The 72,089-nt window shown below is 33.4% G+C and overlaps 1 protein-coding gene across 1 annotated transcript; it reads left to right on the top strand.

Moving 5' to 3' along the window:
• Nucleotides 1–47,365: 47,365 nt before the first annotated feature.
• On the top strand, nucleotides 47,366–63,594 carry LOC125067915 (odorant receptor 23a-like). Its single transcript, XM_047676811.1, has 9 exons — nucleotides 47,366–47,607; nucleotides 50,356–50,567; nucleotides 50,990–51,105; nucleotides 52,471–52,546; nucleotides 53,389–53,521; nucleotides 58,267–58,366; nucleotides 58,531–58,644; nucleotides 59,661–59,816; nucleotides 63,541–63,594. The coding sequence occupies exons 1-9, from the start codon at nucleotides 47,366–47,368 to the stop codon at nucleotides 63,592–63,594; spliced, it is 1,203 nt and encodes a 400-aa protein (XP_047532767.1).
• Nucleotides 63,595–72,089: the final 8,495 nt, after the last annotated feature.

Here is a 72,089-nt window from a genome sequence, read left to right as displayed (position 1 = left end):
TAGGTAAATTTGTCACTTATACAAAAGACATAAATTTACAACGAATTACAATACAATGTGTCAAATATAGTAGACACTTTACGTTACTAATAACAGAACCATATAATGGCATTGTTGTACAACAGTGATTAATGCCGTATATATGTTACAATTTGAAGTATCCGGTATTTCTCGCTACAAATTAGGGGGCGAGCTGTCGACAACACGCGATAGCAGCATGGCCCACAATTCAATTTGCGTTTAACTCGTCACAGATGCATTGCAAAACAATGGTATACATTTCAATAAATTTGTATCATTGTTCTATGTTTGATTTTCTGTATAAATCGCATTTTACTTAACGTAAAAAATATTAAGAATACTGCAGACAATCAAGTCGATTGTGAGTTGTAACATTTTTATTTAAGAGGGTACCAAGGTATTACGAGTAGCAATAATACTAAAAAGAGGGGTTGGCTCTCGGTGCCGGGTCGGGCGTATAAAAGCTACTACTACTAGTTTTTACAAACGAAAAATTTTCATTAGCGTCTCTACTAAAAAAGTTGGCAGTATTACACTCATATGCTTTCGTAAGTAGTTACAGTCTTCGATCGAGCGATCTTAGACAAGATTAGACATAAAAGTAAAACGTAAAAAAATAATTTCACATTGATTTGCAAAAAATGTATTATTTCGTACATCCTTTGTAGCCATATGAAAAATATAATGATGATCGGCTGAATAGTTTAGTAAATTAGTAAAAGATATAAAAGCGTTACAAGCAAACTCCCTTCCACGTGTAGGTAGGTATAACATTACTAATAACTAACTACAGTTAAGGAATTCAAGTAAATATTATCAGTTTCAAAATAAAATTGATCAGCACTGCCCCATTCCACATTCCAGATGTGCCAAATTTCGTAAAAATACGAGTTTACATTTTAAATATCATGTTTTTAACCACTGACGTAAAATTTTACCTGTAGTAATTTTTGTTTACATACTATCATTTTAACATAATAAGGCAAGTATTGTATTGTATTTTGTAATTTTCGATTTTGCAAGATACTCCAATTATCTTTCCAACGTCGATATGAGATTTGTGAAAAAAGAGTACGTAATATTACCTTACGTGTCGGATAAAATTAGTTTATATTCGATACCGGGACTTTCAAGATATTCGGGATAAAAGGAATACTTTATGAACATACACACATATATACTAAGGTAAGATAAGTAGGTACTATAAATATTTAAAGAATAAAGCTTCAGAATTGTTTTCATAGGTTTCAGATTTCTCTATGTTTTTAAAGAATTTCGTAACTTTTCCTAGAATAATTCATTCGAGAATGTGGGTGCATTCCACGCGAATGAACTTTTGGCCGAAACCTACAAACACTGGCAACACTTCCAACAACGGAATGCCATTCGCAAACAACATTACAATAAAACGGGATACAACTTTAAAATATTTCTATGAAATTTAATAACGTTATGGCTTATTCCATGAATGCTTGTTATCGTATTATCGCTTAATATTAAAATACCAATATAAATATCGGTATTAAGACCACAATTGCACAATAAATATAATTTCAATTAAACGGTAGCACCGTTTATCGTTTGCATGTTTGTTTTACAAAGGTTTGCGAATCTTAAAAAGTTTTATAAAACCGGTCTGTGAGTGTAAAATAAGTACGAGTCGGAGTCGCGTACGAACCAAGCGCGTATTCCATTATCTACAAAAACGGAAAAAAAATGATGTTTGTTGTATACCACTTAAATATTTTTTTTATTCTATTTTTAGTATTTGCTGTTATAGCGGCAATAGAAAGAAATTTCAAAAGTCTAAATATTGCGGCCTGGCTGACAGCGAAGTCTTAGTGATAGGGTTCAGTTTTGCCCTTTGAGTACAAAACCCTAAAAAATGTACCATTGGTAGAATGAAAGTACTGATGAGTTTCTTCTCGGTTCATCTCAGTAGAATCTAAATTTCGATTTTTCTTTAAGCTTTAATTGATCGCTTATAATTCGTATTGAAATGTACTACTACTATGTAAGAGCCGACTTAAATTAAGTATCGTTTTTTTTTATTCTGATTTTAAATTCGTACTACGAATGGAATACAAATTTCAAACGTATGCATTTTTCACACGAACCTAACTGAATTGAATTTTCGCCTGTATATTGTTACCAAGTTACAAGTGACGAGATACTATTTAGAGTACCTACCAGTGATTCAGAGTCGTTTTTTTTTTCTTATACTATATATATATACATTGTATATTATATTTTATATGAAACAGACTGGCAAATGTGTCACCTGATGGTAAGTGACCACCACTTAATAGACATTGACTCTGTAAGAATTATTAACCTTTTATTACATCCTCAATACACTGTCAACCTTGGGAACTAAGATATAATATCCCTTTTGACTGTAGTTACGCTGGCTCACTCATCTTTTAAAGTTTGTTTCTACTAAGTATTGCTTATCGTAGGATATGTGATGCTTGGTGGTAGACTCGCACAAAGCCCTACCATTAAGTAAAATTACTATACATTATTAATATATAAATTACACCGCCTTTATTATGTGTATTATAAATAATTGATATGTATTCAATATAAGTCTTTTGGTTTTGATAAATATAATCTATATATGTGTGTGAATGTTATGAAGGCTTAAAAATGAGTTGCCCTATAAAAGTGTATTTCAACAGGCCTCACTCATGGTAATCGGTCAAGCAAATCTGATAACATCAACCCAGAGGTCAGAGGGAACTGAGTGATTCACGCGATTAGTCAATTTTCGGGTCAGCACGAAGTAAGCCGTAGTTTTTTATAATAAAATATGACGACATATCACGCTGTGAAACGGGCGATAAGATTAAAAATTAAGTTGATATTTCCTTGCATTAATGCAACTGTTTGTAATTTTTAAATGTAACATGGTTAATTTATTCAGTTTATCGACATGGAAATACAGATAATCTCACGATACCTTGTAACTTACCCCGCAAAGCGAAAGGAGACGTTGATTATGCAAGACAATCAACAAGGCCTTTGTTGTTCATGAGACTTAAGATAATATAACTAGTTCCTGGAATTACGTGCTACAAATGAATCATGGATTACACTCTAATAACCTATTAAATGACAATTATTCGTAAGGTAAAGCATAAATAGATTATAAGTAATTGTACGTGTCTATTTCTTATTTATTCGTTTAAAATATTTTTTATTCTTGGTGCTAGAATAAATGTCTTCAAAGGATAAGTATTCTTCTTTTATAAACAAATAAAATAAATTATATCGAAAGTGAAAAGTAATAAAGAAAACATTTAGTTTTGTTGCTAATAGAATTTTTATCACGTCATTCAAATTTTATACACAGATGCGTAGTTTAGAAGCAATAACGTAAAATCGCGCCTTTTCCTTTCATTCAGGTTCCTTCGGTTACATCAATAAGGGAAATCCTATTATCGAATTGGCAAAGCCGTCCTTCCTGTTATCCGCTTTATGTCAATGTGTCAAAACTACTGCTGAAAAGAATGATTTTGGAATAAAAACGGCAATTCTGTTAACATAGATTTTACAGTCCCGGAATCGCGAAAGAGAACGAATTCTCGTCTTCGTCGCTTTAAATTGAGAGATTTGTATTTGTATATTTTAAAAATGGAACAGTTGAAGATAAGTACCACTTTTTGTAAACCATTTACGTCAGAAGCATAAGAGTATGCATTTTTTTATTACGGTCCTATTAATAACTTTAACTTGTAGTCCTTTACTTCATTGAGGAGGAATTATGAAAATCTAAACTATTATAATTATATATTATTAAGAGATTTAATGTGCTAATTAATGATGCTGAGTTATGTATGGGAATACATGCTGACTTATGTAGTCCCATACATAAGTCAGCATCATTCATTAGCACATTAAAATCTTTTAATAAATAGCGAAAGCAGTTAAATTCAATTGAATTTTTACAAATACAGCCAGTATACACATCGACTAAACTTTATCATTTTTTTCTTAACCTTATTTAGCATTAGATAAAAACCAATATTGTACGATGCATAAGCATTAGTTTATCAATGTAGTCCAGAATACATAACAATTTTCTTGGAATATATTGTATATTGAGACGTGAGCCATTTTCCTCTTTTAAAATTGTGGAAAAATTCATATCTGTTCTAATAAAGTTGTAAACTCAAAGTTCTTCAACTCAAACCATGACCACTAACAGCAGAATTGAAGATCGCTCAGCGTGTTCGTAAGAGACTTATGGTCGAAGTATTTTTGAATGATAATATTAGTAAAGATATAACGAGCATTAGGAGTAAACAACATTGCTTGCAAAATTAGCAGAATGAAGTGGCATGCTGGTTACGCATGTCGCATACCGACTGATAGAGAAGACGACTACCAGAGTGGAGATCACGGAACGGAATAATACATTTCCGAATCCAGCCAGGTGGGTCATCGAAATTGGAAGCTTTAGAGCAGCTCGGGAGAGACTAAGATATTGCAGTGGACTGCTAGTGACGATATTTGTACGATGTACTTTCATGTAAATGCAAGTTGCATATGTTCTAGCAGCCTACAAATATGTTATCGTTACGTATAATAACATAACCACCATTTAACCAGCACCTATGTTCAAATGCTTTTAATATGCAGTATCGTAAAAACTAGGTATCCATATTCTCTCCTGTCTATGCGCCTAACACATGTATTCTGTCGATTAAATCCCACTTTGACATTGTTAGTGATTGTAAAATAATGAAATGGGCATACAAATAGCATGTTAAAGCTTTAGGTAATGTTGTTTTATATCAAAATCTTTTTTATGAAAACGTTATAAGATAGTTTTGAATTATTTTATAACACTAAAAACAAACTGCGCAATTACTATCAAGAGTCTTTTAAGGAATCTAAAGTAGAACAAAGACAAATAACACGTCTTAAAGAACACAAGATGTCCTCTGGAAACTGCGAATTCTAATGCACTCATATTTATACTGCGTATGAATATCATATTTCGTACTTTAAAAAATTATAATCCGTTAACTTAAATTATTACGCTGCCTGGTAATAAATAAAAATACATATAGGCATTTTAAAATACAAATTGAAAATAACTTACACTAAAGACACAGAATAAAAAAGAAAAAATAATACTTCTTGTTATAAAGACCTATTGATTTATTTATCTTTTTTTTTTATTGGACGACATCACATACATTACTCTGATCCCAATGTAAGTAACTATAGCACTTGTGTTATGGAAAATCAGAAATAACGACGGCACCACATACACCCAGACCTAAGACAACATAGAAAGCTTATGAACTTTTTCTACATCGACTCGGCCGGGAATCGAACCCGGGACCTCGGAGTGGCGTAGCCATGAAAACCGGTGTACACACTACTCGACCACGGGTGTCGCCAAATTTGTGCCAATTTGATTGATATAAAACTGCAATGTAAGGATAATTTATAAATTCAATTAGAAATAGACTATGTGTATTCTATATTAACAATATGTAACATATTTTGGTGATATAGTTTAAAATACTAACGTGGGAGATAAATTGTAAGTCGTAATTTAATCAGGTCTGCAAAATACCTGTAGGTAAGATCATTTTTTTTATGGTATAGGTGGCAAAGGAGCAGGAGGCAGTTGCATAATTTTCCAGGATGCAGGGAGTCCAAACTGGCATAATGCCTCCTTAATCATATTAAGATAGTGCTCCTCTAGGTACCGCAAGAGCTGTCAGTTTATTGGATTCTTTTATTTTGGAAAACAAGTAGGTAATGGCTATAGGCCCATAATTAGATGGGTCTGACTGGTTGTCTTTTCTAGGGATCGAGTGCACCACGAGTTTGGGACGATATCTAATGCGTAAGGTCGCCGGATTAGACGCTCTAAATCCAATGCCCATGTCACACGGGACACATGTCCGCAACACGATCGGAGTGATGCCATCGAGTCCACTCGACTTATGAATATCCAAGGAAAGAAGTGATTTACGAACTGCACTCGCTGGAATTTAACCTCTGGCATTGTGGTATCACACCGCGGGATTATTAGTGGTGACTTCTTGAGTGTATATATATACACTGACTGTTATTATCGACGTTTTTAATAATGCTTATTACAGTTAAAATTATAATTTTGAGGTTCTTTGTTGCTTTTTTTATTTAATACTAATGCGGGAAAATAGTACAACAGGTAGTAAGCAGACAATATCACTTGTATACATTGATACTAAGCAATATTAACTACTACGACTACTACTACAAAGCTAGGTACAATGTTTTTATTTTCATGTTGTCTTCTTATTGAAACTTGGTAAACGCAGACGTTCTCAGTAACCAGATGGGCTGCATAATCAAGCTTCTATAAGGAAAGAAATATAAAAAAATTGCTGACTTAAAATTATTTTTTTCGCGACGTTGCTAACTCCTACTCTATTACACTGTCAACGTCAAACTATGTGCCTGTAATTGCACTGGCCCACATACCCTTCAAACTGTTTTGTTTAGCGGTTTAATCATTTACCATCACCATCTTGGTGATCCGCACTCGGGCGGTCTTACACAAAGCCCTTTTCATACATTTTAAATACAGTCCTGTGTTCAAGAACAACAACAAAAATGTGAAAATACCACATGTTCATGAAACAAAAAGTAAATACAATTTTATACAGCTAGAAGAATAATTGTATTTACTTTGAAACGATGCCCGGAGACAACTTAGCAGCTAATTAGTTTTTGCACAAAACCCGGCTTCGGACTGCGATTCAATTTCTTAAGAGAAATGAGAAAGCTTAATCAATATTATCTTAACAGAATGTGCCATAAGATTTTTATATCTTTTGAACTAATTGCACTTGAATCAAAGATAATAGCAACTAAATAGTATATTTTATAAGAGGAATTAAAGTATACAACTTTCATTATTTGAAAAATCATACAATTGACAAATGTACTGTAGCTAGGTTCGTAACTTTTTTGGTATTGTCATTTAAAATTCAGAATCTAGTAATTATACATTTTATTAAATGTAATTTATTTGATTCACTTTTTCTTTTTACTTTAAGTTTATCCCAAATTTCGAAAGTTATCTGTTAAGTAAAATGCTAAAATATTTATATATTCTAAAAACTTTTTATTTCAAAACTAGATAATAACCGGCACTGTTACACTGAAATTGTTATTTTATTTTTAAATAATAGTTAATACGACGCGCTTAATGTACTAGACATCAATCCTCTTGACCCCGTCAAACGAATTATCGATGGCGTAGTACCAATAGACGGGTTTTGATAATTTAAACCTCCGATCAGATGTTAGCTTGCTGAATGAGTGTTCCAAGGTATTTCGAACGCACCACGTGTGTGCTTGGTATTCCGCGAATGTACACGTGACAAAAATTTTCCTTCCGCTAACATATAGGGTGTAGTATCTTGTTACAGAAATTTTGTAAGAGCGTTATAGTATTCCCATATTATATTAAACTTGTGCTCAGCATCAGCGACTTCTTCTATGTATACTACAATACGGACAGAACAAGGATTACATGTCAGATTAATATTACTATACTAACAATGTATATTTAGTTTAATATTTTTTATCAAACCAAGATTATCTCCATATGAACCAAAACTAAATTTGATTTGTGATCTTGTTTCGGATTAAATAGAAAGAAGAAAGGAAAAACGCAATATTTCACAGGATGATATATTTACAAGTCAATGATTCATTTGTTATTTGAATTTGACCCAATTTTCAAGTTTGGATGGATTAAGAATCTGATGTGAGTACCAAGTAAATAGTAGAAAGGAAGGAACTGTCAAGAGGAATTGACAAGAATAAGCTTTAAGTCCAAGGTCGCATCCTTTGTGGTGGTTAAGATAAATGACTGCGCCTTTGTGGAATAAAAGTAACTATGCGCCGGTTGAAACGATACTAAAATTATCACAATAAGACTTATCTTATTTATGCCTCTTAAAGAACTTCATCAACCTTCTGCGCGTAATAAAAAAGCCTTTTAAAGGTAGCTTGAAATTGAAGAAAAAAAATACAAAAATTTCTCTTAAGGTAAAAATCTTTTGATACTCTTCCTAATAACATAAGTATGATTGATTTACATATAAATTAATAAATAAATAAAGAGAAGATCTGAACATTTAAGCTTAAAGGAAATCCATAATTCAAAGATTATGATTTATTGAGATTATATTTGGAAGCGATTTATATTTCCAAGCTATTGTACCCGCGACATTGTGCGCGTTTGAATTTAACAAAAAAAAATATTGTTGTAGCCTAAGTTACTCCTACGTCAGCTATCTGCCAGTGAAAAACCCGTTAAAACCGTTCCAGCCGTTCCAGAGATTAGCCGGAACAGACAGACAGACAAATATTGGAAAAATGTTATTTTGGTATATGTACCGTGTATACATACGTATGCATTTAGTAAACAGCGGTTATTTTAATATTACAGACAGACATTCCAATTTTATTATATGTATAAAAAATATTTCATACCTAAACAACTCTATTACACGTACGGACGATATAGCAAGGTAGGTGAAATTTGTTGAAGACAATATGTTACTTACAGAGTCGTTAACATGCGGAGACTGTGGTTGCGAGGTTATTTGCTGGAATTAATGATTTATTGATATTACGTTTCCTTACAATGTTACTTTGGTCGCACACTTTATGTGGTCTTGCTTCGCGAACGATATGTTCTGAAATTCGAATTATCAATAAAAAATAATTTGAATAAATTATTTAATAACAGTATTCATTTTTATGGTTTTACAATTGCATTTTAATCATATTATACACTGTTTTATTTTTTCCTCGTATTTATATTTGAAAATAAATAAAAGGATTTTAATCCTCCATTTATCAAAGTGCATTTTTTGGGATTGTATAATAATGAAATCATACGTTATTACGAATTAAATACCATATTAATAATAAAATACTTGTGTTACATATACCTACTTTGCACTTCGGGTAAATTACAATATTTTATATTGAAGGCATACATAAACTTTTTGTGTTCTGAATTATAACATCACCCGTAAAAACTGTAAGCGTAAATTTGGCTGAGTGCTTGGAAATGGTGTTATTTTATTGATATGTGGGATTTATATTTGAGCCAGTGTAATCTATTAGAGCTCGTTTCACGCAAAGCGGACCGCAGAGCGCAAATCGAATGCAATCACGTGGTCACATTTTATTTAGCTCCGGGGACGTTATTGCTTTTAACAATTATATTACGTACTAGGTGCCGAATTTACATGTAATCCTGGCAAGATACGTCTGAATTATTTTACGAGGTTGAAATATATTTGACGAATAATTAAAACCAATAGAAAAAGGATATGTAATTATATAACTGTGTAACATTTTTGCCTTTTGAACATTCTTTAATCCTAAAACTTTAAATAATCTATACATTTGCTGTTGTTGACATAATTTATTGATTTGTATTTTTTTTAAAGGCGTCGTTTGTCTAAGATCATGAGATTCTGGAAGCTCCGAGCTAGGATAAAAGAAGTTAAAGGACTTTTCTGCTCAGGATTTCTCAATAGCAGCTCAAAGTTTGAAAGTTGGCTGGGAATATTCTTCCCGAACTCCTCTCGTAAAATTGTACTCATAAAATAATTAATAATAAAAATATCTAATCTTTTAATTTTATATTTTTAAGATGCTTATATACGATTAATTCTATAATGACTTTAGGGATATAGATCAAACACGAACAAACATTTTGAGTTTGTAAAGTGATTCAGCTGTGATAGATAAAGATTATTTGTAATCTGCAATGTGAAGAGATACCAAACCTTTTTCCATTTCACTGCATGAAATTTATTTTCAGCTTTTAAGTTACATAAATTGACTTATAATTTTCTAGTTTTCTTTTTCTTAGTGTAATCGAAAAAAGAAGTAATCAATTTTGTCATTCTATCTTATTACGGTAAGTAAAGTTAAGCGATAATTGGAAATTGTGATATCAGAATATTATGAACAGAGAGAAAGTATTATCTGTGACACACACATAATAACTTAACCACAATAGATACATACACGTATGAAAGAGTGCGAATCCCATCGCAGTGCCACCTACTGCCAATAAAAATAAATAACCAAAACGGCCTTTTTATGAAGTTAGTTTAGTTAAAACGTTACTTGGTGGTAGGGCTTCGTGCAAGCCCGTCTGGGTAGGTACCATCCACTCATCAGATATTCTACCGCCAAATACAGTACTTTGTATTGTGGTGTTCCAGTTAGAAGGGTGAGTGAGCCAGTGTTATCACAGGTACAAGGGACATAACATCTTAGTTCCCAAGGTTGGTGGCGCATAGGTGATGTAAGGAATGGTTAATATTTCTTACAGCGCCTTTGTCTATGGGCGGCGGTGAGCACTTACCATCAGGTGGCCCATATGCTCGTCCACCAACCAAAGCCATAAAAAAAAATGCAAGTTGTGTTTTAGAAATGCTATAATACTTGTATAATATAATAAACACAGCAAATGATGCCCACTTCCTTATAAACAGTTTCAGTTCACTAATTTCTTAAAGGCAGACAATACTCTTGCAAATATCCTTGGGTAGTCTCCTTCTACTTAATTAAAAAAAAACATAACAAATACTAGGACTTTTGAAAATCAAGTTCTATCTGATAACCAAAATTTCCAAACCCAACAAAGAGATTAATATTTAGACAAGAGAAAACGCGGCGCGAATCTCATGGTTGGAACCGGAACGTCGACTATATAAAAAAAGTATCTAAAATTTCTGTCTAACGGAAGAAAACATCAGCCCGGCAATCACTAGTAGCGAACGAGGCTCGAATACAGCTGCGATTTTGTTGCGCATGTGCTGCAAACAATTTGTACCGCCAATTGTAATCATTTAGGGTTCATGGTTTAAGAGAGTCTATTTTTCTTAAAAGAAACGAGTTCATCTACGTGAGATATATATAGTTAGAAAACAACAACAAGAACAACTTAAGTTCCAGTGATTTAGGAAATTGGATTACGTAATAATCAACCAAAGTGATCTTTCAAATATTGTGATAAGTTTTCTCGATTTTTTATGAAACATGTCCTTTGGATTAAATTCCGTCATATACTGTAAAGTCCTGATACAATGTTTGGTTTCAGTCTCTAATTCTATTTTCTGTTGATTTCGGGTGTTATGTTGATTTGTTTTTTTTTTTCAAATGTAAATTGATTGTGTATGGACTTAGTGTTTCCCTTATTGATATGCAAGTTACATATTTATATAATTGACGGAGAAGACAATTAACATTGTTTTATAATTTTTGAGTGGCCTTAATCTAAGTGAAATATTGCTTTTAAAGTTATTTGAGCAATTTGGATATCTTTTATATTTTATTTATGTAATGCACACACCCCATACCAAAATCGAATATTCTTATTTAGGTTAAACAAATTAATTATTATGATATACATTGGAATTTCCTACGTAATATTACTATAATTTAGATGAACCTTTGAGCCAAAAATTAAACCAATATATTTTTCGTAATGAGATCACTTAATACATTGATTAGTTAAAACTAAAGAATGGAGAAATGTTTTTACAAGGAAAATATATTTATATAATTCATAAATTAATAAAAGCATTAAAATATCAAAACTAAGTTCGAAGCTTGTGCTTCTCATTATTATTATATTTTTGCATTAAACCTTACAGTGGAAACAAATGCAAAGTTAAAATAAACAATTTAAATGTTTGGCTTTGGAGCCACGTTGAATAAAATACGCCATCTGTAAAAGGCATTGCCCGTTGCTAAGTTAAAAAAAATAATGGTTATCTTTACATAATTTAATGTAAAAGTCACCATCATGAGTATAGTCTCTCGTATAGCACGCCACTAAGGGCAAAGTTCGGCATATGATATTATTCTACATTAATGTCCAGAAGCACAGTATATAGTTCTAAAAGTTTATTTTTTTATGTGCCTCATACTTTAGATTATATTATTAAAATAAAATGAATCGGTCATGCCAACGCAATTTTACCGGTTGATGGTTTAAGGTGATGTGCAAGAAACGGTCAAGTGTTTTGCTTAGGCCAATTGATAATGCTATTTTAATAAATTATATGAAAAGTATTTAGTCATTTTCATACAGTTAAGTGACTACTGAGTTTCTTACGGGTTCATTTCGGTAGCTACGCTGCTTGTGGTAAATCTCAATTCAGTACTTGAATAATGGCAATTCTGTACTGTTGTTTCCCTCGATATTAGATATTTTTGGAGTATTTTTAATCACGATTCGTGAATATTTCGGGCAACATGATAATTGCTATAAATTTTAATACACGCGAATGTAGACGCGATGTTTATTTTTGAATACAATCCTAATAATAACATGAAAGCCGAAGCTAATTGGAATTAGCACTCAGTTGATTTATTGCGTTGAAAATAACTTCAATACAAATTGAAACCAATTATAAATCTGATATTCTCTGGGAAAACATAATTTAAAATCAAATAGATAACTTGTATTGTGGTAAGATACATTAAATAAGTCCTTATTCAATTGAATATATTTCAATGCCAAAGTACTTGGCATTAGTTCATTGTGCAAACTCCTCTTGGTAGATATGCTCCACACGTCAGATATTCTACCAACAAACAGCAATTCCTAATATTGTTGTATTCTGGTTTAACCGGTGCACGAGCGATTAAAACTACAGACACGAACAACATAACGTCTTAGTTCCCTAGGTTGGTGATGTAAGTAATGGTTAATATTTCTTACGGCGCCATATGGGCGGTGGTGAACATGAATTGGTTCATTTTGCCAATTATATAAAAAAGTTAGTAATTTATTTAATAAAACATACATTCTATATTTAATAATTATTAATTTTATATAAGTGGTGGTTTTATTAAAAAAAATATATCTCGCGAGGTTGAAACGTCTTGTGAGATTTCGTTTTTCAATTAGCAATACATAAAATAAACTATTAGTAACGGAGCCATGAGCTTAATCGTTTCATATAAATTACGAGTTTTATGTGAAGACATGGTTTTAATAATATAAATAAATTTAACAGAGACGGACTATATCAAAAAGTATTTACACTCAAATTTGATAAGTTAATATTATGAGAGCTGAAAGTCAGTAATGGATCTTCTACGGCTTATGTAGAATTACAAGCTGATTTTGAAAGAAGTTTGGATAAAGTGCCAATTGGAAATGCGATTTTCAAGACATATATCAAAGCTTGTTATAAAAAGTACAGTAGGTAAGCACAGTAAATAAATTCAAAGTCAAAAATAATGATCTGATCTGATACACATACTGTGGCTGTGGTGTAATATTTATTCTACACTAGGCTTATTTCTTCACAGCAGAGCACGAGATAATTTATAAGAACAAAAAGACACAAAAACTTAGTAGTGCTTGTTCTGATTTAACCCAAAATCTCCTATTAAGATTTAAGCGTAATCATCCATCTTAGCTCATTAAAGTTGTTGGATGGAAAACTCATCTATAATTTTATGGGTTTGAATTAAATCCTTACCGGGATTTAAAATTTATGGATGAAGATACTGTTAGGTTTACGGAACTGATCTTCCTACTTCATTTTTATAAATCAGATCTGTTTTAATTATATATCGACTTCATTTTTCATAATACTGAAAAATGCTTAACAAAAACACTAAAAAAGTATCTAAGCTTAATTTAAACTGAAAGAAGATTTAAATGTCATTAGAGAGTTGTGTCCAGGATCAATTTTGATCATCCTATATTCATAATTAATAATATTATAATCGCAATCTTTATTTAATCTGCACCACCAGTGCAACTTAACCGATTAAAAGCCAGCAAGCACTTGTGCTTGGTGACGAAGGAAAACTTAGTGACGAAACCTGCATGTGTCTAACTGCAATGAAATTCTGTCACATGTGAATCCGCACCAACTCGCATTGGAGCAGCCTAGAGGAATAAACTCTATAACTTCTCTTCAAAAGGGTGAAGAGGCCTCAGCCCTGCAGTGAGAGGCTTTTACTATAGCTAAACTAAGCGGGTTTTTTATTTATGTATAAAAAAGTATGAAGTACAAAGTAAATAAATATTTACAAAGTAGGTACCACCCAGTCATAAAATATTTTGCGGCCAAGCAGCAGAAATGCTTGGTGTTGTTGTGTTCCGGTTTGAAAGGTGAAGATTAAGCCAGTGTAACTACAAGCACAAGGGACATAACATCTTAGTTCCTAAGGTTGGTGACGCATTGGCGAAGTAAGGGATGGCTAATTTTTCTAACAGCGCCATGTGTCTATGGACGTTGGTGACCACTTAACATCAGGTGGTCGCCTACATATTATATAATAAAAGAAAATAAAAACCCTCATTGCCCAGAAAAATAGTGTTATATAGACATAAATATAGAATATACTAAATGGCGAATATCGAAGAGGCCAATATCCAGCACGACGTGAACGAACACATTCTCACGATTATCATAAAATAGCGATTTACAATGACATTCACTAGTGACTGTCATGCTGATGTTTTCTTCTGCTAGTTAGAATCTTATTCAGATATATTCCCTTTCATTTTTAGAATTTTTTGAGGCCGTTTTACATAGTGAATTTTCCGGTTTCAACATCATTGAAATTTGCGCCGTATTTACTCAGATAGACAACGAACCTAAAATTTTTTTTTACGACCTAGTTGGCAAACGAGCAGGAGGCTCACCTGATGGAAAGTGACTACCACCGCCCATGGACATCTGCAACACCGGGGGGGGGGGCTTGCAGGTGCGTTGCCGGCCTTTCAGGAAAGAGTACGCTCTTTTCTTGAAGGTTCCCAAGTCGTATCGGTTCGGAAAAACCGCCGCCGAAAGCTGGTTCCACAGAGTGGTTGTGCGAGGCAGAAAATGTCTTAAAAATCGCGCTGTTGTGGATTTTCGGACATCTAAGTGATGCGGGTGATATTTGGAATTTCAATTTAACAAACCTAAATTTTGAAATGTCTTAGTATTTGTATATAAGAAAGCGTACATCACTTGCCACGTTCATTATATTATAAGGGTATAACTGCATTTCTAAAACAGAACTTCTGATATTACTTACCAGTTGCCTTCGCACTCTATTACTCTAACAACGTGGTAGAACTTTGTGCAGCCAACAACAAGGACGTTGTTTAAGTTATTTATTTGAATTTTTAACACTTGTTAGAAATTAAATTAATATTTATACCATTGCACTATTTTTAAACGGAAGATTATGATGTTTTTTGTGTGTTTAAGCTAATGGATGGTTTAGATTCCCATCGGGTTCCACGATGTTTTTAAGAAATAGCAATTAATTCCTTATTTGACCCGCACGAAGTAGGTGTATATATTACTAAAGATTAAAGATCAAATCAAAGACAAAAGTATTACGTTATACAGCCGACATTGAATTATCACCCCTGACCCAATTGAAACTCTGGCCTATAACATAAGGGGTCAGTTGCGCGTATCTTATCTGAGTAGATAAGAACTTTATATCTTATGTTAATTAAGTAAGTGTAATTACGGACACAAGGGACTTTACAACTTCAACCCTGTGGCTAGCAATAAATTAACAGTTAAGACGCGACTGATATTTACAAAACAAATGTTTGTAGGCACGTGATTTAACTTTCCGTTACATGATCCTGATTACACGCACGGTGCACTATCGGTGCCTAATATAATTAAATTTGTGTCAGTTTGACGAGCCCTCTTCCTCTTTTTAATTTACTGTCAGTCACATGCAACATTAAATTGAAGCAAACGAATTTAAAGTATAGCAATTTCCGCCCGCGGTTTCGCTTGCATTTGAATGAGGGGCAGGTTTTCGGTACCATATGCCCTCTTCTGAAGACTTGTAAACGTGTATGAAAAATTTTGGATTCGTAAAGCTCGGTTAAGTTTTTAAGACGTGAAAATGTATACAAAAAATTAAACAAACTCTCTTTTTAAAAGCTTTTATTTACCTTGAAATGTATGTTTGTACGGGTGGAATCTTGCTACTCAATTTTGAAGCAGTTATCTTCAACTAATTGAGCTGTAATTTTGTATACACGTTTAATTTCGATGACAGACACATTACGCTGTGTGACGTCATTCTAACTCCAATATGGCGGAACAATCCTAGGTGGCGGAATAGATTTTTTATGCACTTCTGCAAAATGGGTATCAAATGAAAGGTCTCGCCGAGAATAACTAGAAAAATATTCTGACATCACTCTTAATCCAATATGGCGGACTTTTGAAGTGTTTTAGTATTACGAAATTAACCGGCAAACGACCTTACAATAATGATGCGTTGAATGAAATAAACAGACTCAAAAACCTAGTCAGGAATATCAAAAAGTAAACAATAAATTGAAGGCAATGAAACGTTTTTTTTTTAAAAAGACTTTTATTGCTCTAAAAAGAATAAAATAAAATATTCCTTTTAAGATTTAACTATTAATCAATATGATCATAAAAGCCGCGCGCACTTTCATTGTAAATAAACAAGTGGGTAGCAATTTTTTTAATTTAATTAAATATTTATAGGTACTTACGCAAACCTTGCGACAGGCTTCTATTATCATATAAATTGTGTATAATGAGGTTATAAGTTGATGGTTAAACTTTTAAAGAGATTTTTTTTAAATATTTTTTAATATTTTTATAGAGTAAATATTTATAGGTACTTAAATAATACATAAACGGTTTTTAAAAAAAAGTTTTTATTTGCTTTTTCCGACTTAAATGAATTTTAGTACTTAGAAAATTTGAGCCCCGGGAAGAAGATGGGCTACTTTTTTAAAATAACCCCCCTTCAGGGCTTAAATTGGGTGATAAATTTCGCACGGGTGTAGCCGCTGGTTCAGCTAGTGCTAATATAAATGTAATTGTCACACACCAGTATTGTGACTATTACTTATATTTTGCAAAGACTTTTTAGACCCCAGCTGTTATGAAGACATTTAAATATTAAACTAAATACAGTAGAGTAACTGCACTTTCACATTATACAAATGTTAACATTAGTCCATGTTACACCATTTCATGAAATTTAGTCAGTCAGGAACTGCGCCGAAATATCATTTGTTTTCTTTATAGTGTGTTTGTTTGTTAATTTATTTTCGCTGCCTTTTCTTATTCTTAACTAATGAATGTCATTAACTCACCTACGAATAATGTGTGATGCTTTTAAATTTGATGAATATTTTTTAATTTATATTTAATTATTATTATTATTATTAAAGACTATATTTTAATTTTGATTTCCGTATTTACCCCTTATTTTTTTCCATCTTTCGTGTCATGGAAGGACCGAGGGTCTGCCATGACACGCAAGAAGTATACGGTATGCCTTTTGAATCTGTTATTTTTTATTTTTATATAAATTTAGCTATCGTACAAAAAATGACATACTTGTACGTGTAAAAATAAAATTTAGTAAATAGTGAATAGTATATATTATCAAAATGTCTTCGAACTTAATGTCTCGTTAATTATATGAAATTTTAAATATCTATGAAATCTATGAAATGATAACTTTAATGAAAACTAATTACTAGTAATTTTATGTAACTCAAAAGTTGAAAAAAAGTCATTAAGTGAAATGAAAAAGACACTTCGTGTCGCAACAATATGTCATTATATAAGTTTCAATTTAAATGCAACCTACTACTCAATATACAATATTTTATTCATAATTAACATAAATTATTCGAAAGTTGTAAGCAGAAATTTTAAACGGGATTTGAATTCTGAATCTCTGTAATTAAATTTTTTCACTTAATAACTTCTTGGATGAAATTTAAGTCATAATTTCATGTTCCATAATTTACTGCGCTTGTAAAGCAAAGAAAAATTAGTTTTTTTTATACTATCATTTTACATTAAATATGTGTCGACACATTTACGATAGTATCTTGTGTCAAATAATATTTATCTGAGCGATTGTTAATAAAGTTTGTATATAAATGTATCACAAATATCAATACGTTCAAAAGTGTAATGAAATCTAAAATTGAATTCTTTAAAATTATGACTACGATGTTGCCTTACTAAGTAGCTAAAAGAACATTTTCTTTTATTTTAAGTGATAAAAAAATAAATTGTCTTAACAAATTTTACTATCGCAAATACAATATCTTAGACATAAAAGTCTCTGGAAAATTTATCGGGTAACAACGTAAATGGTGTAGAAACGACAGGTGCAAAGGATTTAAAGTCTGATAGACTCGAGTCGATCCTAGAGCATGTCTAGACTCAACATTTTAATTTAATTTAGAATACATATGATCTTGTTTATTTAGATTAGGTAGGCAGACTGGCGAATGGGTCAAAGTGGTCAGCCCTGCCCTGAACTCTGTTGCCTTATACTTGTAGTTACACTAGCTTATTTACCCTTTATGAGGTCCGAGATGGCCCAGTGGTCAAAAAGCGTACATCTTAACTTATGATTGCGGGTTCAAACCCACTGGGCAAGCACCACTGAATTTTCATGTGTTTAATTTGTGTTTATCATTAATCTCGTGCTCGGCGGTGAAGGAAAACATCGTGAGGAAAACTGCATGTGTCTAATTTCAACGAAATTAAGCCCCACGTGTTTCCACCAACCTGCATTTAACAGCGTGGTGGAATATGCTCCAAAACCTTCTCCTCAAAGGAGGAGGAGGCCTTAGCCCAGCAGTGGGAAATTTATAGACTGTTAATGTTTATTCACCCTTTAAACAGGTAATGCTGTTTGCTAACACAAAGCCCTACCACCAAGTAGAAAGAAAATTCTATATCATCAAAACAATTTTAATAGTCGCGGAAAATTAATCCCATTTAATAAAATAGATCTAAACATCTTTGGATGCACACCAGCGATCCTAGAATCAACATAATATAAAAATTAACAATACAATTCTGTTTTGCGGAATTAATTTTCTGCTCATCTGAATAATTCTGGAATTCTCTTCACTTCAAAGTATTTTTTAAGTAAATTAGTTTCGCAATATGTATTTATTTAGTTCGTTAAGTTTTATATTACCTCTAAATGTTCTAAGCAAAGTAAATAACTACGAACATGTCGGTTTGCTGAACGTAATCATGTTACTTTTGGTCTTGTTAGCATACGTCGACTGAGGTTACAGGATTATTCGCTGAAATTAATGATAAATTGACAATGCCCTCGTACTCAGCGTACAGAAACATTTAATAACCTATTTTCGGGATCATGCTAAGATTCGTTATGATAAAATGCAAATGAAGATATCACGCTTAGAGTAGATTTAGATTTTGTATTATTGCATAGATGTATTTTTAAGAATTTATTACAAAGGTTATGAATAAAACATACTCAAGTCAAGACAAACCAATTAGAGTACATTTGGTAAACCGTGATTAACTTCCTTGCTTGTGTAAAAGATAAAATCGATTTAAATTTAATTTACCGAAATTTATAAAGCCACTATATAACACAAAAGGTAACTCCCCATTTTACCGCCTCGAGAGATGAATTAAAAAAATCATCTATGTCAGCTCCCAGTACTCAAACTATCTCCATACAAATTTTATCTAAATCGGTTCAGCGGATTAATCGCGAAGAGGGAACAGACAATGTTACTTTTGGTTTTGGATTAATAGTTTTAGTATAGATTTTACTATGACACTCAATCACGTGCACATCTATATATTTGATTTTAAAAAATTAAGGTAATAGATCAAATCATAAATAAAATGCGTGTGTCAAAAATTCTGAATCATCGCACATTTGTGTAATTTATCAGCAGCTAAAGTATATTCCACTGAAATTATTCATCAAATTGAACCAACTACGCTAATAATATATTGGAAGCAAAGCAAATACCAACGTCAGAACGACCCTTTGTTTATCTGTTTACTCGTATATACTGATGCAGCAAGCTGACAAAACAGTGGTCTTGCACAGATTGTTGTTTGTTGTTTATAACGACAATTCCTGTAATTTATTACCAATATCTAGGTCTCAAAGTAAAAGTATATTGCCTGAAGAATTATTTCACAATACATTTAGTAAAGATATATTTTATATTGTTGTTATTGTCTTTGAGAACACTTTTAATATTATTCAAACTGTAACATCAACAAAAACGGTTCATAGCAGCAAAGAATTTGTATTTAAATTGAATTTCATTTATATGTATGTATGTATATATGTGTGCTCTCTCTGAACTGTGTATTGCTTAGATCAATACTCTTGACAGCGTTACCAGCAAATGTTTAAAGTTTTTTAATTTATCGTTCTATAAACAATATTTTGTAGTTAATAGGTATAAGTTGAAAACTTATTATTTTAAATAAGCTATATGACTTAAAATAATAACTTTGTAGCTGAGTTTGTAATGCTCAGGGCACTTGCATAATCTTTGAGATTGGCTGCATGATTGCCTTTCGATGGGACAGAAAACCGACGACGACGCTGAACGACGGCTTTGCGTACTTCTCGTGACGTAGGAGTGTTATATACTACTAACTTCCTAATTCCTACAAGTTTCTAAATAGAATAACCCAACCAGGGCCGCTCAATAATAAAATCCACATTACATTTTTCATTCTTAGCATTACACTTACTTATGGGTGACTAAAAATTATTTCTGGTTCTGAAAATAATATACCTAGAACTGAGTTAAGCTAACAAAACAATGAATTTAAAAAAAAAAACAAAAAATTTCACAATCGATTAAAATTATTAATGACGTAATAAATCTTTACCCAAAAGTCTGAAATTAATGAATAGATTAACTCTTCTATAATAAAAGTATACTTATAAAATGTAATGTCTGTTATATTATTTTTTCTGTAGACAATTGCCCGAATCGTTAATTGTGTCTGTGTCTAAGTTTTTGTTTTATAAATTATGTATCCTACGTGACATTGGCGAAATAATCTGTGCCCTTATCACAACTTAAAGCCATTAAACTAAGAATTGAATTAAATTATGTAGGTAGACGAGCAAATGGAAAACCTTTTTTTTTTTTTTTTTTTTTTTTCTCTCGCTGGAAAAACGCGTTACGCGCTTCCCCCACGTGATGGAAGGTGGGGGGGTGTGTGGGACTCCCCGGAGCCCTGGACGCCGAGTGCGCCCAGGTACGCCGGGTTTACCCACTAAAAAACCAGCGGTACCCTCTCCGTCTTTCGGCGGGCGCCACGGGATCGCTTGCGCATGCTACCGTGACGCCCTGACGGTCGGCCCGCCTATGCGGGCCTCCAACACCTAGGGGGGGTTCTCGGGGTACTGAGACCCCCCCTAGTCCCCGCGACGCCTATTGAGGCGGGGGGAGAAGGTGCGCGTAGCGCTTCTTCCTCCTCCCCGGTCGTCTTCGGCGGAGCGGGTCTGCAGCGGCATCCTCTTCCCGCTCCCGCTCCGCGGCTTCCTTCTGCGACATCACGTTTTCGCAGAAGGAGCGCATCTCCGACCAACACGTCTCACTACCGAGCATTTCGTTGACGATGCTCGGCAGCGAGAGGTCTCCGCCCATAGTCGCCGCAAGGGTGTGCCTCTGGGGCCCCCACGCAGCACACTCACTCAGGGTGTGGTGCGCCGTGTCGACTGGCGCACCACACTCGTGGCAGGAGGGTGACACCTCCCGCCGCGCTATCCCGTGCAGGTACTTACCGAAGCATCCGTGCCCGGTAAGTACCTGCGTCATCCTGAAGGTGAGTGTGCCCTTCTTCCTCTCGACCCAGCGACTCAAGTGGGGCCGGATCGCCTCCACTGTCGCCAGGCCCGCCGTGGGTGACCCCAGATCCTCCTGCCATCGGGCGATCAGGGCTCGCTGGGCTAGAGCCCTGATCCGCCCGACCTCCGCCGACCCTGGACGGTCGCCGCGGTTCCTCGCCTCGACCCGGAACCGGTACACTTCCGCGAGCACCTCCGCCTGGAGCTCCCAGGGCGGATCGCCCGCGAGAAGTGTCGCCGCAGCCCACGACACCGTACGGTACCCTCTGATGCCTCTCACCGCTATGACCCTCTGCGGCTTACGCAGCAGGGCCCGGTTGTCAGCGGTGAGGGCGTCGACCCAGATCGGGGCACCGTACAGCGCCATCGACCTCACTACGCCGGAATATAGACGCCGGCATAGCGATCCCGGCCCCCCCACATTCGGAAGGAGGCGGCCGAGAGCGGCGGCGGCGTTGATGAGCCTCGGGCCGAGATGGACAAAATGCTGCCCGAAGCTCCATCGACCGTCCAGGATGAGGCCCAGATACTTCATCTGGGCCTGCACCTTGATCACCGTCCCCCGGACGGTGATACTCGCCCCTCGTGGGGGTCCTTGCCGTGGACCGTGGAACAGGAGGGCCTCCGTTTTGGATATGGAGACCCTCAAGCCCAGCATTCCCATACGGTCCACGGTGAGAGCCGTTCCGACCTCGGCGAGGCGTGCCGCCTCCCGAAAGTCCCGCCCAGTCGCCGTGACGAGGGTGTCGTCAGCGTAGCACAACACCCCCATCCCGGGAAGGACGGGAGCTCGCAGGAGCCAGTCGAAACCGACGTTCCACAGGATTGGGCCGAGAACCGACCCCTGTGGAACGCCGCAGCCCACCCGACGCCGGACCAACCTCCCATCGACCCCCGCCCAGAGGACCTCCCTGTCCTGGAGGTACGCCTCCAGCAGCCTCCTGAGATAGGTCGGCACCCCATGGTATCGGAGTGCCTCCCGTATCGTCTCGAAAGGGAGACTGTTGAAGGCGTTCGCCACGTCGAGCGACACCGCCAGGACGACTTGACCCCGGGCCACCGCTTCCGTCGTCCGAGTCTTCAGGGCGTCCAGGGCGTCGACCGTCGACCGGCCCGCCCTGAACCCGTACTGAGCCTCTGAGAGACCCGGACCGACCTCTTCGAGGTGCTGAACGAGACGGGCTGCGAGGACCTTCTCGAAGAGTTTGCCCGTCTCGTTCAGCAGCACTATTGGCCTGTATGCCGAAGGGGAGTCCATCGGCCGACCTTCCTTCGGCAACAGGACCAACTTTCCTTCCTTCCAAGGCTTCGGAAACTGCCCGCTGCACAGGCACTCGTCGAACAGCTCCCGAAGCCTTGCACCCAGGAATTCCAGGGCGTCGCACAGAACACGCCCTGGAACCCCGTCCGGACCCGGCGCCGTATTCTTGGCCCTCAAGCGGCCGAGGGCCATCTCCATCTCCCGCTCCGTGATCAGTGGTGGAGCCACTGCGTCTTCGATCACGGAGCGGGGGGCCATCTGCGGAGGGACATGCTCGCCTGGATGGGGAAAGAGTTCCCCGACCAGGAGCAAATGGAAAACCTGCTAGAAGTGGCCACCATTATTTATTTGTCAAAAATATACTCTAAGGTAGAAATTGACAGCCTGTTAATGTCCCATTGCTGGGCAAAGGTCCACTCCTAGCAAGGAGCAAGCTTAGCTGAGCTTTTTCTCCTACGCTGTTTAGTGATGTACAAACATCAAACCAAAAAAGTCTATTTTAAATTTTTACTAATAAAAGTCATATCGGTTTGGATATAACCTAAGTATATGAAACTCGGATCACACTACAATAATTTGATATCATAGTAGTTCGCTAATTTTAATAACATCAATTGTTAACTATTCTTTGCCTTTCGATCAAATGTTAACTAAAATTATGTTATGAATATGAAGAAAAATTTGCTAATAAGATAATCTAACTAAATATTTAATTATGAAGTACTAGTTTAAAATGCTACATTTAAAATTAATAAAAATGAAAACCTAATATCATGCTTTCGTCAGAAACAAATGAACACACACATTAAAAAGTACAAAATAACGTAACTTATATGTACGATCTCATTACAATACTCCATTTAAATCACACTAACATTTTATTACCATATACGAGTATATAGAGCCAAAAATACATAATATATTTTATTACGTAATTTGGTATTAATAACTTTGCTGCTTATTTTAGTTATTTATGTTCAATGATACTCGAAGAGCACGGGACGCTTTGACGAAATTAAGTTAAGAGTGCTAATATTGCCTCTCAAAATATAAGTAGGCAGCCAAAAGGCGCCGCAAAGGGTATTTTTTTAGTTTATTAAGAGCGGAAACAGCACAAAGAGCCGAGATAGCTGAAGAGCCAAGATATTTCAAAGAGCCGAGATATTTCAATGGATATAACACGTGGAACCAGCAAAAATTTTGGTTTCAAATCCGAACAAGCAACACTAAGTTTTGAATGCTTAATTTGTGTGTAATATTTAATGTAATTAAATAATACTTAAGTTTTTCACTATATATGTAGTGGAAGTGGGAGCGAGAGGTATTTTTTTATTTATTTTTTATGTTCATAGGTTTACAAAATAAAATGACAATTGATAAATCTGGGGGCACCGACCGGGGACCGTACCAAACTTTTTTCGAAGCAGTTCAGGCCATTTTCAACCCCCTATAACTTTGTTGTGTACATATGATTACATTTCCCTTGATTTAGACACGACATGCGCTTTTTATTAAAAATAAAAAAATAAATATAAATTAGCGTCTAGTCTTGGCATGACAGCAACAGAGACCAAGGTTACATTTTATTTTTTAATTTACGTAATTCAAACTAGCGAAATAGTAACAAGCATACCAGCACAATTTCTATATAGCCTAGTAAAAGTCCTTGACCTCTCGATACCTGAAGTAAGTTCTATATTAGAATGAATATCAAAAGCTACGCTAACCACCTTAACTTTATATCAAATTTCGCTCGACAAGCTGGGTCGCAAGTCCTGGAAACTGCTACTGCTGCTCGGAGTATCTTCCTCTGGACAGGATGACCCGGCACCCGTTCGATGAATCCCTAAAATACTAGGACGTCTCAATTGTTCCACGCTTTGTTCTCTCGTGAGGTTTATGAGACATCCCCTTTGTCAAGACATTTTATAGTAAGACAATTACAAAACGTGGTTATAATTCCAAGGTTTTATTTATATGATGAGAAATAGAACTTCGTAATAATAGATAAATTTTATAAAACGCGAAGTAGACATTATCCTTTTAAAAGATTTGCATATTTAATGAGTGAACGAATGATGTGTTCAAGAATGTACAAAAAAATGTGAGATAGAATCACTTATTACTAAAACATTGCCAAGAAGTATCTTTAAAGATCCTATATTTATCGTAGTATTTATTTTCGGTAAAGTAGTTAAGTTAGTAAAATAATTTAATGATTCTATGACCGATTAAGTATTGTTACTCAAAGATTTAAAATATCTAAATTAAAATATAAATACAACACAAAAACTTATCCATACTGTTTCGTCTATTAAGCAGATAATCTATCTATTTTAATCTAAATTAGACAACAAAAGAACAACCTTAAAAAAATGCCATTAAAAACACGTTTACCCGTTTTAAATGAAATGTTAAGAAGTTATTAAAGAACGTAAGTTTACAGTTAACCAGACAGATATTCGTGAACATTAAATATAGATTACCAGGCACTTTTTGTATTTGTTATGATTATCTTTTTTTTATTTTTAATGAGTTGATCTAATCGAACTAATGTATATTGTATGAGTAGTACGTATTGTTGACCATTAAGTCCTGGGTTTGAATCCCAATTCGGTTTATCTGTTAAGTAATCATCTGTAGTAGAATACGGGAGTTTCTCTCCCGGGCCTCGGATGAAAGTAAAAGCCATATTCCGTTGACACTGAGTTTTTTCCGGTCGCGTCGTATTGCTATCCCGACGCTCTACGAAAGTGATATATAAAATGTATGTAATGTTGTAATTTGTACATACTTATTTATAGCACTATATTAATGCAGTGGCATATTTATCGTTAAATAAGGCGACGTGCCTGAAATTGGTCCGTATGATTCCATTTTAACGCAAAGTTGCATTCACACGTGAACTAAATTTCATTGCAAAATTACGTTAAATTTTATATACCCTTTCGAAATGTCCTAAGTTTTCATATAAAAATGAATCTCAACTCCTTCCGACATCCAAAGACTTTTTTAAGATCGTTATGCCAATCCGTCGATTCATTAATTATTATTGAAAACACTTTACCTGGATAAATGTCGAACTTAAAGCTATAGATTTCAGATAAGATTGATCATTGAATATATTTTTTACAATAAAGTTTGTATTTCTTATAACAAACAATATCTGTTTATTCGACAAAGTATGAGTCATGAATTCAATTTCCGGTTGGGCCAGCTTTCGCCTTACATGTTATATTTGATTCAGCCTGATTGTGGATCTACATACTAATCCTCGGAGAATACATATGCCTCAATTTCCATTTGGTTTACATTATTCAATATTGTACTGGTTACAAAGCAGACTGCAAAAGGCCGGCAACGCAACTACAAGCCCCCAGTGTTGCTGATGTCCATGGGCGGTGGGAGTCACTTTCCATGCATCCTGCTCTTTTGCCACAGATGCTACAAAAAACGACTTAAAATAATTTAAATTAGCTAATTAAGTCTTAAAAATACAGTCTTCAAATGATATTATTTCAAAAATATAATAAATAAAGAAATTTATATGATACTGAAACTAGACTAAATATTTGATAATACCCAACTCCAATATTCACAAATTGGATACAAATATTTGCGACCTCATATCAAGTTTACTAAATGAAATTTGATCATTGCTGTCATTCGGTATCGTTGCGCCATCTTTGAAAATTTTTCATGTCGATAATAATAATAATGAAATAATAATGATAGTATTTACCAATTAATTATTTTAAGCCTAATTTAATTTCTTGGATATATTTTAATTTTATTTCAACGTGTTGTTTTTAAAACAGATCAAATCGTTTTTGATATGGTAACTAGACGGACTATTTGACTGTTTTTTTTTTTTTTTTTACAAAATATGTCTTTATAATAACAACGATTAAGCTCTTATTTTAAATTAATGCTGATATACAAAATAGATTTTTATAATGTTTCAGCTTCAGAAACTATACCTAAAATAAAAATTGAATGTAATTTAAATTCGTATCAAAAGGTAAAAATGAATTTGATATTCTTTTATATATAAGCAGCTTTAAGTTAAAACGTTTCTAAATCGCTGTAGAAAAATTTGTCATAAAGGAAACTCGATAAATGTCACAATACAGCGGTCACGAGATTTGTAGTTTGTAGACGTAAAGCGTACATTTAAGTCTTTTAGAAAATATCCTTCGAAATTTAACGTAACTGCAATTTGTAGACTATAAACTTTGAAGCATATTACTTCAAAGATTTAAGCTTTTGAGAAATTACATTGCATTATGCGTTCGGAACCATAACGAATGGTAACTTGGATGAGTAAAACCAACCACTCATCATTCAACCGCCACGCAGCAATACTTTGTATTCATCTCTGGGCATCCATGGTTAGGACGTACACCACCTGGACAGGGATGCCCAGGGTGCCCTCCAAATTCTGTGGGTGGTAATTTTGTACTTATCAGTGTTGTGCAAGGGAGCAGGCATCATAATCCCTTCCATCCTCGCTGTGGAAATCCACAGCAGAAGTCTGCACCTCCATATAGGGAATCGAACTCCAACTTGAAGGCCGTTCACTCACGTTGAGATGTAGCCGGCCTTGCTCTTTTTTATCTATACGATATAATTACGATACGATATCATCTTCGGCTGATACTCTGGGTACTAATACTATTTTTTTTTTTTTAAGTAAATGTTTTAAAATATCTTGACTTAGCGTATGAACTGCTATGATCATCCGCGGAGACATGCGTGCTCTATAGGTTCCAAAGCCGTAAAGCCGTAACTGACCAACTTGTTGAGTACGTCTAACTAGCTACAGATTCCGCGCTACAGCGGGTCCCAGACCGAAATTCTTGGCGTTTTAATGTCCACCACGGCGAATGGCTTGGTTCACACAATACTGGTTATGCGGGTAGATTTATTCTTGGGGACCTTCAAAAAAAGAGCAAGCCCCTCGGGTGTTGCAGACGTCCATGGCCGGTGGTAGTCACTTTCTACCAGTTGAGCGTCTTGCCTGTTTGGCACCTATATCATAAAAAAGTTTGATATTAAACACTGCGCTGGGGCTCAGGACCTACTGCTGCAGTCCATGGAAGTTTCGTTTGCCACCGCTGTTATAGCACGCAATATTGATTATTGTGATACGCAGACAACACTCTCATCACGGCGAGTGGGCAAAATTTTCATGAAGCTCCCGCTTGTTCAAACTTTGGACTTCGCTGATGGTAGACCGCATTAAAATGTTGGGCTTGAGGGTTTCCATCTCTCCAGAGCAGAGACCCTATTATTCCACGGCTCACGTCGTGGTCTCCAGGAGACGGTGACTCTATGGTGGTGATCAAATACCATTAAGAGACCCATTTGCCAGTCTGATAATGGATTTAAGTAAATTTCAATTTGAACGGCAATTTTATTTCATTTTAAGATTAATTTAACATCTTTTGTTTCAACTTTAACAAGTATTTATCAAAGGAAACGTGAAATAATACAACAGATTTAATGCTTCATTTTAATCAAGCATTATTCTTACACTTATTACATTTTTCATTTCGAACGTTCTGTTAAATTTAATAATTTCGGTATATATTCGTATTTCTTGTCAGAAAACTCACTAAATAACACAAATACCGTATATTATACCCAATAGACGAATAAGTTTATTATCTGTGGATAAGTTATTATTTCACTAATCAACGATGGTTTATATTGACGGCTCTCTGTTATGTGTGAGTTTCAAATTGAGCAAGAAAACTTGATTACAGGCATGAAGATCATAATATCTGAGATTTATAGATAGAAGCGTTAAATAACGTGTAATGCTTTTTAGGGTGTGTATCCACTACGTTTTCGTACCTACAACGCTCCTTTGTCCTACAAATAATAAATAGTGTGTGCACACTTTTGAATAACGTAGTATGCCTGTCTCTGTTACAATAGCTGCAGATGCAAGTACATGTGATGCTTGAAAACTTCAGAGCAAGCTCTGTCGAGTGGATACGAGACAAGTTCTCATTTTTATTCTAGATGAGAAACAGTTAACGCGATTAGGATCAAAATGAGCTTCTCTCCTCCTCATTGGCAAGCAACGTCGACTACTCGTCAATCTACTTAGGTCAGTAGTTCAAAACAATATTAATAGACCCCTGTCCTAGAGATCCAGGTATTATTCTAAGGTTAGTCATACCTGACAAATATTTTTATTTGACACTGTACAAAATATAACTATACCCGTCTGGGTAGGTACCAGCCACTCATAATATATTCGACCATTAAGTAGCAATACTTAATGACGATATAATAAGGTTGTCTTGTTAGGAATACCTTCCTGTATTTTCTTCATTTTGCCTCGAAAATATGAGGCAGCCGGATAAAACTACAAAAGTAATAAAGCAAACTAACAACTCGTGTACCTTTCAATGTGAATTGTATAATATGTTTATGGCTTCTTTGAACTTCTACACTTTAAAACTATAGAAACATGATAGGGATACCTTACTCTCATAATCCTTATATAGATTTTTAATCGCAGTGAAATATTGGTTCACTTATATTTGTACCTATAAAATAAAAATTATATGTGCAGCATCTTGATAGAAGTATAACTTCTTAAAAACAATTACAGTGCTATCACTGTACAAATTGTTTGTGTGTGTGTGATTCATTTTCACTATTATCTCTATCTACACTATTGTAGATAGAGATAATAGTGAGACAGAAAGAGAGAAAAAGAGGAAGAGAATCACAAAAGAATTATAATAACATAACATAATAAATATTAATAATGTGCGCGGTATCTCAGTATGTCTATATTATGTTTAATATGTCTACTGCATTTTTTGAATTTTTAAAACATTTGTTTTGATTATTATACCTGTTACGTTAGCTACAGTCGGAAGGTCGAAAAATAAAACTATTTTAAAACTAATTTACTTAGTTAAAATTAATTTTGCAAGTAATTTTAATGTACAATTTACTCGATGTGAGCTAATACAATATAATAACGATAATGAGCAAATTATAATAAAGAATCTTATATCTAAATTGCAACTCAGCATTCCCGGTAAATGCACAATACTGTTTGGTTCGAGGGAAATCTACTTCAGCTATCTTCCAGGAGTATGTTTGCGTAACATGCCTGTAAAAATCGCAAAAATGACATCAAAATAATTACTTATTGATGTCTTTCTATTTCGAAGAAATAATAAGTGAACAAATCTCTGTCGGTGAATTTTCCTAACCATCGCAAAACATAATCGCAAGCTTATTGTACATATAGTGTGAATTGTATAAAATATTCTTTTTTTACTCATAATATACCATTTGCTACTACTGAATTTGTGATTTAAATTTATATCAGAGGAATAGGAAAACATCATCAAGTTAAGATAAGTTTGCTTTCCAGTTAAAATAATTTCTCCTATATTACATGTATTTTCTAACCCACATTGGAGGAGATTCGTTGTAAAATAAGTTCCAAACCTTCACTTCAGTAAGAAAGAAGGGCAGAGACTATTAAATATTATTTACAGGTGATTTCTCGTCCAGAATACTTACAGAGTGCCTATTAAATAGATAATATAAACCAAGCTGGTCGGGCGTATGAATACTGGGACAGCATCACTGCATTTTCTATGCATAAAATTAATGTATATTATTCAGCTTACCGTATGATATCCATCAAACAGTTCCTTTTAATTGTACCCGCTTTCTGTAACCGCAACCAAGGTATCAACTAAAACCCTTGCATTGGCCGACATCGACACAGATTAGTGAGCATAAGCATCCGACGTACTTTTCGTGCCCGGCTCTGATCCGCTCCGATCTCCGGTCGTAGCTCAGCGGATTTCTCCTCTAGAAGCAAGACTGATCTTGTCGACCGCACTTTTCTCTAGTGCGTATGACTTCGCGTAGCCTTACGTACTAAGGGGTAGTTGTTGTTATCTCAGTAATCGTATATTTCAGTCATCTGAAACCACTATATTTCTGACCATTTTTTTACAACATGACAATTATCAAGAAAAACTAGGCAGCTGCGCTCGACGTAATTAATAAAATGCATGAGATCGCGCGCAAGCACAAGTAAATTAAAATATCAAACAGAGATGAACGATTTGCCTAGCCACATATCTACGAGTTAAATTAAAAATCGCAAATATCACTCTCAAGTTTGATATGAGTACTCGTTTTATTTTTATTATGCAACATGCAAGCTCAATGATATTAATTAAATTGGCTCAACTGAGCTTCATATGTAACAGTGTATGTTTTGCCAACAAAATAAATAGAGCTTGATTTAATACCAAGACTATTTCGAACGGCCTAGGCAGCGAGCGTGCCAGATCCGTGCCGAGGATTAAACTGACGAATTCCAAATTCAATGATCCCGCTATTAATGGTTTCAACTTGAACTAAATATACAATTTAAATGGTATACAATTTCCACTAATTAAAATTTGTGATTATTTTAATCGGTGAATTGTTGCGGAAACAATTAGGTTGCAAATGATATTGTCCTATTAGTCATTGTCGTTATCAGATTAATTTATGATATCTGTCGAACTGATTCGTGTGCCAGTCGCTTCACAAAATATTGTACCCATATTATATTGTATTTGGTGAATTAGTATTCAATTTAATCTTGTTACACGATGATTCAAAGGTGCTCATAAAAATTTTTTTTTGAAAAAAGTGTCATATTTTACTTTCATTTTTTCCTATCCTATCTTAATTACTAAAAAGTATTTTGAACTTCACGTTAATTTAATAAATTTAAGAGATAGGAAGATATAATAACGAAGCAAAATTCTTTCGCAGTAAATTTATCCGCCCACGTTTTTGTTACTTGTATTTTTTTCTTCATGCCACATTTTCCACTTAATTAAAAAACCCAGTTTTATGCATAGTTCCCATCTAGTGCAATCAATTATCCAATATACCAACAAGCTATCGAGTTAGAGTGACTAAAAGTTAGTAATTCAGGGATCGTAAAAGTTTTACAGGAGAGTTATTTCAGCAAACTATTTTTACGTTGCGGCATTTTAAAATGTCAAAATAGATTTTATAAAAAGAACATGCGTTAGTTTTATGCCTATATGTAATTATTTAAAACTGAAAAATATTCATGAAATTATTTACATACATAATACATAAATAATAGTCTGCAATATGTAATGCTCCACTGTCGAGCTTCTCCTTTCTCCATTAGAGGTCAAGATATGAGCCATATTCCACCACTCTGCTCCAATGGGCTGGTGGATTTAAAGAAGTATATGCAGGTTTTTAAACGCTGATTGATCACATGCATGTTTCCTCACATGCCTACACTACCGACTACTAGATGAATATAAACTACCATTAGCCACGAAATTTCTGTGTTGCTTTTTCGGGTTTGAACCCAAAATCTACGGCTAATATTCACACGTTATAACCATTGGGCTTTACTGAATAAAGTGGCAACAAAGAATTGTTCACCACAGTGCATCATCCATAGTTATCGATACTTTGAAAGATAATAAATAATACTTTAAATAAAACTAAGATGTTATATGCTCATTGTGACGTGATATTACGCTGAATCACTAATCTATAATTTTGTTTGAACTTTAAAAACAAAAGAATATATAAATTAAATTGAATTTTAATGACACACATACATAATAGAATACATACATAATTATTAATTAATTCGTGGAAAAAAGGAACCACTGACATTATTGTCGGTCTTTCTTGGTAGAATCTATGTAACCGACGGTAGTTTTACATTTAAATCTTGCAAAATGAGGTATAATCTATACTTGAATATAATTGATTGATTGACTTGATTGCAAAAATTTCCAACTAAAAGTTCGAAATGGTAAACGTAATTCAGTTGCATCAGTTTTGTAAAAAGACACGTATAATCACAAAACAGCAAAAGAAAACTAAAACGTAGCTGGTTAGTTTGCGAGGCGCTATCGCATTATACCAAAGTTCCCGCAACTCTTTTGTGCTCCATGAATATTCATCGGGGGTCGTTTATGTCGGTGCTCTGAAGTTGCCTGGATTCCTTTTCGACTACATAGTTTTTCCTTTACAAAAAACAGCTTATATTTCGGTCGGCTTGAGTTGCAATCTCGGTTCTCTTTGGCGCCATTAAACTCAGTCCTGAATTATGTTAATTGCCTTTTAGATTACTCGTCTATTGTTCGCATTCGACGTCGTTATGTAATTATTTAAAAAGTTCCGTCTTCTTTAGTTTATTACTAAAAAACTTGATCATTTTTATTGGGCAAAGTATTTTTTTTAGTTGTTGTCAGTTTATTTCTGCCGTACTTTTGTAGATTTATGTGACTACACGTAATGCCACTTCTTGGATGTAGCCTAATGGAGAAGGCGTGTCTAATTCCCGACGTAGTGTTTGCGTAAAAGCCGAGTCTCTCCAAGTCAATACCGTATTAGATAGATAAATTGTTTCGCTTGATCTTCAACTGTGCTAACCCCTATTTTCTTTGTTAATCTCTAATGAATAACGCTCTTTATCTCTTCATCGAAAGATTTTAACTAAATATCTAATACATTTCAGATAAAATGGTCTATTATATCTTAGTTGTATTATTATTAATGATTTAGATGAATTAAATATTTTGGTTGAATATAATCAACTCGAAAAATACATAACGATAAATGTGTCAGATTATATTCACTTGAACGGATGACTAGAAATATTTAACGAAGTCAGCGAGACGCTCCGCAATATAAAAATAAATCCTATATTTTAAGAAAAATATCAGAATTATTATTGAAAAGAAATATTTGTCAATAAAAATCACGATTATATTTTTATTAAGAATTAATAATGTGTATCTGAAATTTTGTAACGATAGCAATTTTTACTTGCAACTCATTGAAATCTGTTTCGTTTCATTGTAACTCACCTAGATCTCTCTGTAGTGCATCAACTTTTATACCGTTCAACTAGTCAACATAACAATTGTACACCTTTTAGTACGGAGTTTATTTAAGCCCAAGCCATACCAGATGATAGTTTACAAATAAATTTAAACCAGCATTTCGTAAGCACATGCTAAGCCCAGTAAAATATTCATGAAACAGTACAATTATGAATTAAACGCAAATGTTGAAACAGCAATCTCTTAGTTATTACTAAGACTTGCAACGATTAGTTGCCTCTGTTTCCTGATCCTTTGAACAGAACGGTACATTGCCTTCGCACAAACGTCATCAGTCAAGACAAACGGATTTGTATGTCAGATCCACGTTAAAGCATTTATTTACAAATCTGGAACCTTAATATAACAGGGTAGAACATAACACTTTATTCGAAATCTAAAAGAAGGGCAGATCTTACAAATTCTAAAGTGAAAAAAAGAATACATATATTTCGACAATTTATAACACTTGAAATGGTTTATAGTGAAATGGTTCAGATAGTTTTTAGTTATTTACCGTGCTTTAAATAAAATAGCGAAATGAAATATTTCAAATTAAAAATTTATAATCTTTTCGATTCAATTCCGCCATCAAATGTTATCAATCAACGAACAATCGGTTGCAGTGGTAACACCTTAACGATGACATATAATTTATATGTGGACTTAAGTCCTTCCTTTTTCCTTCAATAAAAGAACATACTCCTGCCTTAAAGGCCGACAACGCACCTGCAAGGCCCGCGGTGTTGCAGATATCCATGGGCGGTTGTAGTCACTTTCCATCAGATGAGCCTCCTGCTCGTTTGCCACCTATCACATAAAAAAGTGGCGTAGATCATTTATCTAATGTTTTTTTAATGGCTTTGGTTGGCGGACGAGCATATGGGCCACCTGGTGGTAAGTGGTCACCACCGCCCATAGACAAAGGCGCTGTAAGAAATATTAACTATTATCCTTACATGCACCTATGCGCCACCAGCGCATAGGTGCATGTAAAGACCTTGGGAACTAAGATGTTATGTCCCTTGTGCCTGTGATTACTCTGTATTGTTGTGTTCCGGTTAGAAGGGTGAGTAACCCTTCTAACTGGAATACAACAATACAGAGTACTGTTATTTGGCGGTAGAATATATGATGAGTGGGTGGTACCTACCCAGACGGGCTTGCACAAAGCCCTACTACCAAGTAAACGTCCCCAACACGTGCCTTTAAAAGTCCTCTATGTTACTGACTTACACAACGTTCAGCAAGGAAATTATATTTAGAAGCTGCTGGCCCAAAAGTTTATTTCTTTATAATATAAATAAGATACTATTGTTATGGTTAATTTCGTAAATATGATTTAAGCGTAGTTTTGTCCGTGTTTATTTTTATAACTTTCTTATTTGTTATTGTTTTAATCTCAATAGATATATTCATCTTTATAAGATTCATGATAATTCGATATTAGATACCCAAACGCTTGCACAAAGCCCTATGGTGGTAGGTCTTTGACTTGATCACTAGTATTACCCATTGAGCTAGCAGAAGACAAAATTTTACGGATTAATTGCTTTAAATATTGAATTGAATAAATTAATCATAGAATAAAATCTCATTATACAATAACGATATTAATTGTAGAAACGGATGAAAACCACCCGAACAGTCGCGGTTGGGTAGTTTTAATTGTAATATGTATTTATTTAAAATAGGTAATAGTTTTGCAGTGTGTAGTGTCAATTAAAAACGATACTTGGAAGTCACTAATCGATATATTACATTATATATTATGTATCTTCATATTATATACAAAATATTATTTAGTAACGGAATCGTATATAAAAACATATTTTACGGAGCTACACATATATAAAACAACTAGCCGATCCGGCGGCTTCGCGTGGAATTTAGTTTCTGATGAAATGCTAAAAGTACTTGTAAAAAACCGATTATAATAGATTTCATTATCCCCTCATTAGCAGCCCGTAAATGTCCCACTGCTGGGATAAAGGCCTCCTCTCCCTTTGAGGAGAAGGTTTGGAGCATATTCCACCACGCTGCTCCAATGCGGGTTGGCGGAATACACATGTGGCAGAATTTCGTTGAAATTAGAGACATGCAGGTTTCCTCACGATGTTTTCCTTCACCGCCGAGCACGAGATGAATTATAAACACAAATTAAGCACATGAAATTTCAGTGGTGCCTGCCTGGGTTTGAACCCGAAATCATCGGTTAAGATGCACGCGTTCTAGGTATTTATCCCCTCGAAGGGTGAAAAAGCAGCCTATAAGAGTAAAAGACAGACAGAGTTACTTTCAAATTTACAATATTTGAAGCTACAAATTTGTATAAATAAAACACAGTACCTTTAGTATAAACAAAACTTTGATCATTGTATCTTTTTGTGTGGTCTTTTACTGCCTCAAATAAATGCATATTATTATAATTTGTTACGGTATACAAATTATCTGTTATTGAAAATAGTTAAAAGAAAAAATATTTATTATAAAAAAAAACTATTAAAAGATAATACTAGTAATTTTTATCCTAGGTTGAAAAACGTATATTATTTATACGTCAGTCGTAATAAAACTTTATACTTTATTTTCGTAACTAGCAGATATAAATATAAGTATTATCTGAAATTTTTATCAAAAAATTCAACATAATTTTTGTTTTATTTTTGAGACTCGTCATAAGGATGTCTGTCTACGTAGCCGTCGTTCCTACTATCCCATAATTCGGTCGTTGCCATCACGTCTGTTTTATTTTTTACTTCTGGTTTTGAAATATTCGGGTTTTTCCGTATGAACTAAATTATACCCTACACAGCATAACATGAGTTACACGAAGCGACTACAGATAATGAGCCGTATGTCTGCGTATGTAATTTCTGTGTAATGGTAGCTTAAAGTGCGGCTAAGCAGCGAAGCGGACGCGACATAAAATGCGGGTATTCAGACATAAAATTAAACAGCTTGCACTAAGTTGTTAATCGTTTGGACTTCTGCCAGCTACCAATTTGAAGAAATTGCTGACAATTTGGTGAAGTTTTACCAGACTTCACTAATTGAATATGGCGCCGACAGTGATGAATAATGATATATACACCTTGGTTATCTATCCATGCACATCAGACGTATGTGTTTTATTAAATAATATTGGGAACAAAAACGTAAAACATAAATATTTGAAATTTTTGAGTATTCATTCATATGCGTGCTATAAAATAGATTTTTGTCACACGAAGCTTGGCTTAAAAAATACACTAGCAAAATATTATTTGGGGAAAATAAAAAATAAAAAATTCATGATCAAAGGGAATCCAAAAATAGCTGAGTTTTGTTTATTATTATATGTTGAAACCGCATCAAACAATTTTCGTATTATCTTTTACTCTTAATAACTGTGTACAAAGAAGCCTGGATGGTTGAATTCTATATATACATATTATGTTAGATATACATGTATAGGTAAGTTTTGTGTAAGCCCTTATGGCCAGCGCTAACTACTTTATTTGTATATTTAACCAATGTTATATAGTTAAATAGTGTATTGATAGAAAAGGCCGAAAGCGTTATGCTTTCTCCAAGGAATGGTGCCCCATTCCTACTCATTCTCTTTCTCTCGGACTCTTTCTACTACATAAGGCTTTATATAATATTACAACTTATTTCTTGTTCTAATTCACACGGGATTTTTAATACCAATTTATTTCTAGGCATTGAATTATTCTCAAACGTTGTTAATTGATTTGAATTGGAGGAACGAGGAACATATTGAGAGGAAGGTCTTGGAAGCATGAACGTGGATGGATATAGAGGAAGGGGACGCCCAATGAAAAGATGGATGGAATTTGTGAAAGATGATATGGCTGGAAATAATGTTACTTGTGAGATGACGTCAGATAGGGAAGTATGAAAGAAGATAAACGCCGACCCCAAGTAAATTGGGATAAGGGCAGGAGGATGATGATGTTATTAATTGATTTTATAACGTCCGTCTTTTAATACATATTATGATATATAGCGACGGCAACTTCATTCCAAGCGGGTGTCCCAAGACACCGTTCTTTTTATTTATTTATTTATATGCCAAATCAAGGACTGAAAATCTTTAATAGAAAGGGAAGTTTAAAGAATTAAAAATATCAGTATAAAATTTAGTAATCAAAGTATAGAGTAATCAAAGCAGAGATTTAGATGTCGCACACGTTTAAACACAACGTAATGTGACTTAACAAGTTACATACAAACGCTTTACCAAAGTGAACAAACTTTGAACCTCCAGACATCGAGCTAATTTTGGAAACGATTTGACTCGAAGAAACAATACAGATACTCGGAAACCGCAATGCGGGTAGTCGCAGAGGACTATTAATATATTAATGTGGTTTTGTAATACAACATTAACAGCCTTTAAATTTCCCACTACTGGGCTAAGGGCTCCTCTCCTCTTTGAGGAGTTGGATGCCGATTGGTGGATACACATGTGGCAGAATTTCGTTGAAATTTGACACACGCAGGCTTCCTCACGATATTTTCCTTCACCGCCGAGCACGAGATGAATTATAAACACAAATTAAGCACATGAAAATTCAGTGGTGCTTGCCGCAATCATCGGTTAAGATGCATGCGCTCTAACCATTGGGCCATCTCGGCTCTTGGTTTTATAATTTACCTATCAATTTTTTTCTGGTTTAAAAACTAATAATTATGATAATTCATAGTATAATTAGGAGCCTTTATTAACTCAGCTCTTCCGACATCTCCCAAGTGTATTAGTTTTACTCTATTGTTTCGAGTCCGAAACCACACAGGTATTATAATTAATTGGATATATGACAGTTACTTATATTCAAACGAATAGATAAATTTTAAAAAAAATAAAAATAAATAAAAAATAAAAGTTGTAAAGTATAAGCCCTCTTTACTAATTACATCTAAATCAGTTCAGCGGTTTAAACGAGAAGAAGTAACAGACTTTACAGAAGTTACTTTCGCATTTATAATATTGGTATAGATTTTAATAAAACTTTTATTTTTTATTCCTTTTTATTTATTTTTTTATAAAATTGATCTATTAGTTTAATTAAAAAACTTTATATAGTAAAATGTGGAGCTGACGGTTTGTCTGTTATAGATAAAGTTTTGTAAATTACGAGCTGGTAAAGCCTAGTTCAGCTAGTTATTAAGTACGATTGTAATTAACTAAATAACTTTCATTTGTTTCAAAAATAATTAAATGCAAATATGACAATTGTGATCATTTGACGAAGATCAGGGATAATTTTTGTGATCCTTTGATATATATTGTATACACATTATGTTTGTACACATTGGGTTCGCACGGAAATCTTTGAAGATTTATAATGCTATTACACAGTCTAATATTTTTCTCAAATTCTTCGCCCAATTTATTTAGTAAAATAAAAAAAAAACACCTTCTAAAAAATAAACCTAAAAGCTGTATGTTCTTTCTTGGTAAGAAATCCACGTTAGAAAGTTGCGGGTACCACAAACAGCTCGAACCAATAAATTTTAGCTGGTTGACCAAATCACGCTTCGGACAGTTTGCCGCTTCGTTTATTGTCCTATCTTTAAGTCGGTAAAGCCATAAAATAAACAAACATTCTGCTATCGCGTCAACAGTTTTACAAAATGTGTTTCTCGATTTATTTTTAATTTTATAATTATATAAAGTTCTAATTTTTAATACTATTTATGTAAATATAACTCAATCAACGTACATCTTAAACTATAAGGCTGGAATTTTGTATTGAAACCTCCCTTTCTCACTATAGCGGCGTCCTGAAGGATTTTGATTTAGTTTACCTATGTAAATCTCGATCGGGTATTCAATCAAAATCGCAGTATTATTTTTAGTCTCACAAAGACAAATAAATGTGTAACCACCCGAATGCTTCGTATAATATAGCGCACTGAAAAAGGACTAATTTATGACGACCTCCGTGGTCGAGTAGTGTGTACACCGGTTTTCATGTGTACGCCACTATGAAGTCCCGGGTTCAATTCCCGGCCGAGTCGATGTAGAAAAAGTTTATTAGTTTTCTATATTGTCTTGGGTCTGGGTGTTTGTGGTACGGTCGTTACTTCTAATTTCCATAACACAAGTGCTTTAGATACTCACGTTCGGATCAGACTAATGTATGTGATATTGTCCAATATTTATATTATTTATTATAATATACAATATATAATACCTAGACAGATTGCCAAGTGGGTCACCTGATGGTAAATGATTACCATCACGGTACACACGCCACACATATCGATAGTATAAGAAATATTAATCAACCCTTTAATTAAGATGTTATGCCCCGTATGTCTGTAATAATACTGTTATGTACAATATCAATACATAGACCTTTATCACAGGTAAGAATTTCATTAATAATTAGTGATCCTAATACAAGTTATCCCTCAAGGGAAGATAATATTAGCATTATTGCATACAAGTATTAAACTTTATAATAATAACGTTCTCAGCTCGCTCGCTTGTTACAAGCGTTAATATACATAAATTTTGCCATCCGATATAATATACTTTGGTAAAATCTTAAACTATACACGTTAACATGTACTATTTTACAAATTATACCTTTGAGTTTATCTTATTTACCCCAATTTAATGTACCAGCGCACAGTAAACGAACTAGGGCTTTGTTGTACCAACTAAAATATATTAGTGTTGTCATAATAAATATGATAAAAAAATATACTTTGTCTCACTTGTGTGATCGTGGAAATGAAATTTCTCCAAAGTTTGACTTTAACTTAAATAAACAAATTTCGAAACCCATGACAGGTTTGTCTTTTATTTAATTTCATTGTAAACTGAAACTAAACTGATTTACATTTGTTTCTTTTTATACAGCCAGCATATAAGATTAGTTGGTGCGACTTAAACATTTTCTTCCTGTTCACGCGAAATTTCAGCCTGTTATTACTTTCTCGTTCCCTATTATTAACAATATTGATGTGGTATCTGATGAATATATTATAGTACATTAACTTCAAGAATATTTTATAAAACTGAATCGTTCTTGAAAATACTCTTAACGCTTTGTTCTTACGGAAATTATCAATCTATGAAACAGTTAGAGAAACAATACAGTACAAATAATTGAAAAAAAAAACGATTAATGCTAAAAAAGGAAATTCAAATACACAAATTCAATTACAGTTTTTTTTCTTCTTTTGTTCTGTTTGTTCTTTTCATTTTTACTTTTTTAACATTTCATATTCTACTAAATAATTAAGGTACTCAATTATAATTCCAAACACTTAAAAAATATATTATTTTATTTTGAGTATCCAAGTCTTTGGACAAAAGCCATTACAGCTCAGCAAGTCAGCTCACCAATATAAATTTAGAATTAATTTAGGAATTATAATAGATGTTGCCATTCAAAAGTCTAATGAAGTATATCATAGATATTACATTCATATATGAATAAGATTTAAGATTGAACACTAAATTCCCCTCGAAAATAGTAAATTTAACTGTGCAGCTGCAACTCCTCGTAACGACGCTTCATGTGTCTTTTTAAGTAGAGCATTTAAGTTCAGTTCGCGCTCGACCTTAACTGATTGTTCCTGATATAACAGCTGAAGTTACATTTTAGATTAAATGTTTAAACTTGAAATTGTACGATAGCTTTCATATTGTATAATATCACGGAGGAGATACCTTGTAAAATGCTAAGCGTGTTCGTTATTTTAATGTTTTTATCAGACAAGTGCTGGTAAAGAGTAGAATTCATTATACCTGTTTTCATAAGTGAAACAGCGATGTGAAAACAGTAACAAAATCAAAAAATGAATCATTCCAGTAGGACCTGCACTTTTGGCGTGATTATATTTATATATAAAGCATGTGTTAGATTTTTTTATAGAGAGAGAGAGCCTTAATACATTATGTCAGAAAAAAATTTAAGATAATTTCTATTTCTTTATTATATTTTAAGGTTATAAGACAATAAAAGATTATATATGAAACACAAATATTTATTTAGCCATTATAATAGCTGTAGTAATCGTAATTAACAAACTATTTGACGTAAAGCTACCACCGGTTCGGAATGTAGATTCTACCGAGAAGAACCGGCAAGAAACTCAGTAGTTACTCTTTTTCAATATCCAAAAATACAATCATGTTAGTTAAATACAATTATACTAACTTTGTATATATAATACTAACTTTGTATATTGATAATTGCAAAAACACAATTCATATATTCATCACTAATTTAACAACCAATAACAATTATACTATATCACAAAATTATATCGTACCTTAAATATTAGCACCTTGTTAGTCCAGGATCAAAGTGAATAGTAAAAAGTCGCAGTCCCAACTGTTCTGTACCGAGCTTCCATCACTTATATAAGCCTCACTACGAATCGCATGACTCACAATATTGAACAGAAAAGTCAAAGTACCCTCTTATTTAATATCAATGTTATCAATGAATACAATTCAAAAATAACTTAAATTAAAATATTATTATTACAGAATTGATTAAAACATACAATACATAGTGTAAGCCTTGTTTGTAACGTCTAATTATTTATTTATTTCTTACTTAATCTGACACATGCATCATCGGCTCGGAAAGTAGATTCTACCAATGAGAATGGCTAAAAAACATAGTATTTACGCTTTTCTGATAATTAATCAGTTACATAGATTATTAAATTCAATAATTAAATGATTACTTGTCTCGAATACTAAATCAATGAATGCTATGTGTTCAGCAGTTATAAAGTAGTCATGTTTATAATGTGTATACAAAAAAAAAATTTAAAGCGAAAAGGTCGTCCTTTTCGCTTTCGACCTCTTTTTCGTTGTGCTTGCAACATGAGTAAATTTGTACCAAATTTAAAAAACATTTTATAATAATTTATCGAAACACACATGAGCCGTTGAGGAATGTGTTGAATATACGGATTATTCAAAATCTTAAGAACGAATGTTTTAAATATACAGATTATTCAAAATCTTAAGATTTAATAAGGGTAAATATAAATAATTGTATAATATTATTATCGCGTGACATCAATTTAGTGTGCAAAATGCCTTATGGCATTTTCACAAACGATCCGGGGTATAAGTTGACTCTATTGTTTGGAATCGAAAATACCACGGCACTTACATTGAAAATATGTCGAATACGAATTTACTTAAACGTCGAACAAAAAGCCATAAAAAAGTTATTATAATATTGTGCGTTTTTATCAAAATAATTATTAAAATTGGTATATCCTATATAGTCCAGTCATTAAGGCCGAGAAATGCTAATGAACCTAAAAGGCTAATTTCTGGACATGTTGTAGGGAGGGGAAAATAATGCAAGAAGCCTTCGTCGGAAGGTATTTATATTCGCTAAGAAGAGAGCTGTTCAGACTTGAGGAACATCAAGGCATCTTACAGGGTGTTACGCAGTTTGCGTTAATCGCGTGTGCTACAAAAAATACAGCAATGAAAGACTGGCGTCGTTAGCCTTTCGATGAAGTTCATCTGCACAGGAAAACCGAGGAAGATAGTAAATGAAGCAACAAAAAAGTACATTATGATAATTCTCGTATCGTAATCGTCGTACAGCCGAGTTAGCTGCCATCTCCTGCGGTTTCTGGAGAAGAATCATACCACCACCACAACATTATTGACCACTAATACGGTTTCCGTAAGGGTCGTTCAGCTGGTGACATTCTAGTTTACTTGACACATAGATGGGTGGAAGCAGGTGAGTCCTAGGGGGAGGCCCCTTGGACTCAACTGCTGCATAAACATCCAGTTTGGACATAGCGTAGGCATTGATGACGTAGGCTTCGATGACGTATTGCACAATTCGCTTCTTTCGAAATTACCTTTGTCCCATACAAAGGTCTTTGCCGTCTAAACCTAGTGAAATTCATCCCCAAAAAGACACAAGTTTGTGCGTTGCGCTATTTTTTGACGATTTGAGAACATTCCTATTGTTGCCACAGTTAGTGTCGGAATACTTGGCATGGATGATTCGAACCTCGTTCAGTTCCGCGGTATTGGAATTGGTAGGTAAAGCCAAATTGCCATAAAAAAGGCTTGGTGTGCTCAGCAAGATAAAATGGCACTTCACGTCGACTCATCGCCTAAAACTATACAAGGCACAAATTCGACTTCACATGGAGTACCTCTTTCAATTCAGGACGGCTGCTGTAGGCGAATCCGATACGACTCGGAAACGTTTAAGAAAAGAGCGTACACATTTCTTTACGCACCTGCAAGAACCCCGAAGTTCCATCACCTATATCATTAAAAAAAATCAAGCGTTATTTCAAGAGGGCGGCTAACGCGTATATAAAATCAAGGTAGAATATTTCAAGTTAAGCTTTTTTAAGACCTATACTGTATTCAAAAATCAGCTTCCTTCATTAGCATACATATGTATATTATTACTGGACTAATATGTTTTTTTGATCAGCAAACATTTACCTCTAGGTTCATCACCCTGGAACATATCTTTAATGATAAATATCTTAATATAATATAATAATATAATCTTTGAATAATTAATGTAAAGATATGTAACAAGATAGACCAAAAAATTTTTCTTCCATAGTTTATTTTTCAAGCGTTGATTGCTCAACAAAACGATGTTCAGTTTTTCAGCACTTGTTTTCCTCTGTCTGGTAACTTGAGGTAGGATGCAAAATGAAATTCAGAACACGAAATCTTTTTTTATTAACTGATATCGGGCTAGATTCTAGTGAAACGGTATAATTGCTCGTAGCTCATTTTAATTGACATTCCCTATATGTTGTAAGAAGTAAATCTAAAGATCTAATGATCTTTTTTTTACAAATTATATTTTTTTTTAAAATCACTTAAATATTTAAAACTATTTTTTATCTACATAAGTATGAAGTTTAAGTAATTATCTAAGTTTAAATTAGCTTAAATATGATAATTTAAGTTTTTTTAAATAATTTTCATTAATTGATAATAATTGGTCATTTACAACGATTTACTCTTGATAAATTAGTTAATTAAATTAATAAGGGTTGTCATTACCGTCTAAATTTCAATTATCTTAATTAGAAATATTTTTGTATTATAATATTTTTTATGGGATCCCTAAAATATAAAATTCCTATTGGTTATTTAACGCTATGTTATGATATAGCTGGCAAACGACAAGGCTCCCGATAGATGTACACCGTATGTACCATAAACCTAAAGAACGATTCGATATCGTTCTAGCCATTCTGCCTCTTTACCCGATGGTAATAAAATATTCAATATAGACAAATTCCGACTCTCCGACTTTAAGTTGGAAGCCCCCGCGGTATACCCGGTCAATGTCACCAGTGTCAATCATACGCCCACTCCGCCCGACACTGTTACGGCAAGCCTAGGTTCGTCAAATACCTAGGCGATCATTTAATGGCAGACTGCAAACGCAAGCAGCCCGACCTCGAAGACCCTCCTATAATATCCAACAGGTTCGCCCTCGGGCACCAACGCGAGCCCCTCGGGCACCAACGCGAGCCTCTCAGGCACCGACGCGAGCCCCTCAGGCACCGACGCCTGCCCCTCAGGCCACTTAACCAAGGGCCCCTCAGGCCAGTCAACCAAGGGCACCTTAGGCCACCAATAAAGGCGTTTGGGAAAAACCTTTGTCCATAGTCCGAAAGTCCGCAGTAGACACATATGACATAGGCATAGGCAGTAGACCGCCTTTATACACCGCCCCTCACGTGCATAATAATAGTCAGCTACAACGGCCACGACCCATGTCCAAAGGCGCAAATATCAGCGAATTCTTCTACTACTTTATACTAGCATCAGTTTACCTTAAATCATCCCAAGAAGTACTAGAAAGTGACATTAGGTCACTTCTTACAACAGGTAGCGCGGTCATTCTGGCCGGCGATCTAAATAGTGAACATCCGGAATGGAAATCTATCAAAACAAACGCCAGGGAACGCTGGAACAAGCTCAAACAGCAGCTCCAATCCTAAGGCTCACAATATTTAACGAAAAAACGCAATCACGCGAGCGCAAGACGGTTTTCCGTCAAAAGAAAACCAGAGAAAACTCTGAGCCCTTTAGAGGGACGTCAAAGCCCGTTTCGAGGAATTCCGTAACTACAACGCGGCACTTACCTTGGGGAAATCAAGCCATTACATACAGCGTTTTGGTCGAAACCATGACCATGCCTCTGATGCTACAGTCTAATCTTTCAACCGCAGTAGACGACCTAGATAAGGCCGAGTGCTTAGCCGACACATTAGAAAACCTCCTAAAGATGGACGCAGTAATCTGCTACCTTAGCTCTATGCCACCAACGGACGAACCACTGACTCCGGCGTCAATCGAGGAAATCGTATCGATCGTCAAAGTATTACAAATGAAAAAGTACCCCAGTGCGGACCAGATAAACAACAAAGCCATCAAGCGCTTCCCGCAGCATCTCATTCAATACCCTTCTAGCAGGGTGCTTTACCCGTAGAAAGAAACCATAGTAATAGGAATCCCAAAACCAGGGAAACCTAGGAATCTGCCTACGAGCTATCGACCCATCAGTTTGCTGAGCACTCTCGGAAAAGTATACGAGAGAATCATTTTAGCCAGGCCCTATTCTTTGACATAGCGAAAGCATTCGACAAAGTCAGGCACAATGGTTTATTAGCCAGACAGACTCGTCCTCATCCTACGGGACTACTTCAAGAATCGCACCTTCCGCTACCGAGTTGAAGGTGGCACTTTTCTTGAAGGTGCACAAGTTTTTTGTAATTCGGAAAAACCGCCGCGAAAGCTGGTTCCACAAAGTGGTTTGCATGGCAGAAAGTGCCTCAAAAATCGGGTTGTGGTTATTTTCGAGCATCTCTGTGCTGCAAAATCACGTAATTATAATGTGCGGTTTCCGGCAGAAACTTTATTTCAAAAAGCGCATACTAATTCTAGATGAAAACAAACTCATGGAAATGTTTGCGTTAAGCGTATCCATCCATCAATACAATCACCACTTTGCTTCTGCGACCCACACGATATCATTTTATAACCGCCCACGCGGTGTCATGGTGTCATAAAATATATTTGTCCTCGTAATAGTTTAATTTATTAAGTTCTCGACCAACAGTATTATTGCGTCAATTCGATGACAAATATTGCTTATTTGGCTTTTGTTGTTTTGGTTGGAGTAGGCTATTGGTAATCATACAAATAATGAACAATAACGACCAATCACAAAAATGAAGTCAACTAATTCATTAATATCAATATAACTTAATTTTTTATATATTATAAGTTGTAATTATATTATATATTATGTAATGAACCCTACCTTAGAAACTACAGTTCTGACTTTTATAATAACTATCAAGAACACGTTTGGGTAAATCGACTTTTATAAATTCGATTCATTTATCAGAGTGACCTTAAAAAATGAAGCCGTTAACTAAGCCCGAACCTCTTGAACACATTTCGTTCCAATTTAAAACTCTACAGTTACTTGGATTATGGTTTTATATACCACATGATTTTAATTGTTTAAAATTTTGGTTACACATAATGTGTAAAGTTTTCACGGGTATTTTTGTTTTTATTATACCACCTCTCGGACAAAGTATATGTTTAATAAAATTGATCTTGTCTCGAGATGCTGAAATACAAGAAATTGCTGGGATGTAAGTTTTTATATTAATAGTTTTGTTTATGATTTTAGTTCGTGATGATCGTTACTGAATATTTGTCATTGTGTAACTTCTAGAGTAATAATTTGGTTCATAAAATATTTCTAAAAGAATTATTAACCTTACATCGCCAATGCGCCATTAACTTTGGGGACTAAGATGTTATGCCCCTTGTGATTGTAGTTACACTAGCTACCCATCAAACCGGAACACAACAATATTGAGTCCTGTTGTTTGGCAATAGAATATCTGATGAGTGGGTGGTACCTACCCAGACGGGCCCTACTAGGTCCTGTATATATGGAACTTTTGACGTAGGATAACATTTCCTCGCTCCTGTGGATATGTATCGTTGCCATTATCAAATAACAAATACGAAAACACTCATTACCTCCGATTCGCGTACGTTTATTTGTATTTAAATGCTGAGGGATGATGTTACACTACTAGAACTCTTTAAGAAGGTTTAATTTCATCTGCCCTGGTTACACGTGTTATAAACTGAGTGACGAAAATCACTACAAAAAGTTTTGTAACATCCATTCGCTTGATCGTTTTGTTTTGGTTTTATCTAGTGCTTTCACCGCTTTACGGTTTGCCATGATGAAAAGATCCCATATTAAAGTCGCTTTTGAAATATCTCTGTGTGGTCTAAATCGACCCGAATCTTAATCAAACCTCAAAAACCAAAGATACAAAAAGTTTAATTTTCAATTTCATCTCCTTGATAGCCCATATATGATATACCTAATAATCTTCTATTTAGAGTATGTAAAAATAGATAACAATAAGTGCATAAATATGTACACAAATATGGATTAAAAATAGTTACTGTATAAATCTTGACCGCGTGGAATGGTGGCAAGAATGCTAGCAGCATTTCCCCGTTGAATCGCAATTCTGATCCTAAAAACGATCTCCCTGTCACCAGTGGAGGCAATAACACGAGGTGTTATACTTTTGATGAAGATTTTTGCACCATTACTCCAAGGGCCAAGTGTTTCAACAGCAATTGGGTCAAAAAAGTAATTTGACATAAGACACGAATATTTAGATATTTTTTTTGCTTCAGCTTTTTCCGCAGCGGCACCGGCTCTTAACATTGTTTTTCGGATATGAGACGGGGCCCACGTGTCAACGCATGTAGCGTCCCACACAAGGGCCTGTCCTCGTTCTCAGAGAACCAATGTTAATCCATCAGGTCTCTTACCATCATCACGACTGATTCCACGAGGCTGTGTAAGAGCAGGAACGTCGATGGTGGCAAGAGCCATTTTTATTGTATCATTAAGAGAACCTTGGCGGAAAAGCCTGCCTGAACTCCTTGATCAAGAGAGACCACGTAAACCGAAAGAGTCCACCTCCTTTCCACACGGGCATCTGTGCTCAGAGCACAGCGGTGTTCCCAGTCGGAGACCAATTGATATACGGAAACATTCATTATCTAAAAGTGTCCCAAGATTTTTAGAGGGTAATGAAATCAACCAGTGACTTGACTCTTTAGTCGATAACGCTAAAAGCCTGGCACGGTTTTGAGCACTTGTTAAATTTTATGTCAAACTGTGTATTGTAACGTGGACCAATGGCGAATCCCAGAGTTATTGTTTTGTAACTTCCTTAGGGATATCATCATTAGAGCACTTTACTTTCCAGGTCTCTACCGCCTCAGTAACATTTGTGATTTTGTCTGATTTTCAATTTAAAATTTGTGAACAAAGGCCTGAAATGTTATGTACAGAAGAAAGAAAGGCCGGAAGGGTAACACTTGAAATTTTCCTCACGCCGATGCCACCAAATGGAATGGGAAGTGTAGCTTGAGTCCAAGAATACTCATCAAGAGATAAATTTAGATTTTTTCTAAAGTTTTCTCAAGGATGGCAACGATATTTCATATTTCACTTACTCTTTCTCTCTCAGCTTATTAATAATTTTCCTCACTTGGACGGGTTTTTTCATAGTTATCTCTAGCTGTTTGCAATAATTACTGAATTTTTTGTCTTGAAAGTTCTAACATTATTGTGTCGTTCACGGACGTAGCTAATTTAAGCTATTGCGTTGTCCAAGCTCGAGAGTCTTTGTCAATAAGAGTTTCAGACTCACGTGATAAAATATGAGCTTCGGTAATCAGATACTCTCTACGATCTTCAGACGTCTACTGAGACCAAGCGTTCGCCGTCTGAACTCACTGAGAGCTTAATCAAGTCTTTGTTGATGAAGGTTTCGGATTCACGTGATAACATGTAACCTTCGTAATAGACGGTTAGATACATATCGCATTCCTCGGGAATCTCCTGAGACATACCTTGCTAAGAATTTATTATTATTTTATTAAAATATATTTTTTATTGTTTTCACACACATCTTAAATAATTTAATTGATAAGAATATACATAATATAATTTAATAATTTATTAAAGATATAAATAAATATTTAGATATCCGTTGGGGAAGTTTGGTAAAAATAGTCGCTTTTGTCAAAAATCACGTTATCATACAATGAAAAAAAAATCTTATCTAAAATGAATATTCATTTGAAGAAGAATATTGTCGAATGAACAAATTGCGTCTCTATATTTTTTTTTCTCATAAGACTGTATTGAGATACAACAAACGGACATCTTTATTTTGTTATTACGTTACAAAATATGACGGTACTCTTATTCTAAATATATAAATTTTCACGCCGTCTTTCCTTCATCAAGACTATTGAAGCGAAAAAAACGTCTTATATTTTTTTCGCAGAATAAATTTGGTTTTGACAGAAATGTTGACTTCTTTAAAATTACTGGATTTACGTTGCCGACGCTCTTTGCTGAAAGAATTAAAGGAACAAATGGAAGGAAGCGAATTCTTGCATTTCCACAGACCACAAATAGATTTTATAGAAAAAAGTATTAAGGTTTCTAAGAAGCTATTTGTTTGGCTCACTATTGGTGTAGTTATCGATATTACAGGTAAAACTTAAAAATATATATATTTAAGGTCTTAAATTGAGTATTTTATTGTTTCATGTCGCCTTGCTGGCTTATTGGCTGATAATTATTAGTCTAGAGATCAGATAGAAAGCACGCAAAGGTCATGCCTGATCAATAGTTGTATCGGATCACCGATTATTTAAACATGTGACAGACTGCACCTAAGTTTGCGAACTCACTTTTGTTCTAGATTATTCTATGTAATTGGCCGCTTTTTTTACAAACAATACTAAGAATAAATGAAATACAGTTTGCAATATTAATATTATTATTTTTATGACCCGTGACCACGAACACTGCAAAGTGCTCGAAACGTCGGGATGTTAAAATAATTAATATACGCGATTAAATCCGTTAAAAACTAGTTTTATTTCACTGATGTATATATTATTCTTTTGCAGTTCATATAATCATTGTTCCAGCGGTACATAGGTTTCAATTTTTACCCGTTAAAATGGATTTTATATTTTTTGATATATACAAATATCCATACTTCGACATCATTTTTATATACCAGGTAATAATCACATATCAATATATCGAGGGTATTCTGGGAGAACCAGATAAGTAGCAAAGCATACTTTTACTCGAATACATTGACTAAGATTTTTTTGATAAATTAATTTATGCAATAATTGTCATAAAAAGTTTTAAAAAAGGGTCAAGTTGGCGTGAATGTATTGTAGTTATCTTGTATTACCTGATGCGTAAAAAAGCTGTAAATCTCTTACAATACACATTAACCTTTAACTAACATAAATATAAATTTAAAAATAGTTCTCTGTCCCGTATCATATCAGTTAATGTTATGATATTTTGTTTTACCTGTTATTATAAAAAAACAATTTTCTTTAAGTATTTTGTGAGTAAAGAAAGTAAATTGTTTTATTCCGTTATCTCTGTATTAATTTTTTTTTATTTTGTTTTTTAAGAGTCCATGTCACTTTTTGCTTCTAAATTTGTTGGCAAAAAATGCTAGATATTTTCTTTACCCAGAAGAAAGAAATTTATAACTATTTTTTTTTTAATTTTGCACTTATTTGTTTCTGCCAGAATACTCTAGATATGTATCTTAGTAATAAGAATTGACATTCGAAATTACTAAAGTAAAAAAATAAAATAAGCACTGATAAAAAGTTTTTCTATAGGTTTTCTATATATACAATGGTGCTAATTAAATATGAGTGGGCAAGAATAGGCACGGAAGCAGGGTCTTGCGCCTGAACTCTTACGACTCGTGTTGGATTTGCCGTCCCATGAGATCACGAGAATGAGGGAGAGAGTTCACCTATGTTTACACATACTCTTCTCCTCTATATTATGCGTAATATATTCATTGCGTAATATATTTATTAATATATTCTGCGTAGATCGCTGTTTTCAGTCAGGACGACACCGTCATAATCATATTCGCAAAAAAACTTCAAGTTAATTAACTTAATGTTTGAGGTTTTGCGTCCATTTGTCCGTAGCGAGAATTCACAAAGCAGTAATGCGTAGTTGGCTAGTAGGGGTATAATCTGTCAGCTTAACCTAAAGACTTAATCTTTTAATACTTGTTCAATCAATCTAGGATTATTGTAAATTTTATATTTAATTAATTAAATATCAACGAATACGATTTTTTATTAATATTCCCATGTTTTGAATACACACTTCAAAAGTAGTAATATTTGCTGTATTAATGTGCACCAGTTTAAATATTGTCAGTATAAGAACTAAAAAGTGCCTTAGACTTCTTGAAGTAACAGTGCTAATGGACACTTACTTAAAAGGAGTAATTTATCATCAAGTGATCCGATTGGTCACCCACCTTCATAAAATAAATATAATAGATTCAATTGAGTTGATCGGAAATTTTATCTGACGTTACTTATTTCAGATCTTATATAAACCGACTCTGCTTTTGACTTTTGTGGCTATTCAGACATTACGTTGGGGATTTCTGTTATGTACAAGTAAGTTAATTTTAGTTATTTATTTTAATCAAACAATATATAGTTTTAAATAATTTTTTATCTGGTGAATATATAAATATTTACAAGTAAAGGGTAATTCTAATCTAAAGTATGTTTTTATTCTCCAATTCTATATAAAATTTTGACACTGACATATAAGTACGTACATTGTACACTAAGCAACATTCATAGGCATAAATATCCGGACCAGCTCGTCTTTTTTTTCTATCGCAGAACATTCAGTTCTGAGAAGTTGTTGTCTTTAATTACATTAAAGGCAAACAACTTTAATCCCGTGGCTGGAGATGCATGACTGTGTAAGGAATGATAGGAATAATTTGTATGCTAAGTTAGATCTAAGAATTTCTCTAAATACTTCAATATCCTTGCCATATACCTTAGACTGCGATCACGTGAGATCATTTTATTCGTTCAACTACTGAATCGATTTGAATCGTCAACTTTTAATTAAATTTGATGAAACCAAAAAATATTCAATAGGTTTTATCTCTTTAATTGATTCAATTCCTCATTTGTAGCTGACAAATGTTTTACTAAAAGCATATTAACCTTCAATTACCATAAACAAGTTTAAGTTTTAATTCAACATATCTCGGCTATAAAACGAACGCGGGGCCTCGAGACGTGTTTTGTTATTCAGCAGCTATTGTCAACTTTTTAACTTTAGTTGGATTTGTAACAGAATTTTGCCAAGAATTGGATCGGTATTCATTTCATTTGTCAGTACGCTTTCAACATCATTTTGAACTCTAACAGCATAGTCAGTTATTGGTAATACCGTTAGCAAAATAATGATAATATTTACCTTTTTTTATTTGCAGTCAGCCAGTTAGATGTTTTAATTTACAATTTAAAAGGTATGAAAAAACTCGATGAAGGAGAAAATTTACTGGACCATGAATCGTTTGATGAGGCTTTTAAAAGAAACGTTATTCATCATTGTGCTATAATAAAGTAAGTGTATTCTTACGTTATTTTTAACATGATTCCGTCTTAAATAGCTAAATAAAAAATAAAAATCATTCGATAAAAAGTAGTAACAATATACATATATATTTATTGACAATGTGTTGTAGCTTTTTAATTATTTTTATGTTTTATTTTATATATTTACTAGCTGACCCGGCAGACTTCGTACTGCCATAATCGATAAATAAAAAAGTTAAGCTTTCGTATAAAATAAATTTTCAAACAAACAATAGGAATTCGTAGTTAATAAAAAAAATGCTTGATATAAATGAGGTTTTATTATTATTATTTTCAATTAATTACATGTGTAGTTATATATTACACATGTAATTAATATATAATTTATTATTATATTTTATTTTTGGGCTACTGTATTTGTCTTTCATGGATCACAAATGAAAAGATACGCCAAATTGCTTCGTTTCTACTTACATAACGACCCATCTGGTACTGTGATACTTCATAATTTGCATCGGTTATAGCGAAGACGGCCATATCGCTACCTTTGCTAACATTACATATGCACTTTAGACTTCACAGAGTTACAATGTTCTACATTAATGTGAGTTTCAAAAGCTTTGGACAATATTGGCGAGTATGGCACAATCCAACGAATGTCTACATCAACATTTTGTCCTTTTACCCTCACAACTTCCAATCGACCATTGTCCGCAACTGATCGCCGACGATACAATGAGTATCCATCGTGATGGTTTCAGCAATCAGGTCTCTTGGGAATCGCTTGGAACACTTGCCGTCGACCATACAGTTGAAAACTCTGCGAGGTATAGACCTTGCAGAGTTTAGATACAGATAGATACATGGGTATCATGTGTTTGGTAACTACTGCATGCAATTTTGGGTCAACTGTTTCATAGAATTTATAATTAATGTATTTTTCAGATCGAAGCTGTCTTTGGTTCAATCGGTATGTCAATCGTTCAGTCTCAATTGACATGCATGTCAACTGCAAACTGATGGAAAAGCACCTCAGAATATGATAATAATAAGATTTACTTCACGGATCATGAGTCTTTATGAATAGAAATTCATAGCAATAACATTTTGGGGACACCTGTTTGGCATCAGCGCCAGTTACTTGTGTACCCATTTTTATATTAAAATGGTACCCATCGTCCCCCTGCCAGACGATCAAAGGAGATTGTAACACATCAAAAGTCCTGTGTGTTTCTGATACATGTTTCAAATCATTATTCCGACGTTGAAGCACAATATCTCTAGATTGTAAATTTTCTCCTACAATGACATCATCCACTTCGTCAATGGTGAGCGAATTAAACCTCCTTGTGTGTCATCGGCCTCATCGGCATCGGCTCATCGGCAGGTGTTTTGTCAGCTCGAACGAAAATATTATGGCTTTCGAATGGCATTCGATCCAATGCTATTTTGAACATGTTTACTAAATTGTTGTTCCGATGAAGAAAATATTGTAATTCATGGACAATGGTTCTCTTCACTGTTAGATTGTGAGCACAACGCTTATCAACTTCCGCATCTGAGTTGCCCATTAAATAAATTTGTAAAAATAGATGATCTGCATCTGGTAGTGGTAATAGTGCCCCCAAAAAGTGATAAACTTGTCCTTGTATCGGTAATTTTTAAAGATTTGTATATAATTATTTCTAATACATATTCTAATACAATTCCAACTTGAATTATATTATTATAAAAATCATTATAGTATAATACCTTGAAAGTGGGCATGATGTCATCTGGAAACAGCTGTTATATTTTTGAATGTTGGCCAAGAAGTGTTTAGAATCATTTCTCATCCCAGAAACTAAAGAGCGTAAGGGATCTGGTGGTGCGACCAATTGTGGCAATTTTACTTTGCCTCCAGCACAACATAATCCAGCAGATTCACCACTGTATTGTAATATCTTACAATATTTACCAATTAATGTTCCCCAATTTTTACCGATTTTTCGGCACAATAACCTCTTGCTGGATCACAGTGGAATGCAGGATCGTTTTAAAATCACAGGAGCACTGAGTCTGCGAGATCTCTCAATTTCATTATGTTACTAACATTTAATTTTATACGACTATTTTCTCGATCTGTTTCTTTCTGTTCATTAGTACGGTTAACACGTGAAGTAGCTCTTCGCATATTTGATTAACTGCGACGACCTAAGTCAGCTCATGTTCTCCTCAGCATCGTAAACAAAGTAAGAAAAATTCTCGCGCACTTTGCGGTAAAGTGTCATTATCACAAAAATTAAAAAAGAGCACATCGCAAAGGATCACCAAAGTAAAAAAAAGTTCTCGCGCACGTAGTAGTAACCGTCACTCACTAAGATAGAAGCAAAGAGTATAATAATATATAGGGGGATAGAAGGATGCAGAATGCACTCTTTGTCATAAGAGGAATCGACAGTAAAGGTTCGATCTATTTGTTGGTTGGTTTGTTGGTTACCATGTTGCAAAAATATGATTATGGCGTCGATAATAACATAAACTAAACTACTATGTTATGACATAAATTAAACGCACTAAACATCGATGTTAATTGATGACATCGGTGTTTTTTTGTAAACTTTGCGTCGTCCTAAAGGGAAGAAATTATTAAATTTGAGAAAAAGATGTAACGATGTTTTAAATAAACCAAAATCAATTTTAAAACATCTATGTTTTATTGTCTAACATCGAGGATCATCGAAAATCAATGATAATCGACCATCCCTATTTCTAAGGAAAAACAAAGCTGTTTTTATTAAATTCCTAGCATTATTATCATACTTACTCACCTTCTAAACCTTCCCTGGACTTCCACAAATAATTCAAGACCAAAATTAGCCAAATCGGTCCAGCAGGTCTCGAGTTTTAGCGAGACTAACGAACAGCAATTCATTTTTATATATATAGATTTCTATTTTACTAAATGTTTGTATTTAAACATGTTCATGTATATATTGACATTGCTAATAATTATTAATTTTATTTTGTCTGCATTTAAACAACCTTTCTTATACGTTTTGAAGTTGACTGCTAGATTATTCAATAGCGTTAAGCCCATTTTTGGTACGATACAATTTTCTTGACACTTTCTCAATATTATAAACTTAATCGAATGAAAACAATAGTTATTTCAACTAGAAATCTTTTAAAATCTCATCTTCGTCGTCGCTAGAAAACGCCTCATTACTGAAAACTTTGTGTCGTTTCGTCGAACAACCCACTTTCATACTTAATTTAACCAAAAACTTTACCTGCACTGTCCGCAGTCTGAAATTTCCATAAACACTCGCCCAAAACCGCGTTAATTGTTTGAAATACAACGAGTATCAATTCGTTTAAAATTCGCATCATAACAACGACAAACTTGGCTCGCTTAACAGTTCAACATTTGTATATTTAAATTATTCAATATTTTCATTGTTACTTGTTAATCTTTAAGCAGATTAAACCAAGCAATCATATATATAAATATATATGAGAATGTTCGTGTATGTTTCACAACTATCAATTACACTTACAATAAAAAGGTCAAATTTCAATTCGTCATATTAAGAAATTTGAAGAAAAAATTGTACTAACAACTTAAATTTCGCTCGTGGTTTTGTCTGCGTTTTGGAAGTCTTTGTCATTGTTTGAGCTTCAAGATTACTTCATACCAAATTTCATCAAATTCCATTCAGTGGTATGAAAGTGGCCGTGAAAGAGGCACAAGCAGACATACAAAAAATAGTTTATTTGGTATTTATATATTAGTATAGATAAATAAACTTTTATTTTTCTAAAAGTTCAAGATGTTAAATAGTGATGCTAAATAAATTTGCATTTCTCAGAAAAATTAATTACAAAATGAGTTTGAGAAATTACACAGAACGGAATTTGAAAAATTTCACTTCGTATTCTATGAAGACTCCAATACAGATGGCGTCACGGTCGCTACAAACTGTATAGATGCATTGTACAAAGAATTTCGAAGCTGCATTTATTTGGACGAACAGCTTAATTGGCAATTTAGCTTGCGTTAAATATTTAAGAGATGCAAGTCTCGCTATGAAAATTCAATGTAAAGTAGTTAATGAACGAATATTTTGATGGTCATATATAGAAGTGATATATGTATGTCTATATATAGTCTTCATAAGGGATGGTGTGCAAGAAAGGGTTAGGTTAGGTTAGATATTTTGCTATTATATTATTTTTCGGTTAGATATTTTCAGCTGGGTAGATACCACCCATTTATCAGATATTCCAATACGTATTGCTGTTTGTCACCCCCGTCGCAAGCGCAACAAACACTCGATTGCAAACAATTTTTGGGTTATTTCGTCCCTCCTTGAAAATATCTTTAAGAAACCTTTTGGTACACCTCACTGATGGTGTAAGACTTCAGTCTTTTATGTATCCCCTGCACTTCGGATTAATCGGATCGGCTTGGTGTTTGTTGTGTTCCGGTTTACAGGATTAATGAGGCTGTGTAACTAAATGTGGGATAGCATTATAGCTCCCATTAGGAGTACATTATGAATACTCCAAAATGAGTGAACGATAGACGATTTCATGATTTACACTATTTATATATTTATTTATACAACAAAACATATGTAATTGGATATAAGTTTTTCTTTATGGCATGAATATGCTTTCAATACCAAAATACTTCATATGTAACCTATTTTGTATTTTCTTTCTGACTTCTTACGTACTTAACAAAACCATTTTTTACAGAAAAGATTATATACTTTTTTTGTTTTAAGATTTGTAAAAACATTCGAAGCTGCTTTTGGAGGACAATTTCTTTTATTTTTCATATTCAATTCATGCATAATAGGGACGACAGCTATAGAGTTCTTTTCGGTAAGTTTTCAATAATAGATATAGATTGTTATTTACACTAAAAATTATTAGTTCTCTGCGCTATGCTTTGCGAATGCACGCCTCTCTTAACTCTCAAGATTATTTTCCATTCATAAAAGTATTTTACCAGATTCTCTGTTCATAGTATATATTTTTTTTTACAGATACAAAATCCGCTAAACCATGTCGTTGATATTTTTTGGATATTTGGATTTGTTTTCATGATGATCATTATCCTTTTTATTGACTGCTATTTCGGAAGTATTATAACAGAGAAGGTAACTTGAAATTTAATTAATTACAATTAAGTTTTGTTATTATTTAATAATATACTTAATGATTACTTTTAAGGATAGATACTATATTTAAAAATATATGGAACGAGAACGAGAAATTTCAGTGTTTTACCCTTGTCATAACGTCCATCGATATGAGGATATGTTATCTATGTATGTTATTATCAGTTCTATTACTATACTGCAATTATTACACAGTGTAAGCAATGGCTGCTGAGCAGTACAAGGATTAAGCCCTGAATTACATCTATCAGCATTGATTCGAACAGCATTTAGTTGGATGGCTTTGGACAAACCTAGTATCGTAAGTAAAAGGCTGTGATTGGTAACTATCGTTTGCTTTCAGTTGCCGAATGATGGTATTATTTTTATGATTCAATCTACATTCAGAGCCGATCAGTTGCAATTTATTGCGTTAAAGTGTGTTTTATAAATTAAGCATTTGTTTTAATGCGTTAGTTTAAATATCCAAAAGTATTCGCTGATGGGCGTAAACATCCTTTAATAATATGCAATATCTAGTAGAAAACTTGTCCAAAGACTTTGATGTAAATTGGGAACCTTTAAAGAAAAATACCGCTAATTTCGTAAACACCGACGACCTGCATGTGTTCTGGTATTACAAATGTAGATGAATGGTGGTAATCACTTTGCATCTGCTGAGCCTACTTCCCGATTGCACCCAAAGATATAAAAAAAGCGCATTTGAAATACAAAAATACGGTAGCTGAATCCATGCCGAAATAAGAACTGATACGTAAGCGTCTTATAAAAAACATTTTTAACGGATAAAATACGCATCAATGCTGATTGATGTAATTCGGGCCTAATGCCGATTAAACAGAACATATAATATGATTAGGTACATTGTTGCTCAACATACATTCACACTCTATGGAAGGTACATTAAAATATGCTGATATGATATGATCCCTAACAACATTACCTTGTGTATATATCCACCGTTATCTTGAAAATATATTAAATTTTGTTCACAGAACTCGTATATATCAACGGTTGTGTATTGTCACCCATGGATCAATTTACCAAAGAACACGAAGAAGAATCTTATCATTTTTATTAGTCGAAACCAACAAACCTTAACAATAAACGCCGCAAAACTCGTACCTGTTTCCTTGACAACGTTCACCAAGGTACCTCACTTTTATAGTATTCTGATTCAATTTTTTTTTGTTTAACACAATTTGAGCAAAAATACGGAGTTTAAACAAATTTTTCATGAAAATATTTATATTGTACGTTCGCCATTAGTGGTATGACAAAATGACACTTAAGTTAATTAATTTTGGCTGCTGTCTATCAGAGCTTACATTAAGGAGATGGCAATATATATTTTATGAGAGTAACTTATACATTGAGACACATCTGAAACTTTTTCGTGCACGATTTTGGTAACGAAGTTACAGTTTTGTCAACGTTAGTCGAAAACTCGAACTGACTGAATTTTTCTTTACTACCAAATTCAGTGGTATGAAAGCATCCTTTATTCTATTACTGGATTTATGCTCGATTGGATAAGTACTGCTGCCTCAGACCTACTAGTGACCTGGTGTCATGAATACAGACTAGCATCTAGTTCACGGGAACTACCTTAAATTCCTTATTCCTACCTTAAATTCGTCAACACACCCGTGGTTGTTGACGAATATTGTTGACAAGAGATGCTTGATATTTCTTCAATACATTTTAGGAATCATTACGCAAAAGTTAGCACAACAATTGTTCCTGTTACTTCTTCTATTCTTGTTTCTTCTTACTAAGTTTGACAAAAAGATGACAAAAATAATTCATTTATTTTTAATTTACTAATGTAAGGTAAGCATTTTTAATATAACTACTTATGAAACGTTCTTTGTCAGGGCATCAAGTATATATATTGTGGTTAGATATAATTACAGTGCAAATAAGCTTTATTAATAGAGAGCGCAAATGCCTAGCAATAGGTAGAACATTGCAATTATTTCGATTTTCCTTAGATTCCATATATGTATTAATTTTATATAGCACCACATTTTGTGTAACAAGTATCGCTTGTTGTAATTCGATCATTTTTTTTCAGCCCGTGTTCATAAAAAATTGACACATATAAGTTTCAAACTATTCAATAGTATTTTTTGAATGATATAAGGATCGTAAGTAAACAGGGCCCACCCTCTTATAAAAAGATGTGACAATTTTCTATTGAATAATGAATGGTCGTGTCGGCCCTTAGAGGCTCTTTCTGGTAGTCTACTCCACTAATGGGCACTATCTGGGTATTATTACGGGTACTCGAGTAGAGGGAATTTTAAATGTATTTATAGCTAGTAGTAAAAGTTAAAAAAAACGATAGTGATAATACGTACTTCATTGCTGAGCGTTCGACTAGATTATTCGAATTAGACTTGCTTTTACCTTGATAGCTTAACCTGTCCTTGCTATTATGACTACCGACGGTCGTGTTTAAGAGCTGACCATTATCGTGACGTCAGACATTTCGAATTACTGGCAAACAGTCTGAAAAGTGCCTACTGACCATATAAAGTACACGAAATTACTGATCTGCATCCCGATAAAACTATCCTACACTTACCATATTTAAGGCTTTAGCCAGAACTGCTTTAAGCTAGTTTCGTTATTGAAAATCAATTTCACCGCGATAGTTTTGACGAGCCAAGATGACCTAGTGGTTAGAACGCGTGCATCTTAACCCAGCCCAGCAGTGGGAAATTTACAGGCTGTTAATGTTTTAATGTTGAAAGAGTTTTGATTGTAATAATATATTTTTGTAATTACATTAAGAACTGTTGAGTTGTACGTCATCAAAATAAATAATGTCAGCATTCAATAACGATAAAGAGGTTGTAAGATTATACTTCAATAAAGTAAATTTTAATTTGATTTAATACGAATTGCGTTTTAATAAAATTGGCGCTTCATGTGAAAAACCAACAATGTGTATGAAATAATTAAATAATTTTATATTGCCAATTGAACGTCAAATATTGCAATGTTATTTTGATTATCCATTGAAAAGTAACTTTAACGATATAATGGCGCGACAAAGGTTACTTTTCTTACTTTTACAAATATTTCCTTTTGTTCTCTATTACTTAGGCATACTATAGAGTGAACTGACAGAAATAAGGTCACGTAAGGAAAACGCGTTATGGACCCTCCAGGCGACCTTCCCTCTCTATTTCTCTCTGTCTATTTCTATGATATACAGTTTTTTAAATAAATGACATTAACAAAATTCAAAAATTAAAATATACTTTGTTCAAGTAGGCTTTTACAAGCACCTTTGAATCGTTATTCAACAAACTATATAAGGTGAAGCACCGGTTCGGAATCTAGATTCTACCGAGAAGAACCGGCAAGAAAATCAGAAGTAACTCTTTTTTTGTATGTAATATATCCTGCTTCGAAGTCTACGAGTATTAACTCCACGCTTTTTTATCATCTGTATAAATTTATATTGAATAATATGACTTCTTTACCAATGTATTTTTTACATATGATTTATATTTATGAAATGGCAAAGTTAAAAACATGGAATTATTAATTACAATTTTATTACTTGTCATTGAATTATTTAGTTAATTTATTTCAATGTGTCAGTCATTTAATACATTATTATTAATAGTAAAAGTACCAATACGATACGCTCAATGCATGGCACGCGACAGTATTGGTCCGTGTCGGAACGGCTCAGTTAGCATACTCTAATACTTGTATACACAAAGAACATATTTTACAACTGTGAGAATGTTTCAGAATAAATATGATACGTGGAAGCTATGGTCACTAAAATCGTTACTTACGGATAATACGCTGTTTATATGTTGTAGTGGGCATAGTAGTCTTTTTCCGAACCTGAGACGTTCATAGCACATAGAATGAAACGGTGGAGAAGGCAGACTTCTCAAGAACATATTTTTATTCAAATCTCAAATACATGTCTGTTAGATTAATTTTATTTTATCTTTTTATTCAAAAGTATAAAAAGTATCAATACGCTATACAGCCTTCATCCACCCTGAAACTTTAATCATATTCATATTCATATTCGATTTAAAATATTTTGTCTGAATCAGGATGAAATAAATAAAACGTTTCTTTTCACTTCACATTATAAAATAAAATCTTCCCCGTCCACGGATTTTGTATACGATTTTCACTAATGAACGGAGCGATTCATGAGGAAGGCTTAGGCTTTGGTACATGATGGTGATGGTTGAAGTTGTCGGACTAAATTATGCCGCCCAATAGAGATGTATGCTATATTTTTTTATGTAGACTCTTATTCTACTCATGTGGATCTGGATCGGGTAACCAGCCATTTTATAATACCTACTTATCTTGGATCCGCCCAAAGTTACGTAAGACAAAAGTAATTATAGATTCAAAATTCGAATTTCGAATTTTCGGCCCTTTATAATATAAAATTATTTATACCAGTGGTTATCACCTGTCATTTAATGCCTTAGTCATGGATATTCTTATTTGCAGTATTCAGTCTATCGAGTCTTTCAAATCAGCAGCAAGTTCTTAATTATATGCAAATATAAATAAACGAATTAGTCAGCGAGTAATAAGACATGTATTCCCTCCAAGCTCTCTGTTTCTCCCGTCTCTGCAGTTTAATACATCCAATTAACTCAAGTTTGTCAGTTAGTAAACGGCTTCCGAAATGAACTTGGATATCAAATTATAGCCGATATCATGCAAATTTATTGATAGTAAATTACAAGGATATAAATCAACGGTTTAATTGAATTATGTTAATATCGTCTAATGGCGTCTAAATTCGCAGGAACTCAATATACCTAATTAAAAACAAATAAATCTTCAACATATATTTTTTTCTTATTTCAGGTTATGAACTGGACATACAAATGTTTCGCTTTGTTGAATCAAATGAAGGATTAAGGAACAAAGGAGCTCTAAAATTAAAACATACCTTAAATGATAACTATTAAACGTATCATTTTTCCTCACGTTATTTATCGACAATTTTCGAGAAGGTAGGGTTAATTAATATGAGTCGGAAGCGTTACAGCATTGAGTAATTAATATATCCGGTTGTTATAATAAAAAATAACTAATAATAAAAGTATAAGATATGTTATTCAAAATCATCCCGTAATTGTAAGTTTTAAGAGAAATACTAAGTTAAAGGCATGTGAAAATATGAAAAATTAAGATCAGTTATAAATTCTCAAAACGAAATTAGTACGTATGTACATTTTGACTCTATATTATCAGTAATAATCAATTCATCAATTTGTGACAAATGTTTGTTCCAATCAGTTGCGACGTTTACTATAAATCAACCAATATGATACATGCAAGTAAATTATACACTGCAATTGATTCGTGAGTTGATCAATTATTATCGAGAGCATTTGACATTTTTCGAATTTCATGTAACATTCATAATAATATCATTTAATTGAAGTAAGCGATACTGACTTTTAATTTACATTCATATTAATATTTTTCGACTATTTTTCTTTTTTTTTTTGTTTTTTATGAAGTTTTAACTTCTTTTGTCTCGGTAGGCACTTTTTGATATAGGAAAATCTTATAGGTTCGGGTCACCGACATGCTGAATAACAGTTTTCTGCTATACATCTGTATAGCTAAAACAATACTTACACTAATGTTGCATAATACGTCAGATGGGGTTTTGTGCAAAATTAGTGCTGCGATATTTTGTATTTTCGTTTGATTATTATTTGAATTGTTTAATTGTAGAATCAGTATATAGCCTAATAGTGAGTACTAAATAAATATACTAATATTTGTAGGGTGATAAATAAGTAACAGAAAAATATTTTAAGCTTTGTATTTATTTTTACGTTTGAAAATTTTATATTATTTATTTTCTTATATTTTAACCCCTGAAATGCATCTCGTAATTAGCATTTCACAGTAGCTTGGACGTTTATTTACTACCGTGGCGAAATAAATTTCTAGTTTTATTTTAAATTAAAATTAAAATTTATAAAATGTACTTATAATTTAAGATGAATGTGTTAAAGTTTAAACTTTTATTATTATTCCATTAAAATATTATTGTATTTAAAAAAAAAAATGTTTCGAAATAATTATTTATTTATTGAAATTGTAAAAAACAAAATATGTGCTTTGCTATTTTTTGCAAAATTATTATAACTATAGTTTTATATTATTCGATATTATAAGTAAAAATTTACTAAAAATATTGTCATGGAATTAGGTTTATTTTAAAATCGAAATACAATTAATCATGTAGGCGTTTAAAAGTCTAAAAATTAAAAGTTTTAATTGTCATTTTACACATTTGGTTAGATCCTTGATCCTAAAAAAGTCTTAAGACGTTCTTAAAATAATAATTGAATTTCTAAATGTAACTATTTAAATTGGTCCAATGACCGAAAACTAAGTATATAAAAAACGACAATCGATGCGGCTTTTACGCGATACTTAGATAGTTTTCAAACATTTTAATTTTCATCATAATCCTATTGTATCTTTTTTGGAAGACAATGACGTAATTGAAAGTACAAAAAGTCTTAAGTATTGTTGAAATTACTTATGAAAATGACGGAAACAATGTAAATAATATTGAAAATAAAGTACATTGACATTTATATAAATACAAATACTATACATATACTATTTGAATAATAAAACCAAATAAACATGCATATAATTGTTGCACGGAGTATCAACAGATGTGAAAACCAGATTGATGTTGATGGTTTTAATTTAAGCATTAGGTCATTTAAAATTTTAATACTAAAAGTTATAAGTTTTCACTTCAATCGGCAGTCTATATAACTGCGAATATACGTATTTTTTTTACACATAGGCAGAACTAGCCCTAGATTCTTCATATTTCGTTAATATGAGATATTTTATTTATTTAATTAACTTTATATCTTTCTTCTAATACATAATTTAATACCTTTTGGCAATATTCCTTATATTTTAACCTAGTTATATAATACCAAGATAAATAAGTAATAAAGAACAGGAACAAAGGTAACTATGACGATGTAAATTAATTAATTTAGTGTTATATGCCAAAAGCGAACAGCGTCTACATTATTTTTTTACCTTATGATATAGAATTAGAATTAGTTTGATTTTAATCATAGCACAAATATTCACAGAAAAGATAAATCATGAATTTTCATATAGTTTCATTTAGTTGACAAATTAATGATATGTCAGTACCCGATTTGAAACTGAATAAGTCTGTAATATGATCTTGTTAAATAATATTTCAATATTGTTCTCCTAAAGAGTCAAATGTTTATATTTAAAACGTCATATTTTAAAATGCATGTAATGAATACTTTTCATTGTGGAGCGAGTTTAATTTTAAAATAGTAAACTTTATTGGGAAAGCAATGTTTCAGTCTGCTAGGAAATTGAATGTTCGATACATCGAGAGAACGCAAAATTTATATGAAAAACCTAAATATTTAATAATCGATCATTTTTTGAGTTAAATTAAAAAAAAAAAAAACTATTGTTCTATCAAAATACTTAGACTGAATGATTTAACTATCTAATACAAAAATGTATCATTATTTATTGTATATATATTAACTTTAAGCCTAAATAAACTATTTTTGCAAGAATGAGTCAACTACGCTAAATATTTCATAATAACATAAAACATTTATAATTAGCTATATACATATATCTATATTAGATTTCTATTGTTTAATTTTAAATCAACATATTGCATTAGAGCACAATCATTTGAATATTGACTTGTTCTATAGTAGATAAAGGATAAAATATTATTGTTATATTAGAAGATCTTTGCGTCGTCTCATGATTGTGATTATAAATATGTATTATATTTAATATGATACTAGAAAATTTTAAAAATCTTAATAAAAAACCAATAATTATATAAAATGCAATGTATGTACGGAATTAAATAATATGTCTTATCAGTTAAAAGTAAAGTAATAGACGGTAAGTATCCCGAAGCTGAGCTCTCTCCTCTCTTTAACATTTCCCATGTTTGAAAAATCTCCCACCATGTTACTCCCATGCGGATTGGTGGTTACTTTTAACTTTTAGACTAGAAGATTTAGGGTTATCTCGCGATGTTTTCCTTCAATTCCGTGCGTCAGATAATATAAACATTAATTAAGCATATGAAAATGAAGTGCTAGCCTGCGTTCTTGCTTTGAACCTGCAGTCGTCGTTAACATTTATAAAAATAAATCTTCTCTGTACGCGTCGAAAACCACGGTTTCATCATTACGTGGTATTTCATACTCAATGTAAATATAAATTACATTTACTAACACACATATGCATGTGAAAACATGCCAATGATTGCGCTCCACAGATGTTTTTTGTTTCACATGTAACTCGAAGAGTTTTGTGTGTTTAATTAAGATACTCTATGATTATACAAATAACTAATCCATTTAAGAACTGACACTACTGGTCAGTGGTGTTAGCGGTCAATGGCCTTCAGCCAGCAGAGCATTGGATATTTGACCAATGTCACGTAGCATAGAAAAGACACGAAGGAGATTGATCGAGGTTAGGTCGAGGGTACATAATTAATTGAATTTTAAAGACAAACTCAAAGTAAAACAGCTAAACATAATTAATTTAGTGGAAAAATAAGGAGTTTGTTGTATCAAAAACAAATAGTATGGAATAATTAATAAGAATTACAAAACACTACTTTTAGTTAAAAATTATCCGAAAATTCAACAATTATTATACTTTAGCAAGGAGATCGTTGGGGATGGGACGGAGGATTTAGTTAGTTTGTGTAACTTGAACAAAATATGAGATACGGAAAGGTCAAAGATGAAGGTTCCGTTCCTCCTATTTCGCAATGATTGCTCTCTTATCCTAATTTTAGATCAATGAAATAATGAATTCATTAATTCATGCAGGATAAAAGCAGGAAACGTTGAAGCTAACTTGGGCTAACTTGTCTACTTATTCCATTACGTTATTCTAATTATGCAAGTTGTGGGTTGCTAGAAACAACGATAAAAAGTAGTCTATATATTTTTAAAAAAAATCTTCATGCACAAAACATTCTTTATTTAAAGTAACCACGCTTTGTAAGGAACTCTTCGTATTATAAAGAAAAAATTGTTATTTAGCGGCCATGTTGATTTTATGACGTCATAAAAACTCAATCATACAATTTAAAGGTTATTCGGTATAGATCTATTCACTCACGAAGGCGTGCCCTTCCATCCTAAACTATTCAATTAATTAGTATTGTGGGTGAGATGACTACAGTAAGAAAAAAGTCAAGCCAGTCAGCAAAAAACTACATATTAGATTATATTTGTTAATGAATTAAACGTAATATCATGCGCCTCCGTAACTGACAGATCTATACTATACTAAAACGAAGTTCACAAATAAATTACTGCACACTATAAATTAGTATATAACAGCCACCGATAAAAAATCATGGGAGTAGAATGTGCACCTCTACAAACAATTAAAAATGCAAATAAAATATCAAATGAATACCTAAATATTGATTACGGAATTTTAAATTCGGTTGTCCAGTTCGAATTTTCTACATAAAATAAAAATTACGGCTATCAAACGATATTCAAGATCGAACGTTTAATAATATCATATCATGTCACACTGTTAACATTTTACTGCAATTTTATGCATTCACCGTGCAAAGTTCAATATCATTTTCAATATGCAGTAAAGTAACGACTAAGTGTCTGATTTCTGATATCAGCAAATTACTTTTGCATGTAGAAAATATTTTTCCTAATTACAAAAAAAAATTACATTATATTTTCAAATTCGATGTTCCATATTTAATGATATTAATTTATGACAAACGAGTAGGCTCACCCGAAGGAAAGTGACTAAAACCCATACCTACATCTGCAACACCGGGGGTCTTGCAGGTGCGTTTCGTTATTGGCGCCTCGTTATTTCAGGCTATTTGTGTTTACCTTAAGGAGCATTTCCAAATGGCAATTGGCAACTGTCACTACGTATTGAAAAATTATTCCAAGATGGATACTATAATAGAAAAAATTGTTAAATATAAAATTAACCAAACGCAATCATCTCTATAATAATAAATAGTATATTCGGTGTGTAATAGTATATCTGACTCTTAAAATAGATAGACATATTTATTCTGCAAATTATATATTATATATAATATAATAATAGTATAAAACAAAGTCACTTACCGCTGTCTGTCCCTATGTATGATCTTTAAAATTACACAATGGATTTTGATGCGGTTTGTTTTAATAGATTACATGCGCAATATAGTAGAGAAACACTGATAATTTTAGGGGTTTCTAAACCGATGTCGTAAATAAACACATTTTTTGCGCTTACATTGTAAACGCTGCTTGAACCCTACGAGATAGATCAAAATAATGTACTGCTTTATTGTACACCTTAAAATATCTGTTTCTTGAGGATTTACTTTTTACGAGAAATAATGGCTTATTTTCGAAGCGATTTTAAACAGTACAGCATTATAATGTTGTCTTAGATTTTCGCGATTATTACACATTGAAATAAAACTAGTTTTTTAACGGATTTAATCGCGTATATTAATTATTTTTAACATCCCGACGTTTCGAGCACTTTGCAGTGTTCGTCGTTGTTGCAGTCTGCCCGTGACCACGAACACTGCAAAGTGCTCGAAACGTCGGGATGTTAAAAATAATTAATATACGCGATTAAATCCGTTAAAAAACTAGTACAGCATTATCATTTGCATTTAATATATGTAGATCAATATGCCCTTTAAAGGATGTAGTTTAAATGAACATTTTCGAAGATATTACAGATTTAAAATGCAGGGACATAGCGGCTTGTATTGCCCAACGACTGTGAACGTTGTAAGACATTTAGTAATATATTTAGTATCAGAATTGCATCCATGCGAAGCCGGGTTGGGTCGCTAGTATTAAATAAATCAACCATCACATAACCGTGTATAACTTATTCCAATACAATAAACAGTTAATTATGTTTCCTTTGTTTTCTATTACCAGTAGTGAAATAAATATATATCCTGGACTAAAAGCAAAGTTGCCAGCACACACAACATTATGCATAAAATATCTTATTAATGTAATATGTTAAGTCGTAAAATTGTAGAGCGATATGAGAGCTTAACGCATTAGTTGTTAGCCAAGTAAGTTTGAATCAGTTTCAATGCGAACGCCATAACCGCTAATGCATTTTGAGCTGCAATTCAAAAGTTAAGTCATATTTAATCATTTATTACTTTGTTTATTAAATTCACTGAAAGGAAATCTCGATAAATAATAATACACGAGAAAAATAAACGAAATGTTAAATGCTTAAATCAAATTATACGAATGTAAAAATATCTTGGTTTTTAAATAATAATTAATTCTTTTATAAGATTATGTCCGTTAATTCAGTAAAAAACTAATTCCGTAAATTATTAACGTCTTTAAGTTTTTTTTCTGTATATTTCGCAATTCATAATAAAGTTACCAAGTCGTTTAAGATTAATGTTCGTTGCAATTTTCTCCGCTGTGCAGTTATTAAGTGAAATAATTTCACGTTAATTATATTCCACTTCAGTTCAGCGTCGTTTAACGCTTGGATTTTGAGCAAGAATAAATTGTTTTTGGTATATAATAACCAACATTTCATAACCCGACAGTTTCGTAAACCAATTGACTTGTCAATGTGGTTACTCGTAAATAATCCAATGTTAAAATTAACCGTTTAATTAAATATTAAAAAACATTCTTTGTAAAATAAATATATCATATAAAAGTGCGTAGTAGCTTTTCCACGTGACTCTATTCGTTTCTGTTGAATTTATAAAATTAGTTCGACTTCTTAAATATTATCTTGTGTCATTTCGTCATTTTTATTCTTTATATAGCCGTGTACCAATCACAATGTCCGCAGCATTGTTTCATCCCCAATTTTACCTACTTAAAAGGATGAATGTTCAAAAACGCTATAACGATTGTCTTTACTCATAAACGCATGCCTTGATTATGATTTCCGCATTTCAACTTAAAAAAATTACGAACTTCGATAGAAACTTTCATCTTAAAATTTTACTCTCTTAGGTTATTGATTTTCAAAATGCCTATCCTTGTGAAATCTCCATACAAACATTTATCACATCTTATTTCTCTGCCTATGAAAAACCTTTCTTAACTTTCCATAAGAAATTCCGGTACAAAATTTCATTTTGTAAGACCCAGCGGCTTATGTTGTGCGTTGTTTGTCAGTCATTATTAAATTGTATTAAGTAAAGAGTAGGAAACACAAACAATTCTTTACACCAATTCGCCACGATCCTTAAGATCTCCTGTATAATGTCCATAAAAGTGGTAAAAATAAACTAGTAACTCCTTTTACTCGATTGCATACACAACTTGATCCATGAAAAGCGTTCAAAATCTCAAATAAAATAAAATAAATATAAGCGAACACTTATTTGCAAGAGTTCATAATAAAATTTTTTCGAGTTACTGGTTGATAGCACTCTTTGGAAATGAAACAATCACTTCCTGACTATTTACTTGTTATGTTGAATATAAGTAAACAATCACAAAATGACAAAAAAAAAATACAGCTGAGTTTTTTTTTTATCAGCTAATTTTTAAGGTCGGAAAAAAAATCCGAAAAGGTGGTAGTTATTAATTTGACAATCAGTAAGTAAGTGTAATGCTTTTATATTGAATAAATGACTTGGAGGTAATGCTTGTGAGAACACGTCTGGGTCTCAATCCACTCAACATATATTCTAGCGTCAAACAGCAATACGACCAATACTATTTTTGTGTTCTGGTTTATAGAATAAGTAGGCCCATGTAACTACAGGCATAGATGATATAATATCTTACCATCCTAGAGCACAGCCTTAAGACATCTATACATAAACGCGACATCAGAGTCGCCGAGGCTGTGCTCTCTCTGATCGAGCACGGAGCAGGGCCCGCTGGATTATAGTAATTCGGATAAAAAAAATTAAAATAAACTACTATATACAGTAGTTTTATATATTATATATTACCATATATTATTTAAAAAAAAAATGTCAGTGTGGGCCACGTCTTCCAAGAAGACGACAAGCTCGCGAAGTCCAGCGAAGATCTGCTGATGTTTAGTAAAAATATAAAATAACGCCACAATTTATAAAAATAAAATGTAAAAAAAGGCACGGACAACTGTGAGCCCGTGGATGTTGTATATTAAAAAAAAAAAAAAAATAGATATAACATCGTAGTTCGCCAATGATTAGACCGCTTACATAAGGTCCTTTCGCCTAACAGTACCATAAAAAAAGATATGATTTTTGTTTGGTATATATATGATACCGGCTCACTGATCCTGTATATAGGAGCAATAGAATAATATATAAGTGATTCAATGGGCCT

The sequence above is a fragment of the Vanessa atalanta genome, chromosome 12 (genome assembly GCF_905147765.1).
Source record: "Vanessa atalanta chromosome 12, ilVanAtal1.2, whole genome shotgun sequence".
Lineage (NCBI taxonomy): Eukaryota > Metazoa > Arthropoda > Insecta > Lepidoptera > Nymphalidae > Vanessa > Vanessa atalanta.
The sequence above is the reverse complement of the archived record's forward strand: the minus strand, read 5'-3'. Positions and strand labels throughout refer to the sequence as shown.

Excerpts from the sequence above, each read along its gene's own strand:
- LOC125067915 (XM_047676811.1), top strand. The coding sequence starts at position 47,366 with ATGAAGCCGTTAACTAAGCCCGAACCTCTTGAACACATTTCGTTCCAA. Across the intron at positions 51,106-52,470 it reads ACATCATTTTTATATACCAG|ATCTTATATAAACCGACTCT; the intron begins GTAATAATCACA and ends TACTTATTTCAG. Across the intron at positions 53,522-58,266 it reads CATCATTGTGCTATAATAAA|ATTTGTAAAAACATTCGAAG; the intron begins GTAAGTGTATTC and ends TTTTGTTTTAAG.